Here is a 60,804-nt window from a genome sequence, read left to right as displayed (position 1 = left end):
ATCTCCACAAGTAACTGAATCTGCACTTTACTGAGAACTGAATGTTTTATCCCATATATAACATATGTTCTCTGTTTCAGTATATTTGTTGAAAAAAACGAGTATCAAAATCCATCTTCTAACAAACAGCTCTTTAGCAATTTGCTTTGCTTCACTTGAACGCCAGACCGCCTCCGTGGTGTAGTGGTTAGAGCGTCCGCCCGGAGAGCGGAAGGTCGCGGGTTCGATCCCGGAAAGCGTCATACCAAAAGACGTTAAAATATGGTACTTGTTGGTCCCTGCCTGGCGCTCGGCATTAGTAGGTACAACAAGGACTGGTCGGCTCGGGAGTCAGTGTAATGTGTCTGAGTGGGGTATTCATGCTTCACTGCGGCATGGTATCTCAGTGGGCTAGCACTATAAAGCCAGCTTAAGTCTGGGCTAGTACAAGCAGCCGCACATACACATACACACGCATGCATGTCGTCATATGAGCGAAATATTCTCAAGCACGACGTTAAACCCAATTTCACCTCACTTTCACCTTACTTGAACGCCATCACGGCTGTGACGAAATGCGCTAAATTTGTGTCACATTAAAGCGCAGTTTAATTTACAGGTGACCAAAGTGAACATTCACACCACATCACATTATTTTAACAACAGTTAATCTTAAATATTTATATTCACCTTAACATCTTACCATCATGCATACCATTTCACACCACTGCGTCTTTTACCTCAACATTTCAATTTATCATATCCTACTCCTCACCCGTTTTAGTGCTCTTATCTATATATTTGTTTACTATCTCAGTGCTTACTGAAATGTGATATGTTGCGATTCCTTGTTTTGTTTTGTCTTATGTGTTTTACGATGTAACCAACATTTCCTTCGGGATAATAAAGTATTATCTTATCTTATCTTACTATAATCGTTTTTTCGTTGTGTTTTTGTACTCTCTCTTGAATTCTCATTGACTGAATTCAAACATACAAACGTGTTTCCCCTCACAGTCAAACAAGCACAACACCCAAAAACATCATGTAAAACCAGCATGTGCGCACTGCATGCATTAGCCAACTGCACGTCCCAAACATATAAAGAGGTCACATATTTCAACACCATGTGAAGTTGTTTTCACTCTCCCCCGCAAAACAATATCCTAACAAATGCACCCTACCTTTTTGTTCAATATTTATTTTTAACCGAAATATACCTCGAAGATAATTAAAATGAACATAGCAAAGAGAACTCAAAATCGTATCACATAGTATATCAACGTGATCAACCAAAATAATTATTTCTTATCAATAAGTTTTCATATTATTTACAAAGAAGCGGTTATTTGTTACAGGTTGCATTTATCACAATAAGGCGTTTGAAAATAATGTTTTGCCTAATTTGCCTCCACGAGGGTAGTCTTAGAGTTCGCCATTATGTTATCATGTTATTGAATTATTTGGTAATCCTGAGTTCACAGGACGCCATTCACCATCAGGTCCCAAGGCACCAAGTATACACTTTCAGCAAAATTTCTCTGTGGCTATTATAAAGTGAAAAGTCAACTCGCATTTGCGAGATATGTTCGTATATATATTCAAAAGGATATATGGAAAAGTACCCGTGAAGATCCGGGGTAGAATAGGTGTTCAGCAACCCATTCTTGTCGTAAAAGGCGACTATGCTTGTCGTAAAAGGCGACTAACGGGATCGGGTGGTCAGGCTCGCTGACTTGGTTGACACATGTCATCGGTTCCCAATTGCGCAGATCGATGCTCATGCTGTAGGTCACTGGATTGTCTGGTCCAGACCCGATTATTTACAGACCGCCGCCATATAGCTGGAATATTGCTGAGTGCGGCGTAAAAGTAAACTCACTCACTCACTCAATATATGGAAAAGTAGCCTTTGTCTGGACGGTTTGCTTGGCCAAGCTGGCTTTCGAGAACATTCAAGAAACGTTTTGTGGTCCAAGGGAGATAACTCTTTTTGTTCCTTAACCAGCTGATCACATTCGTCACTACTCGTCCTTTTCCGTACCTCTGTCGACGAATGTTATGTGCGAAAATACGACAAACCAATCAGAACGCGCGTAATGAGTGCGGTACTTTGATAAAAAATAATCCTCAGTACGTACTTAAATCGTTTATGGCATTACGTGTTTGTTAAAATCATGAAAAATATGTATCAGAATATTAAAAATACAAAGATTATAGCTTACATAATTGTGTTGCCTGATGTGAAGTTATTAAAAAAAGAAAGGGGTCATGGACGATGAGACATTCAAATACACGCGTTTATTTACATAATGGTTGTCCTGGACCCAGTTGAGTCTTTTTCTGACGAACTTACAGGCTTGTTTTGGTGATTGTACGTGCGCTTTCCGACATTTTTAGGAATCATAATTTCATAAATTGCTAATTATAAATTCTTTCAAAACAATATATTTATTTTATTATTAACTAATAAACTTCAATCTTTACCACCGGACTTACATTTCACATCTTTGGGGATATTTTAGTCTGACGTTTCCGGGGTCACTTATATTTTTTCAACTAATTCATTTGAAACTTCCACCAGGGATATGGCAGCAAGGTTACACGAATGTTTGGTTTGAGAAATATTTTAAAGTCATTTTTGTTTATCTGTTTTGGAATTAAAGGTAGCTGAAAAATATTATTTTATTAAACAAATCCCATGTGTCATTCTTAAACCCCATTTAGCTGGTAATACTTACGTTAGAATATGTGTTTAAGAAACATATTTCTCCTCTTAGTTGTATCCCTCCCGAGGGACACGAGTCGGTATTCAGCTTGTCTCGGAATAACACGAGTTTGTCACGAATGCGAACAACCATCTGAACTTAAATAAGCGCATGAAATTCCATATAAATCCTTCACAAAGTAACACCTGCGTCATCCTCTTATATGCCGGCCTTTCCTCAACTGGACAATGGATAGAAAATGTGAAACGCCTGATATCCGAAATGGGATTCGACACCGTTCTTCCTAGAGAGGCTGACCTACCGGATCATTTGTTAAAAGTATGTATCAGTTGCATGCTGCCGAAACCAGCGACGTGGTGTTGCTCCTTCATGTATCATAACTTCTTTGAGTAGCATTTTTAGAAGTTGGAGAGTCAGAAAAGGATACACTTTATGGATGAACAACTTCTTTATTCAGTTGATTGAATGGTGCGCTATTCCTTTTATACCGATACATGTTGGCATGCTGCAAGTGCAGTAAACATTTAACTTTAACTGAAAACTCAACTTCCATGTATTGGTATAAGGTACTACGTCCATTGCATTACTTGTTTTTGTTGTTTAAGCGACATATTATCAACAATTTTGCAACACTATTTGGAGGTTAAACATGTCAAAGTCTTAGTTTGATAAAATCTTTAAAAAATGAATTATAGGTTTCGACTGGACCTTTGTTGCTGCTAGGTAAATATCATTTCACCAACTTCACTGTATTTACCACTGCTATTATATTATATACTTCTATTCTACTATGTACTACCATAGTTTAATGCAAATTTTTCTGATAAGTGTGAAGGATTTTCTTGTGAAATGTTGCATTAAAGTGTGTATTATCCTTGTTGGAAAGTTGGATCTGAGTACAATAAAAACCAGGTTGAAACACCAGCGTTAGGCTTTATTGTTTGAACAGCAAAACGAAGATAGTCCTGCTAGTTGGTTGTTGTTATCTTGTCGATTCATCCTGTAACCTTGCTGCTTCTGTAGTTCGCAGGTCGCCATTCATCATCAGGCATTAAGGCAAGACGTACACTCTGTCAATAAAAGCAATTGATAAGGAACAAATGTTTCATCCGCACACACTTCAAGGCCAGTGCCGAACAGGACATTCTACAATAATCCTGTCTAAATTCTACTTCCCTGCTACCAAATCAAAGACCTTCAAATTCAAACGTGAAAAGCAGTGTAATGGATAACATAATCTGAAATGTCACCAGAATTCTTTAAGACGGAAGAAAAACAATGTATCACCTTCTTCAAGGAATTGGTCGTAGCTAGGATACACGTACGTGCCGAAGGTTGGTGGCTGGTAGCGGAGAAGTGTCAAGATGAAAGTGATCTCGATATATAACAAAGTGTCGTGAGGGTAACATGTATAATTAGTGTGTATTTGGCGCCGATACATTTCAGGAGACGTGTTTCTTGTCTAAAGAAAAATCTTAAGGTGTTTCTGCGATGTTCTAAAACAAAATACCACTTTAATAATTGTCCTCGTCGGTGTAGGATACGCTCACCTTTTGGTGAGTGATTGAGGAAGTGAGATTTTACGCCGCGTTTAGCAATATTCTGCACTATCACGGCGGCGGACGCCTGAAATGGGCTCCACACATTGTGCCCATGTGGGGAATCGAACCCGGGTCTTCGGCGTGACGAGCGAACGCTTTAACCACTAGGCAACCCCCCTCACCCCACACATATTTTAAACACATATACAAGGTATCATATGTCTATGTGAGACTTCAATGCGATCATTGTATCGTGCAACTGCATTGTACTTACTATCAATATTGTCGGCGTTACCAGAGCCCAGAGGATCTTTACAGGCATCGGCAGTGGCTTGCCAATCATCATCTCAACGTCTTTACTGATTCGCCTTATACATGACAGAACATATGATCACACTGACAAACATTGTAAGGTAGCGTTCATAACTGAAATTTTATTAATATGTGTACTGTACCTACTTTCTGACAATGTTACGACCGGCTCTCTACCCCATGAATAAAAAGCAAGTAATCTATTTGTACAAAGTAAATACATTTTGAAGTTAAAATATACAGTGACAAACTATATATTGTCATCCACGATAAAGAAAGTTTATCTTTGAATACGTTTGAATACGTCTGTACCTTGAACATGTGTCTTGAAGACATACGTCTAGCAGCTGAAAAAAACTGAATAAAAACTATGGCCATCAAATCCATTTGCCCATAAAATCGGCAGTTGACTTTACCCCAATTAAACGCTTGCTGAAGAACCACCTGTTTTCCTCTCATTACAACTAACTATGTATATCCTTGTATGTTTAAAAATGCGTGTTACAAATGCACATTTAATATCATTATGTAAACTACAAAGAACGAGTTTCGGGATTCCATCGACCTTACGGATCTTATACTTCCAACACAATATATAGGGACAAAATTCAACTTGTTCATTGACAAGAAATGAGCTGTTTGGTAAATGTTTATAAGGAACTGTTGTATGCAAATGAAGTGAATAGAAAATCTTGGAGGAAAGAAAGTTTTCTGATGGTGACCTGTAAGTCCATTCTGGACCAGACAATCCGGTGACTGATATTGTGAGCAACAGCGACCACCAACACACAAACAGTTAGTCATGAGCACATGATGGATTGAGTTAATTTTAAGAGTAAGCATACACCCTTGATATCAATAAATAAATGTACGCACCATATCTCCACGAAACGACAATACTCTCCATTGTACTTATCACCATGGGCCCGAGAGACAATACATACCAGTCAACCAGCTGAAACATGTACGGCCCTCCCTGCAACAGGAAGTCAGCAAGTCCATATCGTCCTTCAGGCAATATATACTATTATGGTTAACAAATTTTACTCACTTTTACGTTTAGTACTGCCACTCTCGTCGCTGCCGCCTCTTCCTTGCTCTTATGTCTACCGGCACAGCAATAACTTCTACTGCTGCTCCTTTGACATTACTGCTATTACATCTTCAACTGGTACGACGGTTTCCACTCAAAGTACCCCTACCATTGCCACAGATGCCAATACAGTAACTCTCTCTACTACTACTACTACTTCTACTAGTACTGCTGCTGCTGCTGCTACTACCAACGCAGTGTCGCAACCTCTGACAAAACTACTACTGCTACGGTTGATGCTGCTTCTGCTAGTACTACTACATCTACTACTACACTACAGTCACTGATGCATGTTGTAATACATAACTCTTTAACTACTGACTCCCACTTTGATTTAATACCAGTATCACTCAGTGAGATCAGTGGTCCCGAACATGGCAGGTATCTGCAGTGGTAATAAAGACCTGTGGACAAACAAAAGAATGATTCCATATTCATAATATTATTCAAAATAATCTTAGATGCATTGAAACCTTCACCAAAGCTATGAATTACTTTCCATTTGAAAGCTGAAAATTATGTATCTGCCACAAGAAATATAATTTCTATTTATCCAAGCAAAGCAAAAGCTCTGGCTGACTGTCTTTTAAAATCAATTTAAACTTACCAGGATTTTTAAACATAGCATACTTGTTATTTTAATTTTGGCTAACAGTTCTTACAATCGCCAACAGCTGAAGGGATGGTGTAAATGCAACTAGGCTCCATGCAGGTAGCAAAGGTACTGTAAGTCCCCATGGTCCCTAGTATGCTGATCTACCTTCAGTTGTTGGCAATCTATAGCCTGGTTTTGTATTGTATTGTCGTGCATAGTTAAATGTTTTAGATTTGGTTACTAGTTTTAAATTTCAACCTGTGATAATCTAGTTGTTTTACTGTCCTTCGTTGACAGGTTTTTATAATTTACCTTTAATATCTATTAATCTGTAACTTGATTTAGTCACGATATGGCTGAAATATTGCCAAAGTGACTTTAAATTTTAACACACTCACTCAGTCACTGTCTTTCAAAGGGAGAAAAAACTTTAAAAGTGACTAAAGCGTTTATAAAATATATCATGTTCCATAAGCTGCTTAAAGCTGTTTGAAATGTTCTCTTGCATTCTTTTGCACTATTCACTTTTGTGTAAAACCTTTTGTATAAAAAGGAGGTGTGTCAGAAAAAAACATGTACTTTGGGCTGGAGGTCTGTTATACTGTAATTTAAAACTTGAATCTTGAATTGATCAAAACTCGATTCCTAATATAATTTATCTTTACTGGGATTTATCTAACAAAGTCATTCACATGAGCAATTGAAAGAAATATCCCATATCAATGCATCCATATGACTACGGGGGTTATGTACGATAGCCGAATGGTTAAAGCGAAAGACCCGGGTTCGATTCCCTACATGGGTGCCCATCGTGATATTGCAGGAATGTAGATAAAGTGGTGAAAAGGCACATTCACTCACTTGTTCATTGAATTATGTCTTTACTAGCTGTGCTGTGTAAATATCCGTTATCTTTAATGCAGATAACACTTAATTTACAAGCTAATACTTAAATGTAAACTTTCTAAATCCAGATCATATAGACGCAATGAAGGTCACAGCATGTCTAATAACTTGATCTGTCCCTCCCTGCAGGCTGTGTACGTGACTGCGCCGCTACCGTACGTACTCCTCATCTCCATCTGCATCACGACGTTGCTGCAACCAGGTGCTCTAAATGGCGTGTATTACTTTTTCATACCTGACTTCAACAAACTCCTTGATATGCAGGTGTGTTTCAAATGACAAAATTCAAGTCTTTGCAATTCTATGTATTTCCTTACTACCCTCTTCTTCCAATCTTGATGAATACTGACCAAACACGCCTCACGTTCATTTATTTAGCAAATACAATAAAATATGTTACATTTGACCAATTTCTAAAATGGCATTGCGTATTTATTGAAAACAATAGTATTCAATTTCGAGTTTCTGAATTATGTAACGTGCTTGTGAACATGATTCATTTCATAACTTCCGATGTTTTCCTTCTATAACATTCTGTGACTATGTTGAGAATATGCAGGGCTATTCCTGCTTCTTCTGATGCTTCCAGATAAATATCAACTCTCTGTGTAAATATATCATACATCAAACGTGGTATATCTTTGCAGTGTGTGTATTTCCTCGGCTTCCAGTTTTGATATATACACTAGCACGTCATTACCCTCTACTGAATCTAAACTCTCTACAAGTGATTACAACAGCAGGTCAAGTTTGAGAACCAGTGATATTCACAAGATTGAAGGTCAAACCTACATCGCCACACATTTTTCTAGAGGAGATTTTAATGGAGAGTAAAATAATGCCATCATCTGTTATATATCTACAACTGAAGTCATTGATTGTCATCAGCATAATTGGTCAGTTAAGCCAATAAGATCAAAGCGAAATCGATCAATTCTGTGTCCAAACAGGCTTGACATTCATTATGTCCTAAAAAATAGTATTCAAGATAAATATCAACTCCCTGTTTAAATATAGTATCGAGCAGACCTCTCCCATCTACTGAATGTTTATAGAAACAATGGAACTGTTTGACGATGAATTACACTACTGTAGCAGGTGTATATATTTGTATTTTAGTCTTATTTTTGTAAATAAATATATTTCAAGTTTTGTTTCTGTTGAACTTTATTCAACAGAGGTGTGTGTTTGTCATTCTAAGCCCAGGCCTCAGTGATCAATCACAACCCAAGCTCCACTACATTCTTTGTCCAGCCCTCTGCTGATCAATCACACCCCAAGCGATCCTGTGATTGGCCAAATTTAAACTTTACCTTCTTGCTCTGACTAACTCCATATTGCCATTTCACTATGCACTGCACTGGGAGTATTCACAGATCACCACAAAAGGTTAGTTTATAATTCATCTTTATTTCTAAATAGGATTAAATAGTAATCAAAGATTATGCGTTATAAATAAGCATCTAAGAAGTAATTATATTTACATTGAATTATATATTTCTATTAATGTTTTGAATGAATGTGGTTTAGAGGCTGAACTTTAAACCTAAGCAATACTGTATTTTAATATTATCTTGTATACATGCTAAGTTACTAGTATATCTACATTAATGGAATTGCATAAGCTGTGCATTTTGTTATTCAGTGTATTTAGTCACTCTAAGTATTTATTCCTGCTCTTTCTTCTGCAGGACATATCATGAATGGTGACATTTCAAGGGTATCACGTTTTTCACCCTTGTGCCACACATGGGGTATGTGTAACCATTTTACTTAATATGTACTGTAAGCATTTTCTATCGTATCATCTAATAATACATAGTTGTAAGTAATGTAACAGAAATGATTGTATTGCTTTGATGATGATATGATATATAATATTATATTATGTTTAATATGCATATACTATATTATCTGTTGTTTCTTATTACAGGGTGACTATCGTATATAATAAACGTAAGCCTCACACCCCGTAGCTGTCTTGGTGTCATCTGTATAAAATAATAGATAAAGCCAAGAAAACCCGGTTACATGTTTGGAGCCCCCAGTGAGGAACTTATGTGATGCCTGGATACCCGCATGGAATGCAAGTTTGTGAAAGAACTGTAATTATGGTCGATTTGGCCATCACACGAGTGACTGTCAGGTCCATGTTGTTGGGTCTTGTGACCCTAGGACTTACTGAACTTTGACAGCGACCTTGACCCAGAGACTCCAAGGCAGGTCAAGTTGACAATTTGCTGTACTTGGTTTGGTGATTGTGAATTGTGACTCATTTTCCGGACTATTTTGTTTCTCGTCTTTAATTGGATATATTTATATTGTTCATCTTGAACTGTAAGTACTGTTTCTACATTTTTTTTTTGCAATATTGCTTTGACTTTGTTTACATTTGACATGTCTGTAAACATTCATCTTCGAATTTTCTGTCCATTATGAACTTGTAAATATGTGCCTGGCATAACTCCTTGTTGTTTCTTTAAATACCTTTACGGTTTGTAGCATTGCTTTTGTTTACATATTACCTGCAGGTTATTTACCCTCAATAAGATGTAGTGTCAACTGCATTTATTTTCATTTGGTGTACACATATCCATATCAATTTGCGTTTCTTTATACTTAGCTGCAGCTTAGTTAGTTAGCATTTTGTTGTGCTTGTACAAGCTTCACTTGTGTTCTCGCTTATTTCCATACTGTAGTCTCTTTAATCATTTACATTGTTTTAGGTGTGACGTGTGAGTATGATTGTGTGAATATACTTAAATCAATAAACTTAGCCAAATAAACTTTAGTTTTAAATAAACTTAGCATTAAACTTCAGTTTTATCTTAGAATATAAATGTCATAGTTAACTGCACTGCACTACACTTAGTTCAAATATCTAACCAGCTCATTCGCTTTCTTTGTCTCCCTCTTTGCCTGTGGTCTATATTCATTCATTATGTAGGGTCCATTTGTAATTATCATCCTTTGCTTTAGTATCCGTTTGCCGTTCGTGATTATTTTGCGTTTGCGATGATTTTGCTCCGTTTGCGTTTGTCGTGAAATGTCTACATCATGATGGCGTTGCCTTGAGTCGCGACCCGTTTTGTACATATTGTCACGCGTTCCGACACACTGTGGTCTTCATAGTTATTGTAGTCCACATATTTCATTATTCTGCATCTGCCAACCATGGCATAATCTAATCTTAGGGTCAAATCTTGTTAATTACCCATGTGGGTAATACTTGCATTTGCCACATAAACCCAACTGATGTCCTTTAATTTGTTTGTTTGCCGCTGAAAATACAATTATTGTACCCTCACTGTATGTGCTACTTTTGTATGGGATTAACACATCGTCTTTGTAGCTATTGACACATTCACAAACCACCATCTACTGCATCAAGTCATTGTATCCATGCCTTGGATCCATGTCTGATTTTGTTTATTCTTTACTTGGAGTCTTGTGCCTTTGAAGATGAATTTCTCTGAAGAAGAATATGCTAGTCTTGTTGATAGTTTTGCTAAGATGGGGTTGCATCCTAAGGCCGATAACCCCGATGACTTTAAGTCTTGGTTGAAGCAGTATGCCACGCAGGGTGGTCCAGTTGTGAAGAAGGAAGAAGCCTCCACTTTAGATGGTTCTCAGCCAGAACAGGTGCCACTTAGTTCTAAGGTTGCTTATCGTCACTTCCCTAAACTTCCTTTGTTTAGTGGAACGGCCGGCAAGGATGCTGACTATGATGTTTGGCGGTATGAGGTGAATTGTCTGATGGAGTCCAAGGCCCATGACAACTCTGTTATCCTTCAGGCTATTCGTCAGTCACTGAAGGGTGAGGCGGCTCTTATTGTGATGAAACTTGGTCATCATGCTTCCATTGTGGATGTTCTGTTGAAGTTGAAGAGTGCTTTTGGTACTCTCCGCCGAAGTTCTTCATTATTTTCGAGTTCTACAGCTCCTACCAGCAAAATGACGAAGACGTAACTGCCTGGAGCTGTCGACTTGAGAGACTGTTATACCAGTTAGCGGAACAGAAGCAGATTTCTTTAGCAGAGCAGGATGAGATGTTGAGGTCCAGACTTTGGGATGGATTGAAGACTTCACTGAAGAGTCTTGCTGCTCATAAATATGAGAGTATCTCCAACTTTGATGAGCTTAGACTGTGCCTCCGTGAGATAGAATTTGAACAGAACCGAGCCAGATCAGATATCCAGAAGTCTAAGTCGAAGCCCGCATCCGTCAACATGGCCAGTAACCAGCCCGTCTCTAAGCCTGATGACATCGCTGAGCTGAAGGGGATGATCAAGGATCTGACCACGAGTGTATGCGACCTACGTGACCAACATCAGCAGCTGTCAGCCCAAGTGTACCAGCAACAATCTCCCTTTGGTTCTACCACCCACGGACAGCAGTATGGGAGAGAGCCACCGAGAACAAGAGGTCGCGGACGGGGAGGACGAGGATATCAGCCAGCTATGTATGATCCTCGATCCAGCAAGTATCCTGCTCCATCTCCCGAGGGAAGGAATGCCGCTGCCCCTTCCTATTTCTATCAACCTGGGGCTGGAGCTAACGACAACAGATCTCTCACACCAGGACAAGCATCGGATCATGAGCCTGTGTGTTTCAGGTGTGGCTATCCCGGACATTTGTATTATGGTTGTCGTGTACGTCTTGACCATCTTAAGAGGCCTTTAAACTCGGCCACGCCTATGGCCCGGGGGCGCCCGTAGGTGCTACATCTAGCCCTCGTGTATTCGCACACACTGACTTAGTTGGGAATTCAAATGAGGTAGATATACTTATTGAGAATATTCCGGTTAGGGCGTTAGTGGACACAGGTGCCACAGTGTCTATTGTGTCTAGCTCTTTTTATGATAGGTATCTCACTCATATTCCCATACATTCAGTAGATAGCCTTCTTAATATTGAATGTGCAGGTGGAAACTCATTACCTTACTCTGGTTACATTGAGGTTAAGGTCAAGGGTATTGGTGATGGTTGTGATGACCAAGATGACATCACTTGTTTGTTACTTGTTGTGCCTGACACCAGCTATAATGCCAAAGTTCCTGCTCTTCTTGGGACTAATGTTCTTGGAGTGCTTTTGGATGCCTGCAGAAAGGTTAATGGAATCCGATTCCTTCAGACGGCCAACCTCTACACACCTTGGTACCTGGCCTTTAGATGTATGATGCTTCGAGAGAAGGAGTTAGAGAAGAATGGTGGGAAGTTGGGCTTTGTTAGATCCATTGAATATAAGCCTGTAATCATACCTGCTAATGGTTCTGCCATCATCCGTGGACAACTGTGCAAAGGGATTCCATATCCACAAGTGTGTGCCCTTATACAGCCAACTGTAGACTCTACTATTTCTAAGGACTTAGACATCATACCAGTCGTTGTGAGATACTGCCATGACAGACCAGATGAGATACAAGTTCATGTGTCTAATGTTACTACCCAGACCATGATTGTTCCAACTAAGGCTCTGCTGTGTGAACTTCAACCTGTGACAATAGAAGACCTACCAGACATGAGATGTTCAGACTCTGAGAAGTGGATTGACGACATTGAGTTGGAGGAAGATGGACTTACACATGATGAAGCTGCACAGGGACTGGAGGTTATTAGGAGATATGGTGACATCTTCTAAACATGATAAAGATCTTGACATTCCAACATGGTCAAGCATCGGATAGAACTCTATGATGACGTGCCCTTCAAGCAGAGACATCGGCGTATACCACCAGCAATGTATGATCAGGTTCGAGTCATCTTCAAGAACTGTTGTCCTCTGGTGTGATTAGACACTCTCATAGTCCATGGGCTTCCAACGTTGTGTTAGCCAAGCGCAAAGATGGCCGTTTACGTCTATGTATAGATTTTCGCCAGCTGAACAACCGGACAATTAAGGACAGTTATGCTCTCCCGAGAATTGAAGAACTTTTAGATTGTCTCGAGGGAACAAGTTCTACTCAGTGCTGGATATGAAGAGCGGCTATTACCAAGTTGAGATAGATGATGACCACAAGGAGAGAACGGCTTTTACTGTAGGTCCACTCGGATTTTCGAGTACAACAGGATGCCGTTCGGCTTGTCAAACGCCCCAGCGACCTATCAGCGCCTTATGGAGAAGTGCCTAGAGGGACTCAACTTGAAGATCTGCCTTATATACATAGATGACCTCATCATATTTTCCCGGACATACGAGGAGCATGTGGAGAGGCTGGAGCTCGTCTTTAGAAGATTACAAGAATGTGGATTGAAGCTCGCCCCACAGAAATGCAAGTTCTTTAAGAGAAAGGTGAGGTACGTTGGATATATTGTGTCTGCTGAGGGGATTGAAGCTGATCCAGAGAAGATAGACAAGATTCAGCACTGGCCAACACCATCTACTCCAGAAGACATCCGGAAATTCTTGGGATTTGCTGGATACTATCGGAAATTCGTCCAGGACTTCTCTAAGATCGCCAGACCCCTCTCAGAACTTATGCCGAAGTGTGCCACCAAGAAGTCGAGGTCTAAGACATCCCAAACTGCTTGGAACTGGGGTCCTGCTCAAGAAGAAGCTTTCCAGGAGTTGAAGAACAGACTTTCATCACCTCCAGTCCTTGGGTTTGCTGACTTCTCAAGACCTTCGAGCTGCACACTGATGCTAGTACCCATGGCCTAGGAGCAGTCTTATACCAGGAGCATGATGGTCACCTACGAGTTATTGCCTATGCAAGTAGGGTTTGAATCGATCTGAACGGAACTATTCAGCGCATAAACTCGAGTTTTTGTGTCTGAAATGGGCCGTTTCAGAGAAATTTCACGACTATTTGTATGGCAATGATTTCGTAGTAATGACCGACAATAATCCCCTGACGTATGTACTTACTACAGCACGTCTGGACGCCACAGGACATCGGTGGTTAGCTGCTCTAGCAAGTTACAACTTTACCATCAAGTACCGACCAGGAAGAACAACGTTGATGCTGATGTGTTGTCTCGTTTGCCCAGCAAAGACCCAGTCCAGATGGAAGACCTGTCTCGTGATGTGGTGAGTGCTATTTGTAACAAGATTTGTGCACCTAATCTTGTTGAGAGTTTGTGCTTGTCTACAGAAGTGGTTCCAGGAATTGAAGCAGATGTAAGTGACCATGTGTGTGCTGCCAACGCAAAGGATTGGCGCCGTGCTCAGCTGAAGGACACATCCCTTGCTGTTATCATGGAGCATCTGGAGAATGCCACAAGACCTGACAGAACTCAGTTCCAAGGAGACCCAGAGATGACTACTTTATTGAAGACATTTGCACATTTGACTTTGAGGGAAGGTGTGTTATATAGAGTCACCAGCATGGATGGATGTGATCAAGAACAGCTAGTGCTACCTTCCAGATGTAGGATTTCAGCACTCAGAAGCTTGCATGATCGTGTAGGACATCCAGGCAGAGATCGGACCTTATCCCTACTCAAGGAACGTTTCTACTGGCCTGGTATGACCAAGGATGTAGATGACTACCTGAAGATATGTGAGAGGTGTCTGAAAAGGAAGGGAAACACATCCATCAGAGCCCCTTTGGTGAGCATCCAGACGTTGCAGCCTATGGAACTGGTCTGCATGGACTTCTTGACTCTGGAGCCATCCAAGGGTGGTCAACAGTATGTGTTGGTCATTACTGACCATTTCACCCGGTACGCTCAAGCCTATCCTTGTCGGAATACATCAGCCAAGACGACAGCAGACTTGTTTTTCAACAACTTTATCATCCATTACGGTCTGCCCAAGAGGATTCATTCCGACAAAGGAGCCAATTTTGTTGGTAAGCTGATGTCAGAGCTGTGCCTGCTGCTTGGGATCAATAGGTCGTCCACAACACCCTACCATCCCATGGGTAATGGGATGTGTGAACGCTTCAACCGGACCCTATGTGATATGTTGGGGACTCTGGAACCAGACGCCAAGAGGGACTGGAAGGCTCATGTTGGACCCTTAGTCCATGCATACAATTGCATTCGGCATGAGTCTACCGGACATTCCCCCTTCTTCCTTATGTTTGGGCGTCACCCAAGACTTCCAGTGGATCTAGCATTTGGACTTGACATCCAGCCAAGCAAGCCCAAGTCACTGCAGCAGTACACAAAGTCATTAAGAGATCGACTCCAAGAGGCATATCATCTAGCTTCACAGAACAGCAAGGAGGCACAGCAGGATCAGAAGACCTACTTTGATAAGAAGGCAAGAGCAGCAATTATAGAGACTGGTGACCGAGTTCTGGTTAAAACCGTCGCCTTTGAAGGAAGACACAAACTAGCAGACAGATGGGAAGGTGACATTTATACAGTTCTTCGTCAACCGAACCCCTCCATCCCTGTCTATGTGGTCGGAAAGGAGAATGGTGAAGGTAGGAAGAGAGTTTTACACCGGAATCTTCTACTTCCCATTGGTGCACTCCCTGTACCGGATTCACTAGCACCAGAGCCACCGAGACCTATCCCGAAACCAAGAAGATCAAAGAGACTTGCTGTTCCAGTCGAGGAACCAGAGGATGACGAGTCAGACATATATTTCCCATCGTCTGAGCCGTCAGTGTCAGCTGCGGATATAGCTGATAGGCCAACTGAGGCTAGAGCAGAAGTTGAAGACTTTGCATTGGACGAAGACGATTTAGTTGGAGACGCAGTTGGGAGCCAGCCAGACCAGCCTGAAGATATTTCAGCTGAGGCTGATCCTGCTGCAGAGAGGACATCAGATGTGGAGACCACTGACGCAGATCCTGGTGCAGCCCCAGAAGAACCTGCCAATGTGGAAGATGATCCTGAGTCAGTTGAAGATGTGCCGGCACAGCAACCCAGAAGATCAGGGAGGACTCGGACACAGCCACGGTGGATGTCTAGCGGTGAGTATGTAATGTCTGCAGTTCCACATCCCGACTGGAAGATCAGAGCTGAGTATCTCAGTTCTCTTATCAACGCTGGAATGCTCGCCAACGACAGTACTGATGTACAGAATGCATTTCTCTCCCTTGTTTTAGGCAAATGATGAGGACATCATTTTCATCCCGGGGGGGGAAGTGTGTAGCAGGTGTATATATTTGTATTTTAGTCTTATTTTTGTAAATAAATATATTTCAAGTTTTGTTTCTGTTGAACTTTATTCAACAGAGGTGTGTGTTTGTCATTCTAAGCCCAGGCCTCAGTGATCAATCACAACCCAAGCTCCACTACATTCTTTGTCCAGCCCTCTGCTGATCAATCACACCCCAAGCGATCCTGTGATTGGCCAAATTTAAACTTTACCTTCTTGCTCTGACTAACTCCATATTGCCATTTCACTATGCACTGCACTGGGAGTATTCACAGATCACCACAAAAGGTTAGTTTATAATTCATCTTTATTTCTAAATAGGATTAAATAGTAATCAAAGATTATGCATTATAAATAAGCATCTAAGAAGTAATTATATTTACATTGAATTATATATTTCTATTAATGTTTTGAATGAATGTGGTTTAGAGGCTGAACTTTAAACCTAAGCAATACTGTATTTTAATATTATCTTGTATACATGCTAAGTTACTAGTATATCTACATTAATGGAATTGCATAAGCTGTGCATTTTGTTATTCAGTGTATTTAGTCACTCTAAGTATTTATTCCTGCTCTTTTCTTCTGCAGGACATATCATGAATGGTGACATTTCAAGGGTATCACGTTTTTCACCCTTGTGCCACACATGGGGTATGTGTAACCATTTTACTTAATATGTACTGTAAGCATTTTCTATCGTATCATCTAATAATACATAGTTGTAAGTAATGTAACAGAAATGATTGTATTGCTTTGATGATGATATGATATATAATATTATATTATGTTTAATATGCATATACTATATTATCTGTTGTTTCTTATTACAGGGTGACTATCGTATATAATAAACGTAAGCCTCACACCCCGTAGCTGTCTTGGTGTCATCTGTATAAAATAATAGATAAAGCCAAGAAAACCCGGTTACACTACCACTTCACACAGGTGTGGCTGGAAGCATGTTTGCAAGTGTTCTATTCACTGGGTGTTGGTTGTGGGATGATTGGCACTGCTGCGAGCTACAACAACTTCCATGAACCATGTCTCCGGTGAGTTACTAACACACCAGTGCGGTAACATGAAAAAGTATCAAACTGAAACCTCACATGATTAATTGATTACAACAGGGTTGGTTATTACTTTTGCGTGCATTACTAACAACCACTTAGGACATGGACGTTTGTTCTATCACTGCAATGTTAAGGAAACCTTCTCAAAGTATGCAGGTCACCTTTGCAAAATACCGGTGGCATTATAAGGAAAAGATGGGTATAAAACTGAAATTTGTGTGTTATATTTACAGAGATAGTATCATACTGACGATTGTCTCAGAAGGAACCAGTATCTTCTGTGGCCTGGTGACCTTCGCTGCTCTCGGAGTCATGTCACAGAAAACGGGAGTTCCCATTGAAACTGTTGTCTCAGGGGGTAGGTAATCTGTTTTTGTATGATAAAAACAAACTCCAGTTTTAAGAAAGAATAAAGGAAAGTGATGGGTCTTCCTATGTAACTGATAGGTAGTACTCCAAAGCTACAAGGCTCGTATGATACTTTTTGATCCTGAAAAGTGTTTTAAAGGATTCCTCCTTGCTGAATACAATGTTTCATAACTAGTTATCAGAGTCCAGTGGCGTATTGTGTTTGGGACAGTTGAATCAGGGGGCACAGTATAAGGATACACGTTAAAACATGCAGTAGTATTTCCTCAAATGTCACTGAACATAACCTTCCAGAACGGCGGTAAATTTTAGATTTACAAAATGTTTGATTGTGCACTTACCTTGTGTTTACATGTAGATTATTTAAATAACAATATACAAAAGCGACCAAACCTGTTCTCTATCCATAATAAATCCGTGTTCAAGGCAGAGTAGATTTTATCTAATTCCAAATATTTTCTGAGCATGTGCTTATGAATCACTATTAAATAGTGATGCATCAAACTGTAACATGTTCTCAATAAATCTACCATAAAACACTTCCTGACATCTTGAATGTTGTAACTTTGACCCAAGAACTTCTGACCAAGAGGCATGTGAGGCGGGATTGCACCTCGAAGGTTGTTAAATGTAAACAGTAAAGGCTGGAGGTGTTGGAATATTGACAAAAAGGAAAAATTGTCATCCCTCTGAATATTTAACCATATTTTTTACTCTGAACCTTTTTGAATGGATCTAAATGTAATGCAAATAAAGTGGTCTCACTGATACATATTATTGTAAGTTCAGGTGGGTAAATCAGTGGAAGCGAATTGGCTCTTTTATTGCTATTGACTGATAACAGATCATTTATATACCTGAAGTTTCAGTTAAACTTATTGGCAAAATTACCCACTTTCGATTAACAATAGACCCACGAAATGGCACGACTGTGACATACAGGCGATGATACAGTGTTAATGATAACATATTGGGTAAGGTACTCAAGGCCCGCATGTAAAATGGAACCAGTCTCATCTTGAGTATAAACTAAAAGTTGTTGCCAAAACGATAGATCCATATCTGGCCATATCATACATAGTTATATATGATCCATATCTTCATATTACGTCTCTATTGAAGATCCAGATTTGGGATTTGTGACCTATCCAGACGCTCTTGCACAACTTCCGGTCCCTCAGCTGTGGTCATTCATGTTCTTTCTGATGTTGTTCATGGTTGGTTTGGATTCACAGGTACAATATGTAGTGTTCAATTCAATGTTCTAATTCATCGTGATAGCTGAGAAAAAATGTGGTCCAAATGTAACATGGCAGAATATTGCTGCCCTTTTCGATTTGGGATTAGGGATTCTAGATTAGAGCAGTCTACAGCCTATTCTGGCAGTAACGAAACTGAGTGAGTGTCAGTGCCTGGGGATTAAGGATTCCAGTTTAGATCAGGGCCATATTCTCGAAACGTTCGTAGCACTACGAATTCTTAACTTGGATCGTAGCCAATGTGTTAAGAATGGGCTTAAGTAGTCCGTAGGGCTACGAACGTTTCGAGAATAGCTAGCCAGGTCTCCATCAGCTTTTTCTTGTAGTAACCAATTGGGCGTGACATCTTCTCTGAAGCATTAACTAGATCAATGCTTTGTCTGGTTCAGATTCGATTATTTAAATGGCACATTCACATGTGGAATAGTGTGCAGCCTAGGCAGTGCTGATGTAAAACAGCACCAAACACACAACGGATATCACAGACTTTTGTACACATATCCTGAACAAGTTCATAAACTTTTATTTTTCTCCAAAGCTCTATCTCAAGCTGAGCGTGGAGTGAAAACGCACAAACAATAATTACTGATTACATGTTCAGTATATTATCTACAAGTAGCAATGCCGTTGATGGAATATGTCTGAAGGTTATGTTAAACGACATTTCCAGCTCAATATCGCAATATTAACAATATTGGCATTCAGAGTAAAATACAACTGGACAACACTGATGTTTATGAACATATTGCTGGTTTGCATCGAACTACACCGTCCACTGTTGTCCTTCCAGTTCCTGAGTACTGAAGTCGTTATTACTGCCCTGATTGACCAGTATCCGCAGCAGCTGAGCAAGAAGAGGATGTTTCTAACAGGAGGATGCTGCCTGACAGTATTTCTGATTGGACTCATCTTCTGTACCCAGGTCACTATGCTTACCTGTTGAACAATTCAGTAGGTCCAAAAAGGTCATTGTTGTGGCAGTGGTACATGTATTTGAAGACGAAACGATTGTGCTAGCTGTAGACGGCTGTAATGTCAAGGGCAAAAGCAGCAGCTCTCCAGCAGCAGCAGCATCAGCAGCAGTAGTAGTAGTAGTAATAGTAGTAGCAGGAGTAGTAGTAGTAGTAGTAGTAGTAGTAGTAGTAGTAGTAGTAGTAGTAGTAGTAGTTGTTGTTGTTGTTGTTGTTGTTGTTGTTGTTGTTGTTGTGACAGTAGACGTTGGATAATGTTTGAAGGACGATATGGACTTCCTGTTGCAGGGAGGGCCGTACATGTTTCAGCTGGTCGATTGGTATGTGTTGTCTCTCGGACCCATGGTGATAAGTACAATGGAGTGTCTTGTCGTGTCGTGGATATATGGTGCGTACATCAATTTATGTGTATCAAGTATATATGCTAACTGTTAAAATTGACTCAATGGATCAAGTGATCATGATTTAAGTTTTTGTATGTCAGCGGTCATTGCTGCTCATAATATAAATTACTGGATTGTCTAGCATAGAATGGACTTACAGGTCACCATAAGCAAATATCTTTCACCCGTGGTTTTCTATTCCTTTCAGTTGGATACAACAGTTCCTTGAAAACATTTACTAAACAACTCATTTCATAAAGAGAATACTGGTTTTAGAAGTAAAAGATCTGACAAAGTTGATGGAATCCTGAAACTCGTTCTCTGTAGCTTTTATTCGTTGAGCAAGTTGGAGTTTTTTTCCGTTGCTATAAGTATGTCTTCAAGACATATGTTCAAGATAGAGACGTATTCAAACTGATGATAAAATGTCCTGGGTGCCGTTCCACTAACCGATCTTATCTAAGATCAATCTAAGCAAGTTACGCCAATTTTACAATCGTCTTAGCTAAAAGTTTCACCCGTTCCACTACCCGATCATCGGGACCGATCGTAGCCGGTCCCGATCTTACGATCTGATCCAAGTCTAGATCGAGACTCTTTCGTGCGAGAGATAGAGGAATGCGAGGCACGAGTTATCTCCCTTTGCATAGTCTAGCAAATGATCGAAGTAGTTTACGAACCAACTGAGTGAGTGAGTGAGTTTAGATTTACGCCGCACTCAGCAATAGTCCAGCTATATGGCGGCGGTCTGTAAAAAATCTAGCTAAGATGCATAGCGTTCACTAGGTATCTTAGTTATAAATAATCGAGTCTGGACCAGAGAATCCAGTGATCAACAGCATGAGCATCGATCTGCGCAGTTGGGAACCGATGACATGTGTCAACCAAGTCAGCGAGCCTGACCACCTGATCCCGTTAGTGGCCTCTTACGACAAGCATGGGTTATTGAAGTTCAATATTCTAACCCGGGCCTTCATGAGGTATTTTTCCAACCAAGTGTAAACGTGGAGAAAAAACCTAGAGCATAATATTAGGGTAGTGAGCACCTTGGTTTCAGGTGCAAGTGCGTGTGAACGCTGGGTATCAGGCATAATATAATAATAATAAATGCATATTTATAGTGCGCCTATTCCACATCCTCGGGCATGCTCAAAGCGCTATGTACTATAATTTACACGAGAGTATTTACAGCCGAGATTATAAGTAATATACTGAGAACAGGTTTTAAGTCTGGACTTGAAAAATGTCAATTGTGTCAGAGCTTTTACTATGTGCCTGAACCTTGTCAATCAGAATAAACAAGGCGTGACGAGGCATCCTCTATAACGTATCTAGAATCTGTCAGTGGTCTTGAATAACACGCGGCCTGCCTTTAGAATCCCCAACCAAATAAGTGCACTTGAAATCAAACATATTTGTATCTTTTTGTTTCACAACATTGTTCACTTCATGACCCGTCCCTATTCTTAACCATGACGTTGCAATATTGTTGTACAAATGTGTTACACCGACTCGCTCGGTTGTGTTCCCATGACGACAGTGGTCAGACTGGCCTGACATTTGTAAGGCTTCAGTGCAGTGTTTGTTTACATCACAGAAATATACAAATTCATTTCAAGGGGGATTTTAGGGGACGCTCACGTTGAAATGCTCGCTCTTATTTTTCACATAGAATAGGAAGGCCACCATTTTGGTTTCTCTACGATTGATTTTAGGTATCCTAAGTTGGTCATGAGCAACTTAGACTTAGAATCTTAACTTTACGATTGACTTAGGTAATATTGGTTAGTGGAACAGTATGCCGATCGTAACGTCATGCTAAGATTGGGATTTTAGGGGTTTACGATTGGCGTTGGGCTAAGATCGGTTAGTGGAACGGCACTCTTACTCTGATCGTAGAACACGGACCCGTGAAGATCCGGGATAGAATAGGTCTTCAGCAACCCATGTGCTTGCCATAAAAGGCGACTATGCTTGTCGTAAGAGGCGACTAACGGGATGGGGTGGTCAGTTTCTCTGACATGGTTGACACATGTCATCGGTTCCCAATTGCGCAGATAGATGCTCATGCTGTTGATGACTGGATTGTCTGGTCCAGACTCGATTATTTACAGACCGCCGCCATATAGCTGGAATATTGCTCAGTGCGGCGTAAAACTAAACTCACTCACTCACTCGTAGATCACGATATATATACTACTCACACTTTCCTAAGGATCACAAGAAATCGCAACTTTATCTAAACGTAGATTTAGAATTTGAAATTGTATCCATTTAAAACTGGATAAATAATGATATGGTAACATTTCTTTAGGAAAACAGCCACTTTAAGCTAACCCTATGCATTTGATACATGGGTAACCATAAAATGGTTTTCATGGCACCAACCAACCATTTTGCAAATCATGGCATGACAAGTACACATGACAAGTACATGACAAGTACACATGACAAGTACACAACACCTTTCAATAGCAGGTAGGGGATCCACAAGATGCAGTGACATACTGAAAACTTGGATCCATTACAATAGGCTTAGATATATAAACCACATTTGACCCCACACCATAGTTTTCCTGTTGAATCAATATTTGATCCTTAGCGAAGTGTGAATAGTATAGTTCGTCACTGTATCTTTAAACTTCAAAATTTATTTACAAGAAAAAGGACATTGTAAACATATTACTTGGATTGTATCCATGGGGTAGAGAGCAAACCGGTAGTAGCATAGTCATAATGTTAATAGAGTATAATATGAATACAATTGCACAAAATAATATGTTATGAACACACATGAACTTACAATGTTTGTCTTCAATGTGAACATATGTGTAAACATATGTTCTGTCAGGTATAAGACGAATCAGTAAAGACGTTGAGATGATGATTGGCAAGCCACTGCCGATGTCTGTAAAGATCCTCTGGGCTCTGGTAACGCCGACAATCTTGATAGTAAGTACAAAACAGTTGCACGGTACAATGATGGCTTTCACGTCTCAAATAGACATGTGGTACATACTTGCTTACAAAGTATGTGAAAGAAGCTCATCATTATTATGATAGCATATGACTCGTCTGAGCAGCTTTCCAACCACCGCCACCTCGTTGTATGAATATTGTATATACAGTCTGTTATCAAGTGCTCTTGGACCTGTTCCATGGTCCCTAGTATGCTGATCTACCTTCAGTTGTTGGCAATCTATAGCCTGGTTTTATATTGTACTGTCGTGTATAGTTAAATGTTTTAGATTTGGTTACTAGTTATAAATTTCAACCTGTGATAATCCAGTTGTTTTACTGTCCTTCGTTGACAGGTTTTTATTGTAATTAATATATATTAATCTATAACTTGATTTAGTCACGGTATGGCTGAAATATTGCCAAAGTGACTTTAAATTTTAACTCACTCACTCACGCTTGGACCTGTTGCCATTACAGGCTTCTTCATGATGTTGTTAAAATACAAAACATTTCCATACTCAATCACCATAAATCACGATTTAGAGTCTATCCGTTGGGTGCGTTTATCAGATTATATACTAATTATAGGAAAATAAAATCATATGGGGACTTGACTGAAAGGTGAGCTCATTCTGCCCCAACGGGAACAAGTTTAAAGTTAGTTTGATGTTAGAACATCGCATTAACAACACGTCTTTAAGATTAAACTTTATCTCAATAAACACGTCTCTGGAAATATACCGGAGCCAAATACACACTAATTACACTTGTTACCCTTTTCAAAGTCTGCTTGTGATATCCTTGTTTCATATCCAGATCACTTTCATCTTGACACTTCTCCGCTACCAACCACCAACCTACGGCAAGTACAAGTTTCCTAGCTATGCTTCTACAATCGGCTGGATTATTGCAGTGCTGCCCCTTCTACCGATACCAGTCTACATGGTCATGACTGTCAGAAAGCACATGGCGACCAATTCCCTGAAGAAGGTAGCACACACTTGTTCTTAAACTGTATCGAATATTAAATAAAGATATTAACATCAACCCTGCATCGCAATGTTAACATGAAATGTAGACTAGGCTATGGGCTCAACTGAACTGTCCTACTCCTAGTCAGTGGATGTCCTGCGCTGGTCCCCGTGATTGGGTTTTTTTGGTGTAAAAATATCGTTAGGTTCAAGTTTTAAGAAACATTCTCTGATCATTTTGTCTTTCAGATATTTATCAACTTCTTTGAGTGGCTTTTTAGAAGCTGGGAAGTACAATATAGACAACATTTATGGATAGCAACTTGTTTATGTCGTGAGTGCGATGTTTCGATATAGATTCTTGTACCGCTGCCACGGAGGACTATATTGTATTTAAGTTGGCTTTTATTAATATGTAGTCTCGATATGCTGAAATACTGCCGATGTGGAATTTTAACCCACTCTCTCACTCATTCACCAACTCACACCTGTTTTGGTCCAAACAGTATTTAAAACGACACGATGGCCTATTTCGCCGTGCTTGTTGATTGGCAAAATGTCAGCAGTAAGACCAAGAATATGAAGTGCGCTGAATGGAAATTGTTTACTATAACTTTGTGGCCCATGCAGGAAGCAAATGTACTGTAAGTCCCCATGGTCCCTAGTATGGTGATCTACCTTCAGTTGTTGGCAATCTATAGCCTGTTCTTATATTTTACTGTAATCCATAGTTAAACTGTTTTAGTTTGTATTACTTGTTTTAGATTCATATCTGTGATATTCTAGTTATTTTACTGTCCTTTGTTGACAGGTTTTTATAATTTACCTTTAAATAGTATGTATAACAATTAATTGTTCTCGCCACGATATGGCTGAAATATTGCCGATGAGACGATAATTTTTTTAACTCACTCACTCACTATAACTTTGTTCTGAATAGACCCGTACACAGCATCAGTCGTGTCCAGGGTCATCCAAGCCTGATCTTGTCCTTTATGATATGGCCAATAAAACAGAGTGCTATACATATACATGATATTGTTGAGCTCTCAGTTGTATTAACTATTAGCACAGTTGCTAAAGTGTGGATCGGGCGACGATCTGATAGTATGGGGCGCTTTACCCGAGACCCCAAAACTGATGATTAGATTCCCAATTGAGTTCGATTTCTGTGATGACAGCTGTCAGTGATGTGTGTTCTCTGCAAAGACCCTTTGACGTCACACCAAGTCATCCAAATCCTTGGGCTGTCCTTTAGGTCATTAGTTTGCTACTGCTTCCGTACCACTCTGCTTTTAACCAACTGGTGTACAGCTGTACAACGCTTTAAAATGTTTATAATATGTTTGCAGTTTGCAAACTAAGTACAGATGAAAAATCAAACCGACAAGCCAATTTACATATATGTGCTAATGAAACGACATGTGTGATAGGAATTCGCTTTCGTTGACAGAGTGTACGTCTTGCCTTGAGACCTGATGATGAATGGCAACCTGCGAACTCCAGAAGCCTGCAGGATTCCATTGATGATGAGTCCACAACATAACAACCACCTCCCAAGACTACGCTCACGGTGCTGTTCAAACAAAAACATGGAACTTTAACGATTCAAGCCGTCTTTATTATTGACTAAGTGCACTAACAGTCCATCGTGACAATATTAAAATACTATAATTGCCACCTCGCAAGTACGGCCAATCATTCCCATATTACCATTTGCTGATACACAGAAAATTGAAGAGGCATTTTCTGTTGGTTGCGTTTATACATGTATGTTCTGCCTGTACGCTTTCCTTTGTTGTAGCTATACAGAGTTATACAAAATATATGAGTGAGTGAGTTAAACAACGCCTTTACAGTTATACAGTTATGCACAGCCTGTCAGCTTAATGTGAATGGGAATCCCAGAATGACGCAGGTCTCAGATGTTAACGCTCGTGAAACCATGGGCACGATCAAGCTTCTGACAGATCTGGTATCTGAATGGTCATTTGTTTATGGCATACCCAAGGGACGCAACTCTGCACTGCTAATTGCGGAGCCTGAGTCGACAGAGTCACAAATGGCCCAACAGATGATATGAAGTGATCTACAAAGGCAGCGGGGAGCAGTTTCTGAAATAGCCTAGGGGTTGTCATGTCATCTCTTTTCACCGCGTTTTCCCGCTCGCTTTTCTAGGTTCTGGGAGGAGCGTTGTTGAATTCTGTGATTAGTAGAACAGAAGAACTGAAGATTTAATCGAATTTTGTATTGTCGAATTTGCAACTGAAAAGGCAGCTTGATGTTTAGAATACAAATTTGAGCCTTGTTCAACGTTTACAACCAAGTAAGGGGCAATGTGACCCTGAAGAGATTATTTTACTGTTGGATAGAGAAAAGTGTCATATCTCAAGACGACACTCAAAATACCCCTTCAATTCATTCGATTTATGACTTGATTTGCCACAACACACAACACACAACACACACACACACAACACACACACACACACACACACACACACACACACACACACACACACTGTAATCTTTGTTGCTTAACGCTGCGCACAGCAATATTCCAGCTATATGGCGTTGGTCTGTAAATAGTCAAGTCTGGACCTGACAATTGAAATATCATGACATAAGAGTTCTGTAAACATTAACTTCTGAGTACATATGGCCGTCAGATCATGATAATGGTCACATGATATCAACCCCCGTGTTGTCAAATCACGATGAAGTATGTTCCCCAATCATAACTGAATTTTATATACATATACTGTATTTGTATTAAAAAGTTAGTGAAGCACGGGCCTTTCTTGACGTGCGTAAATCCCAGATCAGTTTACAAGTTCTCTGAACGAATTGCATTATTTAGTAACGTCTAACTTTGGAACGTTTGTGTTTTGTTACATTTATTCAGTTCTTCAAAAATCTGTATTTGTAACGAATAAAAAGTCATATTCAATTTGGCCCATTTCATAGTTTTCATCAGCGATCGACCATTTGATATTTCGAGCCTAAATATTTATTTATGAAAAACACCTTGCAACAATGTTAGTCAGCAATCGTGTCTTACTTCACAGTCTGGAAGCATTAGCATGTTTTAAAACATATTTAGGATTATTTATTATTTTGATTAAATCCCTCGGAATAAATAAATGGTTGATCTCTTGTGGTTAACAGATGATTGCAGAAGAAAACTCATTGTGAAAAAAACCCATTCAAGTCAATATGAACAGCCATTACGACAAGCCTATGGATCATCTCTGCATATACAATTAAGTTCATTCAGAAGATCGCAGAAGAATCTCCGTTCGTCATCAAACTTACAAAGACAAAGAATGTACTGACAAATATAATTATATTGCATTGTTAGATGGTGGGTAGTATGAGGTCTTCAGCAATACAGCACAATACATTGCTTTGGTGCTGCTCAGCCCAACGTATAAAGATTAATGGAGACGTCTATAGTGTAGCGTTTATATGCTTACTTTATGCTACAAACAGAATAAAGGTAAATAAAAACATCCATACACGAAAAAAGTAAAGGACAACGTAAACATCTTGCCTCACTTTAGAAAAATGAAACGTTTCGAGTGATGCATAGGGCCTCTTATCACACGGTAGTACTGTAAAGTTGGTTATAAAACTAGACTTTCATGTAAGAGGCCAATTATATCCGTGGAAAGTGTGCATCTAGGAAATGCGTGCATATCTAGAAATTACCATACGTTTTAATATGCAATATACTTATTTGGTATGGGCGAAATGTCTTTCCTTGTCAATACCAAGGATGATGCATGTATAGGGAAAGGACATTAATCACCAGCACTATTACAAGTTATGGCCTCAGTTGGAACGAAAGGGACAGGGTAACAGTCATCTTTCAACCTTCAGACCTGAAATCAACGCATGAAACACTAAAAGTCCTTCAGACTGTCACACGTCTCACTCAGTATCGTGTATACCTACCAGGCACATCAATACACGCCCTAACACGAAAGCAGATGATGTAAAACGTCTGAACAGAACAATTGACTGAAAGTGTTCTCCCAAATATAACTTAATTTATATTCTCTATGTCAATATTGTTGAAAAATAACAGTATCAAGATCCATCTTCAGACAATCATTTCTTTAGCGCTTTGCTCTGTCTCACTCGAACGTCATCAAGACTACGACGAACTTGAATAAATCCGTGTTACATTCACGCGCGGTTTAATTTACGGGTTTAATTTAGAGGTAACCACAGTCTACATTCACAACACTATAATTTGCCTTTTCGTTGCGTTTATTGTGCTTTCTGTATTTTCACTGCTTGAAATCAAACATACAAACGTGTTTCCCTCACAATCAAACAAGCATAATTAACAAACCACCATGTTACAAATTCGAATATATATATATATACCTTTCTTCAGGTGCGGCACATACGCACTAGCAAAACATGCATTAGTAAACTGCATACCCGAAACATGTAAATAGGTCACAGATTTCGACTCCGACATTGTTCTCAGTCTCCACTACAAAACAATATAATGTTCCCTACCTCTTGTTCAATATCTCTTTTCCATCTAAATATACCCAGAATATATATTAAGTTAACACCATAGCAAGTAGTATTTAAAACGTATCATATAGTATATCACAGGTACTCGACCAAATAATGATTTCTTATCAAATGTTGTTCATATTTATTACCAATGTTAATGTCGCTCTCATATATTTGAGGTGGTTATTGTTTATAGGTTGTCTTGACATCTTGACTTATGAACGACAGAGGCAGGCATCCAATAGGATTAAACTGTAATACCTTTCAGGTCGGTCGTTACACTTCGAGTGAAATTAAAGGTTTATCCTCACTGTGCAGGCAGCCTATAGAGGATTAGGATTAGTGATGTTGTTAAAAGGAAAGGGGTCGTCTCATGAACTAAACTCATGGCCTAGGAGGGATTCCAAACTGATAGATTGTCAGACTGGCATCAAGTCACCAATTACCCTTGTTCAATTAATGTCACTGAATAAAACTCATGTTGTTAACAGCTATATATTACAAAAGAAAGGGTTTTAGAATTCATTCCTAATACACAAGGTGGGCGAAATCTCGTCTATCAAGGTTATAAGCTCAGAATACGGAAGAGACGCAACACCAGTATACATTGGAGATGTTGCAAGGCAGGCTGTCCCGCAACCATCCAACCGGGTGCCACGACCACAAATCATGTCGAAGGCTGGCATGCAAGACTTAGAAAATTGGCCAGAACCATCCCAATATATATAGATTCATTGCTCTTATCCGGAAAGAGCACAGCCACACTGAGATGACAATAGTTCAGATTCTACTTGGTGCTAAGCAGGCCCCCCAAAAGAAGAAGTATCGAAACATCGATGATGAAATCCTGCGTCAGAAGTCTCTACTTGCAAACGGTGTGAAAACTTCGATGGAATTTGCTGATTCTATGTCACATTTAGTTGGACTTTAATTGTAATGCTTTTCAGTGCTAACATAAAATGTAGTTCATTCAGTGCTATGAAGTCCAATGCTTATTTTTTCTTGTAAAGGTTTGATATTTGTGTGTGTGTGTATATATAGTTAATATACTGAAGAGCAAAAGAAACGCAAGTCTTGCTTTCTGTCAAGTTTTTGAACAGGAGACAAGCAAAATTATGTTTAATCACTTATTCTATAGCAAACACTGTTAATTTAACAACTAAAAGTTGCTGTTGACATTGAATTGCAATAAGTTCAAACTGATCACAGTCCGTCAAATGGAGATACCCCTGAACGCAAAAAGTGACAGTCTCATTAGTAGCACGTATAGCCTCCTTGAGCTTGCACACTGTCCGTGCAGCGTGGCCTCATTGAGTTCACTAGAGTCGGAAAGAATGCCTGAGGCAACTGGTTCCGCTCACACACCAATCTCTATTCCAATTGTGCAAGTGTGAGTGGCTGTCTACCTGCTGCAATCTTCCGTCCAATTTTGTCCCAGAATGTTCAATGGGAGCCATATCCGGGGAAAGAGACGTTAATGTTGTTCTGAGCCAGAGAATCCATCGACACCCTTGCTGTGTGAGGGTTGCAAATGTCGCTGGCGTTGTTGACGTGCCAAAATTGGCCCCACATAAGGCCTTCGGCAGTGGATTCCAGCAGCCCGAAGACGACGCCTAATCGTATCGCTTGGCACTGCTTCCCTTGACCCAAGAACTAAGGCTGCTGTTACTGTTGCTGCTTGAGTTCGGTTCCTTAGCAAAGTGACACGGATGAACCGATCTTGCGCATGAGTTGTCACTCGTTGCCGTCCGGTACGGGGACGATCAGCAGCAAGCCTCTTTGCTGATGAAGTTGAGCAAGTCGTGTAATGGTGGTAAGATTATAGCCAAATTGTCTAGCTACAGCGGTTACAGAGCTACCTCCGTGAAACTTTCCAATGACCATTCCCTTCTGCTCTGTCGTTAGTGTAGGTATCGTTTGTGTGGCGTGTACACCTCCTAGCGTCAATACTGAACTGTTTTTTGACATAGACCTTTATAAATGATACCTCAGAGTGAAATGACTGCTTTTCATCAATAACCGTAGATACACGTGCTAAAATGATGGTTTTGCTGCACTGTTCGTGTGTTTGTGCGAATGGTTCGTATGGACGTCAAACTGCATGACATCATCTCATCTGGGATCATTACGTCACTTTACCATGAGCGTTCCATAAACCTGAACGCTTACCTTCATGAGATTTCATTTTTTCGAAACTTGCGTTTCTTTTGCTGTTCAGTATATATATGTTATTGTATTGAAAAATAAAAGTTTAAACTTTTGTTGTTTACACTGATATGGTCCCCCAAGTAATCTCTTTGTTTTGCTATTTGACATGCCTGATTGCTTCAGTAATTATGAACAAAAGGTGCCTGCACTATGAGGAGACCCCAAATTAAAGCACATGTACAGTCACTTCCTCTAGGGTCAAAGGGAGTTAAAAAAATTCTTCTATTTTTTAATACCACTAAAATATTAGATAGAAACCTTACTGATGAGCACATAAAATCTGTAGAACACTCACGAGTCATAACTACAGTTTACTGTCTAACAGGTTGCATGTACGTGTGTATTATCATTGTCAAAATATGGCGTTTATGTGTGATAAAAACAATGTTTAATCATGTGCCGCACCTGAAGAAAGGTATATATATATATATATATATATATATATATATATATATATTCGAATTTGTAACATGGTGGTTTGTTAATTAATCTCGTTTGATTGTGAGGGAAACACGTTTGTATGTTTGATTTCAAGAAGTGAAAATACAGAAAGCACAATAAACGCAACGAAAAGGCAAATTATAGTGTTGTGAATGTAGACTGTGGTTACCTCTAAATTAAACCCGTAAATTAAACCGCGCGTGAATGTAACACGGATTTAGTCAAGTTCGTCGTAGTCTTGATGACGTTCGAGTGAGACAGAGCAAAGCGCTAAAGAAATGATTGTCTGAAGATGGATCTTGATACTGTAATTTTTCAACAATATTGACATAGAGAACATAAATTATGTTATATTTGGGAGAACACTTTCAGTCAATTGTTCTGTTCAGACGTTTTACATCATCTGCTTTCGTGTTAGGGCGTGTATTGATGTGCCTGGTAGGTATACACGATACTGAGTGAGACGTGTGACAGTCTGAAGGTTGAAAGATGACTGTTTCCCTGTCCCTTTCGTTCCAACTGAGGCCATAACTTGTAATAGTGCTGGTGATTAATGCCCTTTCCCTATACATGCATCATCCTTGGTATTGACAAGGAAAGACATTTCGTCCAAACCAAATAACTTTATTGCATATTAAAACGTATGGTAATTTCAAGATATGCACGCATTTCCTACATGCACACTTTCCACGGATATAATTGGCCTCTTACATGAAAGTCTAGTTAATAACCAACTTTACAGTACTACCTTGTGATAAGAGGTCCTATGCATCACTCGAAACGTTTCATTTTTCTAAAGTGAGGCAAGATGTTTAAGTTGTCCTTTACTTTTTTCGTGTATGGATGTTTTTATTTACCTTTGTTCTTTTTGTAGCATATAGTAAGCATATAAACGCTACACTATATACGTCTCCATTAATCTTTATACGTTGGGCTGAGCAGCACCAAAGCAATGTATTGTGCTGTATTGCTGAAAACCTCATACTACCCACCATCTAACAATGCAATATAATTATATTTGTCAGTACATTCTTTGTCTTTGTAAGTTTGATGACGAACGGAGATTCTTCTGCGATCTTCTGAATGAACTTAATTGTATATGCAGAGATGATCCATAGGCTTGTCGTAATGGCTGTTCATATTGACTTGAATGGGTTTTTTCACAATGAGTTTTCTTCTGCAATCATCTGTTAACCACAAGAGATCAACCATTTATTTATTCCGAGGGATTTGATGAAAATAATAAATAATCCTAAAAATGCTTTAAAACATGCTAATGCTTCTAGACTGTGGAATAAGGCACGATTGCTGACTAACATTGTTGCAAGATGTTTCTCATAAATAAATATTTAGGCTCGAAATATCAAATGGTCGATCGCTGATGAAAACTATGAAATGGGCCAAATTGAATATGACTTTTTATTTGTTACAAATACAGATTTTTGAAGAACTGAATAAATGTAACAAAACACAAACGTTCCAAAGTTAGACTTTACTAAATAATGCAATTCGTTCAGAGAACTTGTAAACTGATCTGGGATTTACGCACGTCAAGAAAGGCCCGTGCTTCACTAACTTTTTAATACAAATACAGTACATGTATATAAAATTCAGTTATGATTGGGGAACATACTTCATCGTGATTTGACAATACGGGGGGTTGATATCATGTGACCATTATCATGATCTGACGGCCATATCAACTCAGAAGTTAATGTTTACAGAACTCTCATGTCATGATATTTCAATTGCACATATGCTCATGTTATTGATCACTGGATTCTCTGGTCCAGACTTGTCTATTTACAGACCATTGCCATATAGCTGGAATATTGCTGTGCGCAGCGTTAAGCAACAAAGATTACAGTGTGTGTGTGTGTGTGTGTGTGTGTGTGTGTTTGTTATGGCAAAACAAGTCATAAATCGAATTGAAGGGGTATTTTGAGTGTCGTCTTGAGATATGACACTTTTCTCTATCCAACAGTAAAATAATCTCTTCAGGGTCGCATTGCCCCTTATTTGGTTGTAAACGTTGAACAAGGCTCAAATTTGTATTCTAAACATCAAGCTGCCTTTTCAGTTGCAAATTCGACAAAACAAAATTCGATTAAATCTTCAGTTCTTCAGTTCTACGAATCACAGAATTCAACAACGCTCCTCCCAGATCCTGGTAAAGCGAGCGGGAAAACACGACGAAAAGAGATGACATGACAACCCCTACAGTCCGTTTGAGTCAGAAACGGACCGATGAATTGCAAATTTTATCATTGTACAAAATTGCCACATAAATATAAATAGTACACATGTTTATCATTTACTAATACCCAACAGCTTTCTTATATTTGAAAATTTTCCGGACTCCACCAAAATAGTTGTTTCAGAAACTATCATCATTGAAAATGCAAAAGTTGTTATCTGTCGTGGCGGGGTGAAACCACAGAAATGGAACAGCCACTATCTCGTTGTGCACGGGATACACATGCCTGATGAAAAATGAAGTTGAATGCTGACGTGAAACAGTTGATGATTAAAGTGTACGATTTTTTCCGTGCTGAAGCCGAAAGTGGCAAACCATTTTATGCCATTAATAAATTCCGTAAGCGGGCAGCAAAAGCTTTAGGAGTATCAGCAAGGGTACTGACAAATGTTCTGGAACACAAACATTGTGAGGGTGATGCGAAGCCGGTAGGGGTCGTGTCAAAATCACACAAATTAAAATATTTGGACAACTTTCAAAAGAACCTTGTAAGGCAGTCTATCAACAAGCTCTATTCTGAAAACAAATACACGTCGCTGAAACTGTTTAAAAGCATTTGAAGCAAGAACACAACCTCAGAGTATCAAAGTACACACTCTGGCGACTCTTACACTCTTTCGGGTATCGTTATAAGAAAATGCCGGGGGAGAATAGGTGAGTACTCTGTGAAAGCCCTGATATCTTTCACTTGACAAATAATTTTCTCAGGGTTATTTTGTATAACTCTGTATAGCTACAACAAAGGAAAGCGTATAAGCAGAACATACATGTATAAACGCAACCAACAGAAAATGCCTCTTCAATTTTCTGTGTATCAGCAAATGGTAATATGGGAATGATTGGCCGTACTTGAGAGGTGGCAAGTATAGTATATTAACATTGTCGCGATGGACTGTTAGTGCACTGAGTCTGACGGCTTGAAACGTTAATGTTCCATGTTTTTGTTTGAACAGCACCGTGAGCGTAGTCTTGGGAGGTGGTTGTTATGTTGTGGACTCATCATCAATGGAATCCTGCCGGCTTCTGGAGTTCGCAGGTTGCCATTCATCATCAGGTCTCAAGGCAAGACGTACACTCTGTCAACGAAAGCGAATTCCTATCACATATATCGTTTCATTAGTTCATATATGTAAATTGGCTTGTCGGTTTGATTTTTCATCTGTACTTAGTTTGCAAACTGGAAACATATATTGACGTTTCCGTTACCCTGCTTCTCAACGTATCCATTATAAAAATTTTAAAGCGTTGTACAGCTGAACACCAGTTGGTTAAAAGCAGAGTGGTACGGAAGCAGTAGCAAACTAATGACCTAAAGGACAGCCCAAGGTTTGGATGACTTGGTGTGACGTCAAAGGGTCTTTACAGTTAGTACATTTGTAAAAGAGAACACACAACACTGACAACTGTCATCACAGAAATCGAGCTCAATTGGGAATCAAAATCATAAGTTTTGGGGTCTAGGGTAAAGCGCCCTATACTATCAGATCGTCGCCCGATCCACACTTTAGCAACTGTGCTAATAGTTAATACAACTGAGAGCTCAACAATATCATGTATATGTATAGCACCCTGTTTTATTGGCCATATCATAAAGGACAAGATCAGGCTTGGATGACCCTGAACACGACTGATGCTGGGTCTATTCAGAACAAAGTTATAGTGAGTGAGTGATTTAAAAATTATCGCCTCATCGGCAATATTTCAGCGATATCGTGGCGAGAACAATTAATTGTTATACATACTATTTAAAGGTAAATTATAAAAAACTGTCAACAAAGCACAGTAAAAAAACTAGAATATCACAGACATGAATCTAAAACTAGTAATACAAACTAAAACAGTTTAACTATAGATTACAGTAAAATATAACAACAGGCTATAGATTGCCAACAACTGAAGGTAGATCACCATACTAGAGACCATGGGGACAATAGTACATATGCTTCCTGCATGGGCCACAAAGTTATAGTAATCAATTTCCATTCAGCACACTTCATATTCTTGGTCTTACTGTGGACATTTGCCAATCAACAAGCACGGCGAAATAGGCCATCGTGTCGTGTTAAATACTGTTTGGACCAAAACAGGAGTGAGTTGGTGAATGAGTGAGAGAGTGGGTTAAAATTCCACATCGGCAGTATTTCAGCAATATCGAGACTACATATTAATAAAAGCCAACTTAAATACAATATATTCCTCCTTGACAGCGGTACAAGAATCTGTATCGAAACGTTGCACTCACGAAATAAACAAGTTGCTATCCATAAATGTTGTCTATATTGTACTTCCCAGCTACCAAAAAGCCACTCAAAGAAGTTAATAAATATGTGAAAAACATAATGATCAGAGAATGTTTCTTAAAACCTGAACCTAACGATATTTTTACTGCAAAAAAACCCAACCACGGGGACCAGCGCAGGACATCCACTGACTAGGAGTAGGACAATTCAGTTGAGCCCATAGCGTAGTCTACATTTCATGTTAACATTGCTGGGGCGGTGGGGTAGCCTAGTGGTTAAAGCGTTGGCTCGTCACGCCGAAGAGCCGGGTTCGATTCCCCACATGGGCGCAATGTGTTAAGCCCAGTTCTGGTGTCCCCCGCCATGATATTGCTGGAATATTGCTAAAAACGGCGTAAAACTAAACTCAGTCAGTCAGTCAGTGTTAACATTGCGATGCAGGGTTGATGTTAATATCTTTATTTAATATTCGATACAGTTTAAGAACAAGTGTGTCCTACCTCCTTCAGGGAATTGGTCGCCATGTGCTTCCTGACAGTCATGACCATGTAGACTGGTATCGGTAGAAGGGGCAGCACTGCAATAATCCAGCCGATTGTAGAAGCATAGCTAGGAAACTTGTACTTGCCGTAGGTTGGTGGTTGGTAGCGGAGAAGTGTCAAGATGAAAGTGATCTGGATATGAAACAATGATATCACAAGTAGATTTTGAAAGGGTAACAAGTATTATTAGTGTGTATTTGGGGCCGGTATATTTCCAAACACGTGTTTATTGAGATAAAGTTTAATCTTAAAGTCGTGTTGTTAATGCGATGTTCTAACATCAAATTAACTTTAAGCTTTTAGTCAAGTCCCCGTATGATTTTATTTTCATATGATTAGTATATAATCTGATAAACGCACACAACGGATAGACTCTAAATCGTGATTTATGGTGATTGAGTATGGGAATGTTTTGTATTTAACAACATCATGAAGAAGCCTGTAATGGCAACAGTGAGTGAGTTAAAATTTAAAGTCACTTTGGCAATATTTCAGCCATGTCGTGACTAAATCAAGTTATAGATTAATATATATTAATCATTATATAAACCTGTCAACGAAGGACAGTAAAACAACTAGATTATCACAGGGTGAAATTTATAACTAGTAACCAAATCTAAAACACTTAACTATACACGACAGTACAATATAAAACCAGGCTCTGGATTGCCAACAACTGAAGGTAGATCACCATACTGGGGACCATGGAACAGGTCCAAGAGCACTTAATAACAGACTGTATATACAATATTCATACAACGAGGTGGCGGTGGTTGGAAAGCTGCTCAGACGAGTCATATGCTATCATAATAATGATGAGCTTCTTTCACATACTTTGTAAGCAAGTATGTACCACATGTCTATTTGAGACGTGAAAGCCATGATTGTGCCTTGCAACTGTATTGTACTTACTATCAAGATTGTCGGCGTTACCAGAGCCCAGAGGATCTTTACAGGCATCGGCAGTGGCTTGCCAATCATCATCTCAACGTCTTTACTGATTCGTCTTATACCTGACGGAACATATGTTTACACATATGTTCACATTGAAGACAAACATTGTAAGTTCATGTGTGTTCATAACATATTATTTTGTGCAATTGTATTAATATTATACTCTACCAACATTATGACTATGCTACTACCGGTTTGCTCTCTACCAAACAATCCAAGTAATATGTGTACGATGTCCTTTTTCTTGTTAATAAATTTTGAAGTTTAAAGATACAGTGACGAACTATACTATTCACACTTTGCTAAGGATCAAATATTGATTCAACAGGAAAACTATGGTGTGGGGTCAAATGTGGTTTATATATCTAAGCCTATTGTAATGGATCCAAGTTTTCAGTATGTCACTGCATCTTGTGGATCCCCTACCTGCTATTGAAAAGTGTTGTGTACTTGTCAATGACCCGTGCCATGATTTGCAAAATGGTTGGTTGGTGCCATGAAAACCATTTTATGGTTACTCATGTATAAAATGCATACGGTTATCTTAAAGTGGCTGTTTTCCTAAAGAAATGTTACCATATCATTATTTATCCAGTTTTAAATGGATCCTTTTTCAAATTCTAAATCTACGTTTAAGTAAAGTTTTGATTTCTTGTGATCCTTAGGAAAGTGTGATTAGTATATAGATCGTGATCTACGATCAGGACATTTTATCATCAGTTTGAATACGTCTCTGTCTTAAACATATGTCTTGAAGACATACTTATAGCAACGGAAAACCCCCCCAACTTGTTCAACAAATAAAAGGTACAGAGAACGAGTTTCAGGATTCCATCAACTTTGTGAGATCTTTTACTTCTAAAACCTTTATTCTCTTTATGAAATGAGTTGTTTAGTAAATATTTTCAAGGAACTGTTGTATCCAAATGAAAGGAATAGAAAACCACGGGTGAAAGACATTTTCTTATGGTAACCTGTAAGTCCATTCTGGACCAGACAATCCAGTGATTTATATTATGAGCAGCGATGACCGATGACATACAAAAACTTAAATCATGACCATTTGATCCATTGAGTCAATTTTAACAGTTAGCATATATACTTGATACATATAAATTGATGTACGCACCATATATCCACGACACGACAAGACACTCCATTGTACTTATCACCATGGGTCCGAGAGACAACACATACCAATCGACCAGCTGAAACATGTATGGCCCTCCCTGCAATAGGAAGTCCATATCGTCTTTCAAACAATATCCAACGTCTACTGTCACAACAACAACAACAACTACTACTACTACTACCACTACTACTACTCCTGCTACTACTACTACTACTACTACTACTACTACTACTTCTACTACTACTACTACTACTACTACTCCTGCTGCTGCTGCTGGAGAGCTGCTGCTTTTGCCCTTGACATTACGGCTACTCGGTCTACAACTATCACAATCGTTTCGTCTTCAAACACATGTACCACTGCCACAACAATGACCTTTTTTGTCCTACTGAATTGTTCAACAGGTAAGCATAGTGACCTGGGTACAGAAGATGAGTCCAATCAGAAATACTGTCAGGCAGCATCCTCCTGTCAGAAACATCCTCTTCTTGCTCAGCTGCTGCGGATACTGGTCAATCAGGGCAGTAATAATGACTTCAGTACTCAGGAACTGGAAGGACAACAGTGGACGGTGTAGTTCGATGCAAGCCAGTAATATGTTCATAAACATCAGTGTCGTCCAGTTGTATTTTACTCTGAATGCCATTGTTAATATTGCGATATTGAGCTGGAAATGTCGTTTAACATAACCTTCAGACATATTCCATCAATGGCATTGCTACTTGTAGATAATATACTGAACATGTAATCAGTAATTATTGTTTGTGCGTTTTCACTCCACGCTCAGCTTGAGATAGATCTTTGGAGAGAAATAAAATTTTATGAACTTGTTCAGGATATGTGCACAAAAGTCTGTGATATCCGTTGTGTGTTTGGTGCTGTTTTACATCAGCACTGCCTAGGCTGCACACTATTCCACATGTGAATGTGCCATTTAAATAATCGAATCTGAACCAGACAAAGCATTGATCTAGTAAATGCTTCAAAGAAGATGCCGCGCCCAATTGGTTACTACCAGAAAAAGCTGATGGAGACCTGGCTAGCTATTCTCGAAACGTTCGTAGCCCAACGAACTACTTAAGCCTATTCTTAACACATTGGCTACGATCCAAGTTAAGAATTCGTAGTGCTACGAACGTTTCGAGAATATGGCCCTGATCTAAACTGGAATCCTTAATCCCCAGGCACTGACACTCACTCAGTTTCGTTACTGCCAGAATAGGCTGTAGACTGCTCTAATCTAGAATCCCTAATCCCAAATCGAAAAGGGCAGCAATATTCTGCCATGTTACATTTGGACCACATTTTTTCTCAGCTATCACGATGAATTAGAACATTGAATTGAACGCTACATATTGTACCTGTGAATCCAAACCAACCATGAACAACATCAGAAAGAACATGAATGACCACAGCTGAGGGACCGGAAGTTGTGCAAGAGCGTCTGGATAGGTCACAAATCCCAATCCTGGTCCTTCAATAGAGACGTAATATGCAGATATGGATCATATATAACTATGTATGATATGGCCAGATATGGATCTATCGTTTTGGCAACAACGTTTAGTTTATACTCAATGGACTGGTTCCATTTTACATACGGGCCTTGAGTACCTTACCCAATATGTTATCATTAACACTGTATCATCGCCTGTATGTCACAGCCGTGCCATTTCGTGGGTCTATTGTTAATCGAAAGTAGGTAATTTTGCCAATAAGTTTAACTGAAACTTCAGGTATATTAATTATTTGTTATCAGTCAATAGCAATAAAAGAGCCAATTCCCTTCCATTGATTTACCCACCTGAACTTACAATAATATGTATCAGTGAGACCACTTTATTTGCATTACATTTAGATCCATTCAAAAAGGTTCAGTGTCAAAAATATGGTTAAATATTCAGAGGGATGACAATTTTTCCTCTTTGTCAATATTCCAACACCTCCAGCCTTTACTGAGTACATTTAACAACCTTTGAGGTGCAATCCCGCCTCACATGCCTCTTGGTCAGAAGTTCTTGGGTCAAAGTTACAACATTCAAGATGTCAGGAAGTGTTTTATGGTAGATTTATTGAGAACATGTTACAGTTTGATGCATCAATGACAAAATTATGTCTGATGCACTTCCCGTTGTTAATGGTACCATACGCTACTGTATATACACTACCATGTCTTTTCAGTTAAACAATTAACTAGCCTAGCATTTGTTTATGGCGGGTGCCCATGGAGGGGTAAGGTATGCCCACATTGTCGCGAACATCGAGTATCATCACTATTTCATAGTGATTCATAAGAACAGAAAATATTTGGAATTAGATAAAATCGACTCTGCCTTGAGCAGGGATCTATTATGGATAGGGAACAGGTTTGGTCGCTTTTGTTTATTGTTATTCAAATAATCTACATGTAAACACAAGGTAAGTGCACAATCAAACATTTTGTAAATCTAAAATTTACCGCCGTTCTGGAAGGTTATGTTCAGTGACATTTGAGGAAATACTACTGCATGTTTTAACGTGTATCCTTATACTGTGCCCCCTGATTCAACTATATCCCAAACACAATTCACCACTGGACTTTTATAACTAGTTATGAAACATTGTATTCAGCAAGGAGGAATCCTTTAAAACACTTTTCAGGATCAAAAAGTATCATACGAGCCTTATAGCTTTGGAGTACTACCTATCAGTTACATAGGAAGACCCAATACTTTCCTTTATTCTTTCTTAAAACTGGAGTTTGTTTTTATCATACAAAAACAGATTACCTACCCCCTGAGACAACAGTTTCAATGGGAACTCCCGTTTTCTGTGACATGACTCCGAGAGCAGCAAAGGTCACCAGGCCACAGAAGATACTGGTTCCTTCTGAGACAATCGTCAGTATGATACTGTCTCTGTAAATATAACACACAAATTTCTACTATTAAATTGTTCTAATCTTGCGGAAGGTGTGGGATTAGCCAATTATGTAACGTTTCATTGCGAGACTTTGTCTTACGATTATGTGATTATAGAAATATAGATTCTCGAAATTCAGTTTTATACCCATCTTTTCCTTATAATGCTACCGGAAGGTGACCTGCATACTTTGAGAAGGTTTCCTTGACATTGCAGTGATAGAACAAACGTCCATGTCCTAAGTGGTTGTTAGTAATGCACGCAAAAGTAATAACCAACCCTGTTGTAATCAATTAATCATATGAGGTTTCAGTTTGATACTTTGTCATGTTACCGCACTGATGTGTTTGTAACTCACCGGAGACATGGTTCATGGAAGTTGTTGTAGCTCGCAGCAGTGCCAATCATCCCGAGGCCAACACCCAGTGAATAGAACACTTGCAAACATGCTTCCAGCCACACCTGTGTGAAGTGGTAGTGTAATTCATCGTCAAACAGTTCCATTGTTTCTATTATCATTTAGTAGATGGGAGAGGTCTGCTCGATACTATATTTAAACAGGGAGTTGATTTTATCTTGAATACTATTTTTCAGGACATAATGAATGTGAAGCCTGTTTGGACACAGATTTGATCGATTTCGCTTTGATCTTATTGGCTTCTTTTATCCCGTTATATATGTAACTGATCTGTCATTAACATCTGACCACACAGTCCTTTTTAACTGACCAATTATACTGATGACAAACAATGACTTCAGTTGTAGATATAACAGATGATGGCAATATTTTACTCTCCATTAAAATCTCCTCTAGAAAAATGTGTGGCGATGTTACGTTTGACCTTCAATCTTGTGAATATCACTGGTTCTCAAACTTGACCTGCTGTTGTAATCACTTCTAGAGGGTTTAGATTCAGTAGAGGGTAATGACGTGCTAGTGTATATATCAAAACTGGAAGCCGAGGAAATACACACACTGCAAAGATATACCACGTTTGATGTATGATATATTTAAACAGAGAGTTGATATTTATCTGGAAGCATCAGAAGAAGCAGGAATAGCCCTGCATATTCTCAACATAGTCACAGAATGTTATAGAAGGAAAACATCGGAAGTTATGAAATGAATCATGTTCACAAGCACGTTACATAATTCAGAAACTCGAAATTAAATACTATTGTTATCAATAAATACGTAATGCCATTTTAGAAATTGGTCAAATGTAACATATTTTATTGTATTTGCTAAATAAATGAACGTGAGGCGTGTTTGGTCAGTATTCATCAAGATTGGAAGAAGAGGGTAGTAAGGAAATACATAGAATTGCAAAGACTTGAATTTTGTCAATTGAAACACACCTGTAATTCAAGTAGTTTGTTGAAGTCAGGTATGAAAAAGTAATACACGCCATCTAGAGCACCTGGTTGCAGCAGCGTCGTGATGCAGATGGAGATGAGGAGGACGTACGGCAGCAGCGCAGTCACGTACACAGCCTGTAGGGAGGGACAGATCAAGTTATTCTGGACATATTGTGACCTTCATGGCGTCTTTATGATCTGGATTTAGAAAGCTTTAATTTAATTATTAGCTTGTAAATGAAGTGTTTTCTACATTAAAGATAACGGATATTTACACAGCACAGCTAGTAAAGACATAATCCAATGAACAAGTGAGTGAATATGCCTTTTCACCACTTTATCTACATTCCTGCAATATCACGATGGGCACCCATGTAGGGAATCGAACCCGGGTCTTTCGCTTTAACCATTCGGCTATCGTACATAACCCCCATAGTCATATGGATGCATTGATGTGGGATATTTCTTTCAATTGCTCATGTGAATGACTTTGTTACATAAATCCCAGTAAAGATAAATTATATTAGGAATCGAGTTTTGATTAATTCAAGATTCAAGTTTTAAATTACAGTATAACAGACCTTCAGCCGAAAGTACACGTTTTTCTGACACACCTCCTTTTATACAAAATGTTTTACACAAAAGTGAATAGTGCAAAAGAATGCCAGAGAACATTTCAAACAGCTTTAAGCAGCTTATGGAACATGATATATTTTATAAACGCTTTAGTCACTTTTAAAGTTTTTTCTCCCTTTGAAAGACAGTGACTGAGTGAGTGTGTTAAAATTTAAAGTCACTTTGGCAATATTTCAGCCATATCGTGACTAATTCATGTTACAGATTAATATATATTAAAGGTAAATTATAAAAACCTGTCAACGAAGGACAGTAAAACAACTAGATTATCACAGGTTGAAATTTAAAACTAGTAACCAAATCTAAAACATTTAACTATACACGACAATACAATATAAAACCAGGCTATAGATTGCCAACAACTGAAGGTAGATCAGCATACTAGGGACCATGGGGACTTACAGTACCTTTGCTACCTGCATTGAGCCTAGTTGCATTTACACCATCCCTTCAGCTGTTGGCGATTGTAAGAAATGTTAGCCAAAATTAAAATAAGAAGAATACTATGTTTAAAAATCCTGGTAAGTTTAAATCGACTTTGAATTCAAAAGACAGTCAGCCAGAGCCTTTGCTTTGCTTGGATAAATTTAAATTATATTTCTTGTGGCAGATACATAATTTTCAGCTTTCAAATGGAAAGATATTCATAGCTTTGGTGAAGGTTTCAATGCATCTACGATTATTTTGAATAATATTATGAATATGGAATCATTCTTTTGTTTGTCCACAGGTCTTTATTACCACTGCAGATACCTGCCAAGATATTGCGATATAGACAAAGATATTGGATGCCTTGTTCGGGACCACTGATCTCACTGAGTGATACTGGTATTAAATCAAAGTGGGAGTCATTAGTCATTGAGCCTGACAACTCGATCCCGCCAGTGGCTTCTTGCGACAAGCATGACTTAGCTCTGACTTGAAGTACTGTACTCCTAGTGAACATTGTGCTTTGTTTCCTGTTGGTTCTAAAAAAACTTGTGCCCATTTTGTAACTTGTGAGGTCTGAATTTGAAAGTATATATCCGTATCTGAGTGGATGTTCTGTTGAATAGTAATCAGTGTATTAAATATTAAAAGGGCATTGGTACAGATGTTAGCAGTGATATTTCTGTTCACATTACCTTACCAACAGACTTGACTCCACGAATAAGACATATAAAGATTACGACAACTGAAAACAAGAGACATCCAACTATGTGCCACTGTACAGACCCCACATCCTCCAAGCCCGTTGAGACACCCAAGACATTGTAGCTGAAAGAAAAATAGAGGGTAGGTGAGGTGAGAAGTGCAAGCAGTAGAGTATACATGAACTGCATTGGATTCTTACGTGACAAAGGGACGCAACTCTGTACAGCGAAGAGCAGCGGAAGAAACGAATCTTATAATTTGGGCAAATATATAAATCAATATCATGTACAAGCATTAGGTCAACACGAGTCTACTACTCTGCGGACTTGTGAATCGATTGATGTTTTTATTTGTCATGAATATGTAATTGATCATATATATCATTCGTCATGTGACTTTGACCGTCATGACAACAGAAAGAACAACAGCGCCGACTCCGATGAATTTGTTGGTCTTTGGATAACTTTAATCAAACCTGACAGTTATATACATGAACACCATGTATGTATACGGGAAACATATTTTGACAAAGCTTGTCCTTATAAAAAATAACATGACAGATATATCGTACTGCCAAAACTCCTCCGCAGGTGTGTGAGCTAAAGTCATATTTTCCCACTTTTCGGATTTGGTGACGGTATATGACGTATTCCCTGCAAGGGCTGTCTTGTTTCTGCTATACGTTGTATTCACGTAGTCAATACACAGGTCGGTTTTCCAGCTGTTGCCACAAGTTGTCCAGGGCAGGACGCTGGAGCAGGACTTCACCATGTAGTAGATGGGCCAGGCCAGATACAGGTTGTAATAGGGCATGTACGCGAATGAAACCACAACAGCGCCAACACCAACTCCTGCTTGGCAATACAAAAAATATTTATACGCCTTCTTCAGGAACAAGAAGCCAATGTATAATAACCTGATCTGAACTTCGGTAGGGGATATACAAAGGACGAAATATGCATAATCATAATTTACGTTGCACTGGCCAAGTGTTTTTATTAACAACAAGGAATGTCATGTTGATGTTGGCCACAAACCGAGCTTCTGCAGGAGCTAAAAGCTTCCAATTTGGTTACAATTACAGATTACGTAATGTAAGTGCGCTCATGCACTTACTGTAAAATATAGAAGCTCTCATTAACAGCCGCCGACAAGCACAAGCCGTCACCGCGAGACATGGCACGTTAACGTCGTGGAAGAATGTCAGTACGAGGAAGGAAATATAATGCTTTTGTCAACTGTGGCTCGGACTGGTCATAAATTTGGCCAATTATGTTTATAAAATTTAACTAATGCATGAATGTGGTTCATGGAAGAGGATAGACATTCTCTTGACCGTCAAACAACAGTCGTTCACTCAGATGAAACTGGACCAACTCCAGCTACAAGTCTCGTTGCTGACACTTAAGGAAGCTGACAGAATAAACCATTTCATTGTTGAGTAAGATGTCCTTGGTTAGATCCGTTACGCGAAGGTTTTGTGACCCACAGTCTGTGGTAATTATGGCAAGAGCATCGGTAGTAGTAGTAGTAGTAGTAGTAGTAGTAGTAGTAGTAGTAGTAGTAGTAGTAGTAGTAGTGAGTTTAGTTTTACGCCGCACTCAGCAGTATTCCAGCTTTATGGTGGCGGTCTGTAAATAATCGAGTCTGGATCAGACAATCCAATGACCAGCAGCATGAGCATCGATCTGCGCAACTGGGAACCGATGACATGTGTCTACCAGGCCAGCAGGCCTGACCACCCGATCCCGTTAGTCGCCTCTTACGACAAGCATGGGTTACTGAAGGCACATTCTAACCCGGACCTTCACGGGTAGTAGTAGTGGTAGTAACACGTCAGGGCATTCAAATGTCATGCTTACGTTCTTTAACGTCCGATACATTCTGTTACAAATGGCTCATTGTTTATCCGAATTGTCAATATAGAAGTCAACCTGCCACTTAGTCTCAATGATTTGCACGTGCATGTCGCCCTATCCATGGAAAGTGGAGAAAATACACATGCATTGCTGTTTTTTCACTGTTCAGTTACCTGTTTGAAATCGCAGGTTAAAATGAGACGTTTTTTGACACTTGCTGGAAGGGGTCTATAGACCTTTTGGTATCTGGTCAAACTGAGCGGCAGTTTGCAGTCCGCTTTAACGTGAGTCAGAGTGCTATTGGTAGACTGTGGCAGAGATTTCGAACCAATGGGTCCGTGGAATATGCACGTCGACCAGGTCGTCCCAGAGTAAGTCCGACACAAAATACTGAATGACCGAGTGCTTCATGTTTGTCATTTTCATTTTGGTGGGTTGGTGTATACAATTACTGTTTGCTAGTGCTGTTTGAACATTTGTCTTTATGTCACGATGTGTCACGTTTGTCGACACATTAAACATTATGATGACACTCTTAGTTCTATTATTTCTGAAAAACTTTTCTTTACATGTGCTGTATATCATTTGACCCTTTATTTATGACACCTAGTAGTATAAGCGTATTCTCATCAATGTCAGTTTTGTTCTATATATAAAACCTGTCAATGGACTGTAAACAACTGATAATAAGGGAACAAATCAGGCATACACATTTCAAACACGAAAATAACCCAACAGAAGTGATTATATTAAGCTCACATGTGAATCCCTATCATTTGTATATAGTATATGCAATCGTATTGGTCAGAATATTGTCACTGACCTTTAAACATAGGACAGAAGCTCCAGACTTGTTTGGCAGCCTTTCCCGAGAACTGCGAGATGGTCGCCTCCACGAAGAATGAGGGGAACCCAGCGATGGCCAGGATCAAGACAAAGGGGATGAGGAAAGCTCCTGGGGGAATATGTAGTCATGTGTTCATGTAATGATTAAACTCGACCATGCTTCAAGGTTACGTATCTCGTCAGGCTTTTATTCCGCATCAAGTTGACACGTCGTGGTAGGAAGGGAACACGGTTCAAAGGGGCATCAAGCCAACTCACCCCATTCCATGTCAAGAATTCTCAACTGAATGGAACTATTTAAGGGGTAATTTTATGAGTATGTTACCTTCAAAGTCACCATGATATTTGACACATCCATGATATATACTAGGCGTCAACTTTCAGTTACTGGGTCAGTCTTGAATTATACACATCGATTATAATAATTAATGGAAATGTGTAAGAATATTCATAAATGATTTAATGTAACAATTTGTTATCTCCATTGACCCTAACATAAAATAGGATGCGTTGAGACCTCATCTTAGCGATCGCATTGATCACTGAGTTTAATCTGATGCCGTCCTTAAAGATGCAGACTAACCGTACAGCCATGTTCTTCTACAAACACATCCAAATCTTATTCCACAGAAATAGCGTGGGAATGTAAGCCTTAAAACTATTCAGCTTTCTAAAAATGGTTATTTGCATATTTATTGGATCGTGTGTGTTTTATGGAATCATGTCACAGATTATACAGGTATCGCAATTTGCTGTCTCCAAGAATCATAAGAAATAACTACATACAGTCTTACCTCCACCGTTCCTGTTGCAAATGTAGGGGAACCTCAGCAGGTTTCCTAATGCAACTGAGAAGCCAATCATTGTCAGCATGTAGTCCAAATGTCTGCTCCATGATTCTCTCTGTGGTGTGGATTCACTTCTGTCACCTCCTTGACAATGTAACTCTGTCATTGGAACTCCTGCATCACTGTCCTCCTTGCTCGCCATGGCTAAAACTGATCTATCCGTAAAGCAAACATAATATATGTGTACTTAATGTTACTGATAAAGGATAAACATACACGGATTTATTTTGTTAGTAACATAATCTATGACCAATGGAAAATATTTGCAAGTAGGGAACTCCTACGTCACTGTCAGTACTTAATGTTGTGTCAACCGGTAAGGCAAATTGACAATATGGAAAGCAGTCTGCACAGTGACAGAAGGATAAAGATTAAAATACCACTATCACTCAACACCTAACCGTGGCTTTCCTGAAAATGTCCTGCATTTGTTACTTCCAATAAGGGTCTGTTTCATAACTCATGTTGCTATTATCTCATTTGACGATTTAAATAACAATATATGAAAACATTCTAAAATACTTCTGTCCTTATGATCTTCTCAAATGTCTGAAGGCATTAAGTCGGTCGAACATTGTGTCAAATACAAAGTGGGGAAGCAATCAGACAACTCTCCATCACTGTTATAGATTACTGGTTCGCACAAAATGGAACTATGGCTCCATTGCAAGAGTAATTTTAAAACAAAGAGACATGATCCAAGGTCTCAGATAATGATTGGATGCATTTCCAACATCTACTATTGTTCTTTAAAACAATGTCGCATTAAATTGTCCCTTCAGTACATTATTAAATTATGATCCAATCCTTCAAATCCTGCTTATAACCCTGTTTTTAATCCTGTCTGTGCGGAACACTTTCATAAGAAACCAAAGCTGGTTCCCCTTCTTTGGATTCAGATTAAACCACATATTGAGGCTAAACGTTCGGCGTTTGATATCATCTCTCCATACCGACTTTTGTCGACTCTCTGGCGGTTGGTCAGTCCAGAAGTAGACATTTCCCTAACAAGTTTTAAAATGCCCGATACAAACCAATTAGTTTACATCAACAGGAATACCTACAACTACTAAGTAAATACAATCATCACCGTTCAATATTTACCAATGGATGCAAGTACGCTGGCAAAGCAGCTAGTACCCCGGTGTTGTGTTCAAAACAGCTATCATTCCGAGTTACAGAACTTTCCATTGTAGTATCTGCAATGCACTGACCCTTAAGCTACCCATTGTAGTATCTGCAATGCGCTGACCCTTAAGCTACCCATTGTAGTATCTGCAATGCGGTGACCCTTAAGCTACCCATTGTAGTATCTGCAATGCGCTGACCCTTAAACTTTCAATTGTAGTATCTGCAAAGCTCTGACCCTTAAACTACCCATTGTAGTATCTGCAATGCGCGGACCCTTAAACTTTCCATTGTAGTATCTGCAATGCGCTGACATTAAACTACCCCATCGTAGTATCTGCAATCCCATGCTATTATTAACGCCTTGTTGTACGTCCATGTATGTCAACAGTTTTTAATATAATCTATTCCCTGTCTTTCTTTTTAACGATTTGTCTTCAACTCATCCAATTTAGAAATTGTAAAGCCATAAAAAGATCTTTCAACTGGCCAATACGACTTGTCATTTATTGGTTGCTCAGTCATGTCAGCAGAGCGGGTAACACAATGGCTGATGCTGCCGCAAGGGCAGCTCTAGAGAAGCCTGTGACACCAGTACAATGATTATAGAACTTTCATCAGATGCTACATTCGGGATCTTATGCAACTAATTGGGACACCCGAGTAGATATATATAAATTACACGCTATTACACCAACTACCGGGTGCACCAGTAAGGTTGTCAATCCAGATTTGAAGAGGTCATATTAAGACGATAGAGTATCTCTCGTCACGATATACTCATGACTATTTGTTGAAAGCTGACGATCCTCCATTTCCTTATCCAGTGAGATGAAAGAACAACGGTGAAGCGTGTTCTGAATTTTCCATCAGAATTTTCCATTTCAAGGCTTCATCCATGAATGATCTTTTTCAGCATCAGCCCGTATTTAGTTTTAATTTGATATGGCATTGTTTGTTGTCGCATACTTTTGCGTTAGTGAAACAAATGTGGACAATTTAAAGCTGATGTATGGCGTTATTACAGCAAAGGCTGAGCGGGAGGAGAAATAACATGGTTTCGGCACTGTGAGACTATTAAGAAAGGTCACATGCAGCGCAATAATATTCCAATTATGTACTGCCCAAAAATAGTTTACAGTAGTGAGCTGAATAGACTTAAGAATTACGAGTTGGTACGTGTGGCATATTTGGCTGTGCTCTAAGAGAGACATCCTCGATAATCTCCAGGGTATACGTTACGATAACTCTCCACTATACCCTGGATGCATCCACAGCTTAGGGCGATGATTTTATTACCTCCCTTGGCTGGCTCCGCATTCTCACAGTAGCCAATCAGCTAAGCCGCCGTTACAACCGAGCATGCCAGTGTCAACAAGGATAGTGGTCGCAGTCGCGAAGGAAATAATAAAGACAAATTGACAGATCTGAAACTTTATAAAGTATATGAAAGAACTCCTTCTACCTCTTTCAGAGTACCTCTACATCAATTGTGTTGCCAAGTTTATACGGTTAGATAATTTAAGAAGCGAAAGTGAGTTGTGATTGGTACGCCCAACTTCCCAGCGTAGACACCTTATTGGGAGGTATATGAAAAATATATGAAAGAAATCCTTCTACTAACTCCAACTCCAAACAAATACTGTCTCCTCCGAGGTCCGCGCGCTTCCAGCCACCACCGATCCCCGCCACCACTCAAGCACCAACCATAAAAAACTCCACGGTCAAGGCCGCCCATAGCCCCTCAGTCAAGGCCAAGCTTACTACTGCCTCTCAATTACTACACTTGCTCAGCCTGCCTTGCCCCCTTCAATGCTCCCATACCACTCCCTCACCCCACCCCCGTTTAACCCCTTTTTCTTTCTTCACCCATTATTTAATTATAAACAGCTTAACTGTTTCCAAATCAAGCTCCCACTATGCTATACAATTCTCTCACTCCCCTAACCAGCCCCACTTTATATCCATCAGTTTAGTTCTATTCCTCATCTCTTCTCATCTAAAAAAATACACATAATCCTGAAGAGGTACAAGTTACAAGTTACAAAGGGATATTAGTCCCAATTACGTGGATGTAAATCAACAACAGCGAAATAATGGGTCCCTTCCGTCCTGTCACAAAACTATCTGCTGCTGTGTTAGGTTTAACAGTCGGGTTTTCGTTGGCGTCTATTTGTGTTGTGTTCTTTAAAATCCAACATTCTGACTTTCATTTCGTCTCATCTATTGTGAACACGGTAAATTCACAAGCTGTTCATGCAAGAGAGATGCAGAATCAATCGAAGGACCTACACGAAGAATTTCAGAAGTCTTTGGGACAATACTTGTCTGGAAATATCAAATTTGAGGACCTGCATCTCCATAAAGGTTAGTTCCAATTTGACAATGTAGTATTCCAGCCTAATCAGGTTTGCTTTAACACCAATGTGAACAGTTTTGCAAGCACATCAGGGTGTGTGGAATGAAACCTTGAAATAACGGTGGTCAAGTATGTTTCTGTCTTTTTGAAATTGGAGATGGTGTTGATCAACCCAGGATCTGACTGGGACTTCGAGGTAACGATCAGCGTCAAACGGAGGCAACTGTGAACAGTAAACTACCGTACGTTTTACCACTGTGTGCTCATTTTCGTGTTTCTCAATGCATCTGAAACATGAACATATGCATTTCTATTTATGCATATGATTCTCGGGCGAGTGGGTGAAAAAAATAGGTCCTCGAGACTGTGACGTAGGTGAGCTGAGATCTGCTGGGGGGTCCTTGGATATGACCCATGGAAAATTGAGAAAATTAGAAGCTCTGAAACACGTTTTCCTTGTGTTTTGAACAGTAACTACGTCTTTGTTTCAGGTATGAATTTTAAGCTATTGAGGTACGTTCATTTAAAAAATAATGATCCCATATAACAACGTTTTTACGTTATGCGTACATTATGCTATGCGTACGTTATATTTGAAGCTCATTGAATAAGAAATAAACAATGGACCCATCCTTACGTAACGAACACCATGTACTATGTTGTGATATATTCTCAAACTGATTAGTAATTGCATGATCTACGGGTAGGAGTAAATGACACAAGTTTAAATACAGCTCCAAAGTATGGAGCGTGGTTGCTCAGCCATGTTGGGGCCGAAACGACTACACGTGGAGTGAGAGGGGAGATAACTCTTCTTGGACGAGTACTCGAGTAGTATTTTACTACTCGAGTAATGCTCCTACCCACCTCGTAGTCAAGTACCCAGGTTTCAGCCCGAGTTATATATACTATGTACACTTTGCTAAGGTTCAAATCATGTATTCAGCAGAAAACTACCATGTGGGGTCAAATTTGGTTTAAATATCTAAGCTTAAAGGTCACATGCAACGTAAAACACAACTTTGCAGATTCTGATACCTTTCGGTATGGACGTACCGAAACAAATCATCAAAAATGCAAATTCAACTTATAAAGTTGAAAAATAACGCGATGAAAAAAACCGCGCGAAATCGGAGTTCAAACGATTCACTAATTTTCCCCCGAAAATTTCGGGGGAAAACTGGTTTCAACAGCTGGGCTGCGCTCATAGCATGTGCGCAGTGAAATAGGTTCGCGCAACTTGGAAGAGGGCTGTCTGGTGAATACTCGGTGGAGGCTTTGGTGTGAGCTATTTTCATAATGTGTTGTTGATATCTCACAGGCCCGAGCTTTTTATATGTTATGACAGTAAATTAACTGTTTATATAATTTCATTTGTCTATTTCACCACACGTTCTTCTTACCGAGTCACATTCTCAGTTCGATACTTAAAAGCAATGTCATTATTTAGCGTTGACAGAATTTCTAACTGTGATATAGATATGTCGTTGTCACAGACAAAACTCAATGTCTTGTTTTATTGACACCTATGTGTCTGCCTGCCTGTCTGCTAATGACAATATTCAATACACAACTGCGATCACTGACCACATGCAATTTGAACTTAACACCAATCAGGCTATACACCATAAACAAAATGCATTGATTTATGGCCCGAGTTCGGTCTCTGTCACATTATGTAATTACACAGACAGGCAGGTGTGATACTTGAACACATGACATGTTATGATGTCTGTTGATTGCAAAATATTATACACAAAAAATGAGCATGTATTTACAAAACCCAACATCTCTATATATACACACACAATGAGCCGTGCATGAGGGCGGCATCGGCAAATGAACCAGCCGTTACACTTGAGTGCACACCCACCCGCTCTGACTGGGTTCGGTATCCCGGCTGCTTCGTTTCGAGGGAGGTAAACCCATGTACAAAATATTGCACTTTTGATTTGCGATTATACGCTTATAATTTTGTTTAATTGTTTTTTCATAATCAGCAATGCATATTATATGTCATGAAGAAGTGATAATTGTGTTTTAATTATGTTTGATTTTTTGGTTGCATGTGACCTTTAATGTAAGCATGGATCCTAGATTTCAGTATGTCACTGCGTCTTGTGGATCCCATACCTGCTACTGACAGGTGTTGTGTAATTGTCAATGACTCGTTCCATGATTTGCAAAATGGTTGATTGCTGCCATGAAAACCATTTTTATGGTTACTCATGTATCAAGTGCATAAGGTTAGATTAAAGTGACTGTTTGCTTAAAGAAAGGGTTACTATATTATTATTTATCCAGTTTTAAATGGATACAATTTCAATTTATGGACCTACGTTTAAGTAAAGCTGTGAATCTTTGTGATCCGTAGCAAAGTGTGAGTAGTATATCATGGCGTATAGACTTTATGTGACAGAAAGTCCAGCAGTATTGCAAATCTTGGACGTGGAGTACAGCACACCGCGAGTGGACAATTGAATGCATGTTTCGTTTGGCAGTGAGCAATATTAGGGTAAGCCACAGCAGAGTGTTTTCGAGTCGTTACCAGGCAACCATTTTAAAAAAAAATATGGCATGTCAGAGCTCCAGATATGATTTAGCTCATGTGGGTACTGTACCCACTGTATTTTTTTGGAGTGGGTATTATGAATGTTGAGTGGGTATTTCATTTTCCGTTACCCACTGCTTTCAAATATGTGCGTATTTCAGTCATTTTACTCACCTAAGTATTATGTCATTGAGTAAGTTTGCTAAGCAGGTATGTTCTGCCTTATGTCATACCTAATCAAAACCAACTTACATATAATGGAAATGATTTCATAAAAAATCACTTGTCCTATACTGACAGTACAACACTTGTCCTATACTAACAGTACAACTTGATAGCAATCGATGTCTTTTTCATAACGCAAGCGATTTTTGTAAATATATTCCGTACGCATTTGTTTTAAACTTTTTGCGTATCTAACATTTTAAATGCGTAATTGGTACGCAAGAATTATGTTTCAATGCGTAATTGGAAATGTTCTATGCGTATTTTACCCGGATACGCCGCTTATCTGGGCCTCTGTGGCATGTTCATACAATCGGCACATGGTGACAGACAATAAGCAAAGTCATAGTGTCTGTTGACCCGATAAGTAGACACATCTTGGGGGTACCTTTGGGTCATTGTTACCCGGTATCCCACCCGGAGTCCCACAAAGTAACGCAGTGTTAACGTGGTTTCACGTCGCTATTTCGGCAATGTCATGGCGTCTGAGACGGTCACAGTTATGATGTATTAACCGAGCATTGGCTAAATGACATGCCTAGATAAATAAGTGGGGTGTCAATATTTATATTTTACAAACAAAATGAATAAATAAGAAACCCTTTGGCAACGTAAGTTAAATATAATATTTTCCGTTTGTTTTATCAATGGTCATCTTCATGAAGCTTGACATTTGCTCAAGGCATAATTATTGATAGTGTAAATATATTTGAAGTAGAACTGATCTGACACGTTTCTCTTATACCATGATCGATTTATTCCAGACAAAAAAGTATCCACTTTAGTAAGACTGTTCATATTTTGCCGCCATGTGCTCTGTAAATTCAGATAAATCATTTTATAGCTAAAATACATGGAATTATTATGAAACGGCCCTCCCATTATCAGAAATGTGAGGGCCGCTGCAAATGACATTGGACCGCTCAACCTTAACGACGGGCCACTATCAGTTCTGTTGAGAAGTGACGTCATAGTGGGTGCGTGGGCTTACGGTTCATTCGACCTTGGCTTTGGACTGGCAGATATTCTGGGTCAAACAAGTCAAAGGAACCCGAATTCCCTCTTTTAATAGCGGTAATATTGGCTTTCTTGTTGGTGCTAACCTCAACAATTGCACTATTAACGTTGTTGGACCAAAACCGAACACTGAAATAGTTTGACATGTTGCAGGCTATGGTCTTGTCAAAGGCCAAGGTCGAATATCGTCACTTTCTGTTGTGACGTCACTTGAATTGTTCGATGACGTAATTGCATTCGGTCAGTCAACCCCGTCAGAAGTTGGATTTGAGTAAACTTACAGTCAAATTCCTTCATGTTTCCTTTTTTTTTCAACACATTAATTTGATATGGCATTGTTTGTTGTCGCATACTTTTGCGTTAGTGAAACAAATGTGGACAACTTAAAGCTGATGTATGGCGTTATTACAGCAAAGGCTGAGCGGGAGGAGAAATAACATGGTTTCGGCACTGTGAGACTATTAAGAAAGGTCACATGCAGCGCAATAATATTCCAATTATGTACTGCCAAAAAATAGTTTACAGTAGTGAGCTGAATAGACTTAAGAATTGCGAGTTGGTACGTGTGGCATATTTGGCTGTGCTCTAAGAGAGACATCCTCGATAATCTCCAGGGTATACGTTACGATAACTCTCCACTATACCCTGGATGCATCCACAGCTTAGGGCGATGATTTTATTACCTCCCTTGGCTGGCTCCGCATTCTCACAGTAGCCAATCAGCTAAGCCGCCGTTACAACCGAGCATGCCAGTATCAACAAGGATAGCGATCGCAGTCGCGAAGGTTTGTTCGCAGTACCACTCAGATTTGGGGGGAAATAATAAAGACAAATTGACAGATCTGAAACTTTAAAAAGTATATGAAAGAACTCCTTCTACCTCTTTCAGAGTACCTCGGCATCAATTGTGTTGCCAAGTTTTAACGGTTAGATAATTTAAGAAGCGAAATCGAGTTGTGATTGGTACGCTCAACTTCCCAGCGTAGGCACCTGATTGGATAAAAAGCCAGCCAATTGAGGTAATAAAATCATCGCCCTAAGCCGTGGATGCATCCAGGGTATAGCGGAGAGTGATCGTAACGTATACCCTGGAGATTATCGAGGATGTAAGAGAGATAAAGTGCTATTCTATTGGGACAGCTAGGGACACTTGAGAGGACAAAGAGGCACCTCATCGCCCTTTGTTCACCACTGAACCTTTTAATCCCTCGAAACAAGCACCTCACAAGATCTGCCAACACCGCAGACATGACGTAACTGATACTGGTAGCAAGAGCAAGTGCAGCTTAATAAGGCGTGTTAGCTTGCGTAATACTGCTTTCTTTGTCAGGCTCTTTTGGTGATAAGAATAATGAGTTCACGTGGACGTGCAGCACATTGAATACTCGGATGATATACTCCAGTCGAAAAATCATATAACTATATATAACTATTTATAACTATATATATATGTCTGCGGATATATATATATCTATATCTATATCTATCTATATAGATATATCTATATCTATCTATCTATCTATCTATCTATATATATATATATATATATATATGTCTGCGGATCTAAGTCGACCATATCAGATTAATGTCTATTAATATATCGCTCATCTCCTACGTATATACGAGATATTAAGTACTACGTAGGGGATAATTTGTCCTACGTTGGTGAAAATATGTCCTACGTAGGAGATAGTGAGACCAAACATTTTTTTCACCGTGGCCCTACTACGCTTCCGTAGTACTAAACCCTAACTTGAAACTCTACATATTACTGTAAGAGACAGTTATCATGAAGATAGAACCGTTCATAGAGAACTGTTCTCTGTCAAGTTTGTACAGGAGGTGGTGCGTGTGTAAACGTATGAAGTAATATCCGTTACATGTTCAACACGAATGGCGTTATGAATTAGCTTCACAATATCATCTACGACTGAATATCTTCGATATTCACTGCGCGATCAAAGGTAACAAGAGTTTTTAAAACTCCCAGCGTTGTTGAGTGAGTGACTCAACATGGATTTATGCATAAACACCATACAGCGCATTGATTAGATTCATGTTCCCAAAGGAAAGACCAGCACGAACACAGGCGTTCACTACACGCTCTCGCTTTATGAGATATACGACGACAGATGGTTGTTGTCACAACATGTACTCAGTGAGTGTTCAATAGCAAAAAACAGTCAGTAGTTTACGAACTAAATTAAAAAAGCAAGGTTTCTTTTTATCCACTATTATGTATCATTTAGCATGTGTTAAGTTGTAGAAACGCTACACTTCAAAGAGTAAATAAGCACAAGAACTTCCATTTGTTTTCCGTTGTCAGATCACATATGTCATCGCTGGGCGTGGGACGTGGAGTTACTGAAAAGCAAATCAGCTCGGAATACTTTCTGTGTTTCAAAGACAGCTATGTAACATTAATGACTGGTGTAAATCACATAATGCCAATGTCATCGCTGGGCGTGGGACGTGAAGTGACTGAAAAGCATATCAGCTCGGAATAGAAGCTGTGTTTCAAAGACAGGTATTTAACATGAAAGACTAGTGAATAATCTCTCCATATATGCCTGAGTATGAAGTCAAGTACATGTAATGCCTTGCAAATGGTATTATTGATAAATATAACTTGACAAACGTTCAGCCATTGTTTGGGCTGTGGGGTATCCAAGTGGTTAAAGCGTTCACTCGTCACGCCGAAGACCCGGGTTCGATTCCCCAAATGGTTACTATGTGTGAAGCCCATTTTAGGTGTCCCCCGCCGTGATATTGCCGGAATATTGCTAAAAGCGGGTAAAACTAAACTCACCCACTCACTTCATTATAACCGACACTGTCCATGTATTTCATGCAGCGCCGACTATTTTGCCGTCGCCCATGTCCGTGTATGAACCATACAGAGACACATACAAATTGCATGTTACAATAATGTCATTAAAAGCTGATATCATCTAAATGCGTTTTCATGCAAGATTAAAGAGTTACAATGCCTTCAAGGAGATATGCAAATAAACGAAAAGAAGGAATCTCGTAGCATGCTGTTACTCTGTAATCAACGAGTGAGCGAGTGAATGTGGCTTGCGCCGCTCTTTGTCATATTCCAGCAATATCTCGGGGGTGGCCTCACACATTATGCAAATATGTGGAAAATTGAACCCGGATCCACGAGCGAACGCTTTAACCACTAGCCAAGCAAATCGACCCTCCATGATCAACGAGGACACGTGACCAGAACATAATTTGTTAAACATCAAGCACATTCCTATGGTTGTTTTCATATATGGACACAGCAGATAATTTCATATATGCTTTGATTCGGAAAGTGAAGTATGTGTATATATAAAATTTTATTTTCTAGCATTGCCATTGAAAAACATAGTTTTATTACTTCCTTTTTAAAACTGTTTCTGAAGAAAGAATACAATGCAACCATTCTGAATAACACATATAAGATTCAGATTTAAGATTCACAAATCGTAATCGAGACGGGAAGCTATATGAGGACCATAGGAGAACACATAACTTGTCAGTTGACACGATTTATCATCAATGAAGATCTTACCGGACCCGAACAGCGCAAGCTCGAAGGGCCCGCCAACTGGTCTTGTATAAGAAAGTTGAGGCGTCATGGGTGACCAGCGGGGTCATGCATCCTCATTAAGATGGGGGACGGGCCGGCGAGAAAGGTGGCCAACAGCACTTCCATGAAGTGTGCTAGTCTACTAAACTCAAGGTGGTGATTAATCTGAGTCAAGACAAATGAATACTATTACAGTCATGAGATAACTTGTTTGAAATACCCATAATGCCCTTGCACGATCTCAGAACAGTTACTGTCGATAGTCATCATGACTCCATGCTTTACATATGTTAACATCATTATAACTGTGCATAAAACTGTGTTGTTTACAGTAACATTGCGCTTTTGCAGAGATTCACATGTGATGTAAAATGAACAATTTATATGATTTAGATAAATATGATAATATGCGCTCATGAAGTTGTCAATGCCTCCCTTCACGTCTTCAGTCAGTGACACGCACCGCCAGATGTTAACGGTGAACGCGCTGCCAATGTTGTGAAGCACGTGCACGTGAGTGTGTGGGATGCACGAGCAGTGTGTCCGTGCTCTACATGCTATGTTACGGGTCTGTCTACTACAGACAGACAACACGTACTTACAATCGATCGTCCATACAGGTAAACTGTTAGCTTCCTCCGATGATAACGAGTCCCAGTGTACCAACTTGATTTTTATGCATACTATGATTTTGCTTGCTTGGTTCCTCATTTCATTAAAATGCACATACGAATACACATTTGTTTACATCTCTAACCAGGTGTAATCTTGAATACGAGTGGACGTTGCTTAGCATAGCATTGACTACATGTATACTACGTCGTGTAGTATATGTGCAACATATACAGTATTGCAGTATACATATTACAGTAAGGGCTGGGCGGAAGGGCGAATAATATCGGTCTGTGACTGTGATACAGACTGGGACAAGGTATGGAAAACCAACAATTTGGACAACAGACCATTGTTTGGGTCTTTCAATTGTAAATATGATTCAAATAGCTTAACCTAGATTTCGATATCCTTCGAATGTACATTTGGTTGAAACTGGAAAATATACATTTATCTCGAGAGAAGAACGAATGTTTACATATAATTCAAAAGTATGACAGCACGAGTATCCATTTTGTCTTTTGTCTTCTACCCGTCCCTACTAGACGAACAACTTGTCTCTGAAATGAACATATTTTATCGAAAAGAAGTTCATAGTAAAAAGAGAAATATAATAAAAGGAGCCCTGAGACATTCTCCTGAAGCGGTGGAAATCTAGACTTGCCACATTTTCTAAACTTGCGTGGACTTTTGATATATTTGCTTCAGGGTCTGTATGACAGACTACGTCCCTACATACGCTCAATCACAAGTGTCTCCAGGTCACGGAGAATCATTGGTGTAGGGGCTCGTATTGCAATTCTCGTGCGTTTGCATGTGTTGTTGACGCGGCATGGACGCCTTGTAACATCACTATTTGATTATGATTCACAAACACATGCTCATGATATGATCGGAATCGTGCCACGGATTAGCAGATATTTATCATGAAAACAGGTTTTTATGTAGGTGGCTTGAAACTTGCTTTTACAAAGGCCAGTAGATTCGATCACAATACTTTTCGTTTTACAACTTCTTTTCTCTTAACATGCTGACCTCAAAACTGATTTAAATTCTAATCGCTGCTTAAAGAGTAAGACAATAAATAGTATGCCAAATTATCGTTACCATGACAACCCTGTGATATTTCACCTTATGTAAGAGAGTAATAAATACGATGCTAGGTATGGCAGTACTACTGCAGTTGATAGTGTCTGTCGTAAATTTTATTAAGTTGCTTCAACACTATCACTAATCACT

At 39.3% G+C, this 60,804-nt stretch overlaps 3 protein-coding genes and 1 long non-coding RNA gene across 4 annotated transcripts; 2 read left to right on the top strand and 2 right to left on the bottom strand.

Moving 5' to 3' along the window:
* Positions 1-17,215: 17,215 nt before the first annotated feature.
* Positions 17,216-19,857, top strand: LOC124276763 (sodium-dependent proline transporter-like). Its single transcript, XM_046712417.1, has 4 exons — positions 17,216-17,265; positions 17,520-17,644; positions 18,778-18,890; positions 19,705-19,857. The coding sequence occupies exons 1-4, from the start codon at positions 17,216-17,218 to the stop codon at positions 19,855-19,857; spliced, it is 441 nt and encodes a 146-aa protein (XP_046568373.1).
* A 3,350-nt stretch (positions 19,858-23,207) lies between these two features.
* LOC124276771 lies at positions 23,208-25,699 on the top strand. Its single transcript, XR_006898655.1, has 3 exons — positions 23,208-23,220; positions 24,046-24,219; positions 25,654-25,699. It is a non-coding gene; the product is annotated as an uncharacterized LOC124276771 (long non-coding RNA).
* Positions 25,700-34,625: 8,926 nt separating this feature from the next.
* Positions 34,626-38,536, bottom strand: LOC124276762 (sodium- and chloride-dependent glycine transporter 1-like). The gene is made up of 4 exons (XM_046712416.1): positions 38,508-38,536; positions 37,337-37,437; positions 36,383-36,556; positions 34,626-34,718 (listed from the first exon to the last, which is right to left on the bottom strand). The coding sequence occupies exons 2-4, from the start codon at positions 37,406-37,408 to the stop codon at positions 34,626-34,628; spliced, it is 339 nt and encodes a 112-aa protein (XP_046568372.1). The 5' UTR covers positions 37,409-37,437; positions 38,508-38,536.
* A 2,738-nt stretch (positions 38,537-41,274) lies between these two features.
* On the bottom strand, positions 41,275-45,353 carry LOC124276761 (sodium- and chloride-dependent creatine transporter 1-like). The gene is made up of 5 exons (XM_046712415.1): positions 45,112-45,353; positions 44,531-44,663; positions 42,771-42,905; positions 41,770-41,873; positions 41,275-41,407 (listed from the first exon to the last, which is right to left on the bottom strand). Exons 1-5 carry the CDS (start codon positions 45,351-45,353, stop codon positions 41,275-41,277), a joined length of 747 nt encoding a protein of 248 aa, XP_046568371.1.
* Between the last annotated feature and the right edge of the window lie 15,451 nt (positions 45,354-60,804).

This window comes from Haliotis rubra, unplaced genomic scaffold (assembly GCF_003918875.1).
Source record: "Haliotis rubra isolate DU_JTF1 unplaced genomic scaffold, ASM391887v1 Scf213, whole genome shotgun sequence".
NCBI classification, from domain to species: Eukaryota; Metazoa; Mollusca; class Gastropoda; order Lepetellida; family Haliotidae; genus Haliotis; species Haliotis rubra.
The sequence above is the reverse complement of the archived record's forward strand: the minus strand, read 5'-3'. Positions and strand labels throughout refer to the sequence as shown.

What these genes read in the sequence shown, in the direction of transcription:
- LOC124276762 (XM_046712416.1), bottom strand. Translation starts at nt 37,408, where the DNA reads ATGATGATTGGCAAGCCACTGCCGATGCCTGTAAAGATCCTCTGGGCT. An exon ending in TAACGCCGACAATCTTGATA is followed by an intron (nt 36,557 to 37,336) that starts GTAAGTACAATA and finishes TTTCATATCCAG; the next exon opens with ATCACTTTCATCTTGACACT. An exon ending in CGACCAATTCCCTGAAGGAG is followed by an intron (nt 34,719 to 36,382) that starts GTAGGACACACT and finishes TTTCGTTGACAG; the next exon opens with AGTGTACGTCTTGCCTTGAG.
- LOC124276761 (XM_046712415.1), bottom strand. Translation starts at nt 45,353, where the DNA reads ATGCCCTATTACAACCTGTATCTGGCCTGGCCCATCTACTACATGGTG. An exon ending in CCTGCGGAGGAGTTTTGGCA is followed by an intron (nt 44,664 to 45,111) that starts GTACGATATATC and finishes TTTTTCTTTCAG; the next exon opens with CTACAATGTCTTGGGTGTCT. An exon ending in ACAAACTACTTGAATTACAG is followed by an intron (nt 41,874 to 42,770) that starts GTGTGTTTCAAT and finishes CACTTCACACAG; the next exon opens with GTGTGGCTGGAAGCATGTTT.
- LOC124276763 (XM_046712417.1), top strand. Translation starts at nt 17,216, where the DNA reads ATGATTGGCACTGCTGCGAGCTACAACAACTTCCATGAACCATGTCTC. An exon ending in TGAAACTGTTGTCTCAGGGG is followed by an intron (nt 17,645 to 18,777) that starts GTAGGTAATCTG and finishes TCTCTATTGAAG; the next exon opens with ATCCAGATTTGGGATTTGTG. An exon ending in TGGTTGGTTTGGATTCACAG is followed by an intron (nt 18,891 to 19,704) that starts GTACAATATGTA and finishes TTGTCCTTCCAG; the next exon opens with TTCCTGAGTACTGAAGTCGT.